Genomic DNA, 72,089 nt, shown 5'->3' with positions numbered 1-72,089 from the left:
GTCTGAATCCCGTGAGAACTCAAGGGGAACTCAGGCAGCAGGATACGCCCTATTCCCAGCAGGAATAATCTTAAACCTTAAACCTGGAACCTAAACTGGGAACGCCCTAAACACAATTATCTTAAAACCGGGAACACCCTAATCTGCCTTGGTCCTTGAGCAAGGTCACCTACATTCAATGTCACTGCAACATGGGGTACGCTGGCAAGGAAATTGTCATACCTACTTGGCTAATGGCTCCCAGCATCTCCCCCCTTCTGATTAATTAAACAACAAGCAATGTGGCTTAAGGACCGTGCCTGGTAGGTTATCCAATTCAACATATGGTTCTTACCCGTCATCGGAAAACTGACCTTTAGGCGTCAGCCTCCTGTCTTAGGTTGATACCACTGCAATTGGATCATACCCGTCACTGACTACCGGTCCAGCATAAGCCATTGGCCCCCAAATTTTAGACCATCACTAGCAGAAGGGAGGAGGATACAGAAATGCCACGACACCAAGCCAATTGACGGCTCCTTGGGAAAAATTGCATCACTGGTGACACCATCAGCAAAGATATGTCAGCACTACCACAATTAACATGGGGTGCGCTGGCAAGGAAATAAAAATTGCATCACTAGTGACACCATCAGCAAAGATATGCCAGCATTACCACAATTCGCTGCACCAAACGATAGTTACATAGTCCAGGCAAGTTCTGCAAGCAGTTCAAAGTGGAGGAATCTATCAATATGTCCATTTCCTCCCAAAATCCGTTTCCTCCCAAAGTAAGTTAACTCCTTGATTGAGCATTACTTGTTGAGTGCCAAGCTGGAGTTCTGGATATCAGCTGTTATGGATCTGAGTCAAATCATCTTCTTTTCGATCTGTAGAAACTGTTTTAGTTAATCTCTCTGGAATCCAAATGGGCTGCTGTTCTCCCTGTGGAAAAACACAAACAGACCCCCGACTCCATACAATCACTGGGTCAGGACCTTTCCATTGTCCTGTTAGAATATCTTTCCAAAGTACTTTAGGCTTATGTACATTTTTTGGATACATATGTCTTTCCGCAGCACTAAGTCCTGATGAATCCAAATTTAAAAAGTTTAGAGTAAAAAGTGTTATTTTAAGTTTATCTTTGGGGGATATATACCCCCTTCCAATTCCCTCTTTTTGCTTTAATAAGTATATGTCTGTATCTAATAGTTGTCTTAGCTTTTTGCATTTTCTATCTGTGTAATACCTTACTTGACATTTTCAACCATTTTTTCTTATTTCTATCTTCTAGTTTTTTTCTAAGGTTTGTATATTTACCCTTAGTTGCTTAATTTCCTCCTAGTTTTTTTTTTTTCTTCCTATTTTGTGGGTTTAAAATTCTTGTCTTCCTACATTTTTTATCTTTCTACATCTTCTTTATCTTTATTCTTTTTAACTTTCTATACTTCTGTCTTTAAAGTTTTTCACTTTAAATTTTTAATCTTCTTTATCTAAATATCTTTTATCCTATTATCTTCCGATTTTTTTTAAAGTAATGCCTTTAAGATTAAGCTTCTTTCCTCCATCATGAAGGCATTTTAACCACCTTTAATTTAACCTTTTAAAGCCTTTTAATTATCATCTATACTGTACTTTTAAATGTACTTTTTCACCACCTACAGCTTCACTCTTTTAAACGAGGCTTAGATTTTGTTTAAATCGCTTCAATGTTAATTTACATGGCTGCCCTTCAACCAAAGGCTTCTTTTTTTTTTTTTTTAACTCCATTGAGAAACTTTGTCTCAATCTGCCATGTACAAATACCTTTTTTTTTATTTCTTCTTTTCTCAAGCTTTTAAAGTAAGTCTAGTTTCCTCAAAATTTTTTTAAATGGCATTTTACAACTTTTTACTTTACCACACAGAGATTATCTCATCTAAAAACATTTTTTTTCCTTTAACCTTTTATATTAAAATATATTTCCACATCTTGAATCTTTTTCTATCTCTTTTTAACCGTTAACCCTTTTTATAAATTCACATTTTGAAACAACTCTTATAAAATTTCTGATTTAGACAAATTACTCCACTTTAATAAGATGAAAGACTTTCATGTTGTTTATGATACTATAATACTATAATTGAAACCCAACTGAAAATTTTTCTACTTTGTATATAAATTACACATGATAGAATCTTAACACTTAGTAACCTTGTTTTAGCAAAGACACAGACACAAAGCAATATTAAACATTTTTCCATTTACCAATTTATGAAAACACATAATGTTTAAATATATTACCTTATGGAACTTAATAAGTAAAGAGTACTTGATTTCATATTTAGTGGTTGATATTTTAACACTTTAGCTTTGTAAATTAATCAGATGTCTGTAAAAAACAAGATCTTAGACAAATGTAGTAAACAGAACTAGTCATCTCTTTCTTGAAGAAAAATCCTTCTACAGGATACCATGATGGTCCCATTGATATACTTAATAACTCCTCTTTAAAAAGCCATTGGCTACATTTTTGTATTGTATCAACATATGCCCTAATTGTTCTTGGTCTCACTGGGGTGCCTCCTTCCTCTAACAATTTCTCTTGCTCGGAGGCGAACAACTTCAAACCTTGAGTCAACCATTTCCCCCAGTTTGCCTGAGAAAGTTCTAGGAACAGGCAACTTGAAATAAAAACAAAATAAATCAAAACAAGAGCATATTGTTTTTTGAATTGATCACCCATTCTTTCTCTCTTCCTCAAGGGTGAGAAATTTCACTTACCTCTAAGATTCAGAAGTTCCCCGTACGGGCCACCAAATGCCACTGTCTGGCTGGGCACAAATGCCGCAGTGTGGCTGGGCACACAATCACGAGCCACCACACAGCTTGTAGATTCAAACAGCAACTCTTTATTCTCGAACTCACACCAGCCGTCTACAATCACGTTCTGGGGAAATCCACGTTCTCTTCCCAAATCCACCTCCACTGTAGAGTACACAGATATATACTAAGAAAAATAAAAATTGTTAAAATAGTAAAAATCAGAGGAAAAAATGAAAAAGAATATACGACACAAGTGTAATATTCTAGTCAGTTGTTTCAGACCTCAATATCCTAATTCATGCAAAGTACTTGGTTTTACATATGTTGGGGGATGTGAGGGCAGTAGAATAGAAAGGGAGAAGAAATTTAAAAAATAAAAAAAATCTCGAAGGAAGAAATGAGGATTGTTTTGGTTGGAGATTAGTATCTTTCCTGCTTCCCTTCTCATCCAGTAGATGGGGTCCTCGGTTGTTAGCTGATGTCTCTGCCCTCAGGATGGTGAAAGTAATCAGGGAGGGAGGGTTGGTCCTGGGTGGAGGGCATCTGGAAGTGGGTGTGGCACCCACCAGTCCCTGAAGGGAGATTGCACCTCAGGGATCACTTTTTAGGCCTACTTCTGTGATGAAAGTGCCTGGTCTTATCTCCTTATCTTGTCTGAAGATCTCCCAGTTCCTGGTCTCTGTTAGTCTCTAAACTGTGTCACACTCACCCTCTCTCTTATTGCTTCCTAATAAGGAACCATTCTCTACAGGGCTCCTGTGTGTGGCACTTTGGGCATGTTGCATACCTGCCCCACTGATAGCTGTTTTGTGTTGGGCAGTCACTGTGCCAGATTAGCAGCTGCTGAGGAGAGGAGGTAGTTAGAAACTGGGTACCTGGCCAGCTGGAATTCCAAACCGGGAGTTGCCTCCACTAAAGATGGTGATGAAGGTGACCAAGATGGAGGTGGCTGCTTTTAGCAGTGGGGTATCAGGTTCGGTGGGGAGAGCTGGGCAATGGCGTAGGAAGATGAGTTCAGAGACTGGGTCTGTGGTGTGCAATGTGTGGCTGTGGCTGTTGTCAGAGCCTGTGTGAAGTTCCTGGGTACAGGCGGGCTATGGCACATAGGGGAATATCTCCATTGTTGTAGACTCCCAAGATGCAGGCGACCTGGGGAGCCCAATGTTGGTTGATGGGGGTCCACACTGGAGTGGTGGCTAGAGATCCTGTGCATGAGTAGCTGCCAGGTGTCCTGCATGGGAGCTGTGTAAGGAACGGTGGAAAAGCTCCATAAACTCAACAAGCCAAAACAACTGTTTACCTGTCTGAGATTTTATTAGCAGGACTGTAGCAGCCAGTCGCAGAGAGAAAGGGGGGGAGAGAGAGAGAGAGAGAGAGAGAGAGAGAGAGAGAGAGAGAGAGAAGAGAAGAGAGGGATGGGGGGAGAGGAAGAGAGGTAAAGTAAGAGAGAGAGGGAGAGTAAGAGAGGGAAAGTAAGAGAGAGAGCATGAACAGGGTGTTGATATTTATGGGCTTAACACAGGATGAGGAGGAGCAGGGTGAGTGGGCTGTTACTTCTTTATTGGCCTAGAGTTCAGCCACTTCAGGGATTGGAGGTGCGCCATTCAAAGTTCACGCCATTCACAGGGATTGGAGGTGATGGTTCGCATGCCATTCAGTGCGTCATGGACCTGAGCTCCTGGAATAGAAGCGCTCTGGGCGCCATCTTTACCAACACTCCTGAGCTCCAGGAAGAGAAGCACTCCGGGCGCCATGTTTACCAACATTCCTCCCTTTTTTGTTTTGGTTTGGGGGTGTCATACTCCATCTGGCTACTTCCTGCTGAGTAGGGGCATCGTTTATAGGGAGGGAGGGAGGTCAGTTGGTTGGAGAAGAAGGGCTAGGAGGCCCCATATCCATGCACTAAAGGCATGGGTTTCCTCCGGGGAGAAGTCCATGAATGTGCCCTGCGGCTATGAAAAGAAACAGCATTAATTTCTGGCATGTCGTCCAGTCTGTAGGGCTGGTAGAAAAGGCCTATGCCCAGGAGAAGGCAGATTAGAACATATAAAGCTGAAAACCAAGGGCTTATTTTTTTGGCATGGTGGGGTAGAGATGGCTCTTCCGTGGAGTCATCATTTGGTATCTTCATCTTTCAGCACTTGGTGGAGGTTTCTTGGGATGACTGGATGTGCATGTCATCCGGCTTGTTGGCAAGTAGCTGGTAATCCCTGAGGAGGAGCTGATTGAAGGTTTGGTTAGAGATTTTGTTAATTTGTCCTTGAAGGAATTTTTAAAATGCAAGGAAGGAAGGCACAGAATAAAAAGACCCCAACTAGAGGTCTCAGTATCGGGAGAACCCAGCAGCTGACAGGGTTTGTGAAGAGGTCCCAATAGGATTGTTGTGCCAATTACTGCTTTCTAAAAAGGTTATGGGTGTACTGTGTTGCTGTGGGTTCCTAGATCCTATCAGGAGGCCCATTCTAATGTATGTTCTTCTCTGGAATGGGATGAAGGGTGGTGCGTGACTGTGAAAAATGAAGCTTGAGAGGGTTATCTGGGGATCTGGGCGATTGTGGGGGTCCTGCAAGGTTGTTAGCTGTGGTGGGATTGTCCTCTGGAGGGCTTGCTGTTGGTTTTAACCTGGAAATATGAATCTAGGGGGTTAGTTTCTTTCCTTCCTTTTGGAGTTTTGCAGCAATGGGTGTACACAGGACTACCTGTAATGGCCCTTCCCATTTTGGGGTTAGGGGGGATCTTTCCCCTGGGGAAGAAAATAGACCCATTCTCCTGGTTTGAGTGGAAAGGAGGCAGCTGAGTTCTCTGGATCTGGAAGCAAGAAATCTTGTTGCTTCCATAGCTCAGAGCATATAAGGAAGAGGAGGGGAAGAGCATATTGGTTGGTGAGGGGCCAAGGCTCTGGTGAGATTCCCGGGGCGGGGGGAGAATTGGATGACCATACATTATCCCAAAGGGTAAGGCAAGGGATGGCTTTTTTGGTAAAGCCCTCAGGCATAATAGGGCAAGAGGGAGGAGTTTAACCCAATCTAAATGAATCTCATTGTGCAGTTGGCTCACTCAACCTTACCTGAGGCTTCGGGGCGATGGGGACAATGAAAGTGCCATGGGATGGACAATATCTTTGCCACATTCTGGGTTACCTGAGAGACAAACTCGGGCCCATTGTCAGATTGGATTGAAGCGGGCATCCCAAACCGAGGGATTACTTTGGTCAGGAGGATGTTAGCAACTGTGGTAGCCCGCTTATTTGAGGTGGGGAAGGCCTCTACCCAACCCGAGAATGTGTCTATTAAAACTAGTATGTATTTGAAGTTTTTTACTCTGGGCATGTTGGTAAAGTCGATTTGCCAATCTGCCCCGGGAATATGGTCCCTAGCCTGATGAGAAGGGAAGGTTCCAGGTTTTAAAGATGTATTGGGATTCACTCTTTTGCATATCTGGAGAGGCTGTGATTTGCTATATCACTTCTTTATCCTGGGGAGTCAGAGTAAAGAAAGAGTGGAGAAAGGCTTTGAGAGTCTGCGGACTGGTGTGGAAAATGGAGTAGAGGTCAGCAAAGAGGGCAAGTTTAGGTGGGTCTCCGTTATTGGGTAATGTTGAAGAGCACACGGCAATGAGAGATCCTGCGGGGTCTGAAAGGGCGGCTGACCTGGCTGCCTGATCTGCTTTTGAATTCCCCTGTGTGACGGGGGAGGAGTCATTTTGGTGTGATCTGCAATGGACAACTCCAAGTTTTTTAGGAAGCTGGGAGGCTTGTAGTAGCTGGGTGATGTATGTGGAGCTGGTTATAGAGGTGACCTTTGAGTTCAGGAGACCTCTCTCCTTCCAAATTGCTGCATGAGATAAAAGAATGTGGAAAACATGTTTGGAATCAGTATAAAGTGTAAGATTTTTCCCTGCTGCCAATTCGCAGGCTCGCATTGCAGCTACCAGTTCAGCCTGTTGGTTGGTGGTATTTTCAGGCAGGGGATTGGCTTCTATTCCTCGTAATACGGACACTATGGCATATCCAGCTTTTCTGATCCCCTCATGCATAAAGGAGCTGCCATCAGTGAACCAGGTGTAATCGGGTTGGTCTAGAGGTCCCTCAGTGATATTAGTTGGGCATGGGAGGAAGTTTTCTAGAATTTCCCTGCATTTTTGTATTGGGTATTGTGTTTGACCTTGAGCCTGAATAGGTAACAGAGTTGCTGGGTTGAGATGGGCGCAGGTTTGGAAGGACATGGAAGAGTTGTAGAGGAAAGAGACCAAGAGAGAGAGAATTCGACAGGGAGGGAGGGTTTGCAGTCCTTTGTTTGTTAGCAACTCCTTGAGGTGATGAGGAGAGGTGACAGTGATTTGGGCTCCAAAGGTAAGCTTTTGCGATTCCTTTAATAAAACATAGGAGGCTGCTAGGACACGGAGACAAGGAACCCATCCCCGGACAGTTGGATCTGTTTTGAAAGGTATGCCACCGGAGCAAAGGTGGGCCCATAATTTGTCCCAGCACCCCCAAGCCTTGCCCTTTGTTTTCATGAACATAGAGAGTAAAAGGCCTATTAATATCTGGCAGGTGTAGAGCCGGTGCTTGTAAGCGGGCCTTCTGGAGGGTTCTGAAATGTGGTGCTGCAGTCCTTTGTATGTTAGCAACTCCTTGAGGTGATGAGGAGAGGTGACAGTGATTTGGGCTCCAACTCAGTGAGACCCCTTCTCTAAATGAAATACAAAAAGGGACTGGGAATGTGGCTCAGTGGTTAAGTGCTCCTGGCTGCAATCTGTGGTGCCAAAACAAACAAACAAACCCAAAACAAGTAGGGGTAGTTTTTGTTTTGATGCTAGGCTACCAATCAGAATTACTAATTGGGGTATCTATATTCCCTTCCTTCTCCCACTCTCTTGATATCACAGTAAAAGAAATGCAGAAACCTAGCAAATCCATATTTTCCCCTAAGGGGTAAATTGGCCTGCTCATTGATATAGTGTTTGTAGGCAAAATGGCCTACATGTTATAACTAGATATAAAAGAATAAATATTTACATGTATTTGAATCCAGAGGTTAAAAAAAATACTTTTCACATTTTACTTCTGGAGAAAGGAAACAGATTAATACCCATCAGAAAATTATACTCAAATCACAGATTAGATAGAAATTTGTTAGTTACATTATTCTAAGTCATTGTCAAGTGCTCAGGTATGGAAGGTTTTCTGCTGTGATATAAATATGGATTTTATTGCTTTTAGTAAATTTGCAAATGCAATGTAAAAACACTTTCTCTTCTTATTCTACATGATATGCCTATTAATCATAGTGTTACTTAGAAGTACAAGGAAGCAGTAATGCTTGGTTTGTAATGGAATTTACATATGAAAAGCAAGTGATGCATATTCAATTGCCCCTGTTTCAGAGACTCATTATTATCACATTAGTCATTACTGTGTAACTACTTTGTTTTGACTGATTATGTACAGGAATCCAATATAAATGTGCATAGCTGTTATGAAAAAAAGTTTCCTTCCATTAAATTCTGATGAAATAGTCATCAGTATGTTTAAATTTTGCTTTTAAAAAATTTCATATAGTTCTTTCCCTAGTTACTATGTATATTTGAATGTAAGCAAGCTTCTTTTTTATCTACATTTTCATTTTTTCTACTTTTAAAATTGTGCTACACTATTGAGTTTGTGACATCACCACTAAGTTCCATACAATAGTGATAGTATACATATAATTTAATAAGTGATCAAGCATAACACATATACAAAAATAATGCATGTACAGTTTAATAAATGGTGAAGCAAAATGATAAACTGATTAAAAGCAGATTGAGGGGACTAAGGTTGTAGCTCAGTGGTGGAACACTTACCTAGCATGCATGAGGCACTGTGTTCAATCCTCAGCACCACATAAAAATAAATAAATAAAAGTATTGTGTCCATCTACAACTAAAATTTTTTACCTTTATTTTATTTATTTATATATGGTGCTGAGGATTGAACCCAATGCCTCTCACATGTTAGTTACGTGCTCTGCCACTGAGCTACAACCCCAGCCCCCTAAATTTTTTTAAAAAAAGCAAATGGAGCCATTCAAACCTAAATTCCTACTAGAAAATGAAAAAAGATTTATTTTAAATAGATTTTATTCTTTTTTAGATATACATGACAGTAGAGTATATTTTGACATATTATACATACATGGAGTATAACTTATTCTTTTTTTTTTTTGGTACTGGGGATTAAACTGGGGGACACTCAATCACAGAATCACATCCCCAGCCCTATTTTTGTATTTTATTTAGAGACAGGGTCTCACTGATTTACTTAGCACCTCACTTTTGCTGAGGCTGGCTTTGAACTTGTAATCCCTCTGCCTCAGCCTCCCAGACCGCTGGGATTACAGGTGTGCGCCCCCATGCCCAACTGGAGTATAACTTATTGTAATTAGGATCCCATTTTTGTGGTTGTACATGATGTGGAGTTTCACTGGTTGTGTATTCATATATGAACATAGGAAAGTTATGTCCAATTCATTCTACTGTCTTTCCTATTCCTATCCCCTCCTTCCCTTCATTCCCTTCTGTCTAATCTAATGAACTTCTATTCTTTCCTGCCCCATGCCACCCCCCCTCTGATGTTCTGTGTTAGCATCCACATATTAGAGAACATTCTGCCTTTGAGTTTTGGGGATTGGCTTATTTTCACTTAGTATGATAGTCTCCAGTTCCATCCATTTACCTGCAAATGCCATAACTGAAAATTTAAAAAAAAAAGATTTTAAAGTGGTACTAAGCATATATTCTAGGAGGGAGTATTTGTCATATTCCATATCTATTATGATTATCTTTATTTTTCATATGTAAAGCGAAATCCCACAAATTTAGGCTCTACTAAGTCTGAAATTTTCAGAATTCAACATTTTAATAGTGAATGAAAGAAAGTACATGCACTGAACAGTATTAGTATCACATGTAGGCCATATAAGTGAAGAACCTGTTGTTAAACTAGCCTGTACTCTTTTAGAAATGACAAAATATTTATTATATCTGTGTTTCATATGTTTTTGTAACTAGTTAAGGATAATCAGGATCAACTGCATCTGGTTGTAATACAGTAGGTGGTCCTGTTCATGGAATTAGAACTTTCCCAGGAGCAAATTTAGCTGTAAGCTGTAGAGGCAGTACAGTATGAGAGTAAGAGTATGATTTTTAGTCATGTATCACTCATCGTTTATTATTGAACATCTACTATGTGTCAGGTTTTATGCTAGTCACTGGGGATATAGAGATGAATTTCTTTCCTCAGTGAGATCACTTGTACACAAATGAATGAATTACAATGTAGGGATTAATGCAAGAATATGAGAAATTACAACTAGAGATCATGCAGAGAAAACAGTAATTCCTAGGGGAAAGGATCAAGGAAATTGATAGACTTGGACAACAAGGATAAGCCAAGCTATTTGGTAGGGTGAATGTCAATATACTAAAAGTTCAGTTGTGGAAGGCAGTGGGAGCAGAATGTTATCTAGTTGGAGTGTATAGCGAAAGAGAAAGGAGTGGATCAAAATAGTAGGCAGGGCTGGGGTTGTGGCTCAGTGGTAGTGTAGTCATCTGGCATGTGTGAGGTACTGGGTTTGATCCTCAGCACAGCATACAAATATATAAAATAAAGGTATTTTGTCCATCTACAACTAAAAAATATTACAAAAAATAGTAGGCAAAGTTGGGCACTGTGATGCATGCAGTTTGGGAGGCTGAGGAAAGAAGATCATAAATTGGAGGCCAGCCTCAGCAACTTGGTGAGACCTTCAGCAACTTTGACCTGTCTCAAAATAAAATATAAAAGGACTGCATATGTTGCTCAGTGGTTAAAGCACCCCTGGGTTCAATCCCCAGTACCAAAAATTTTTAAAAAATTAAAAAAAATTAAAAATTAAAAAATGATAGTAATCAAAGTTTTATACATCAAGCTATATTTTTTAAAAAATATTTTTTAGTTGTAGATGGACACAATAACTTTATTTCTATGTGGTGCTGAGGATTGAACCTAGTGCCTCACATATGTGAGGCAGGTGTTCTACCACTGAGCCCCAGCCCCAGCCCAATGCTGTAAATTTTAATCAATGTCTGATCATCCCATACTGACACCTATGAGCAAAGAAGCTATATCCAGGGGCTGGGACTATAGCTCAGTGGCAGAGTGCTTGCCTAGCATATGTAAGGCACTGGGTTTGATCTTCAGCACCAAATGCAAATAAAATAAAGGCATTCTGTCTGTCCATCTATAACTACAAAAATTTTTTAGAAAAATAAGTCACATCCATACACACAGAGATTTCCCTTAACTTTTCAGCATCTTATTCTTAAATAGAAACACTTAGTCAAGGATCACCAGACAAACAAGGAAAACTTCCAACATGAAAGCTGTGTGTATTTAAATTGCACAATTGCCAAGTTATTTATGTGGTCATATGTGAATATGCATATATATGAATATATTTTCATGAAACCACTCTCATAATCAGGATAGTGAACATATCTATCATCTAAAAAAGTAGTTTTCTTGGGCTTTCCATTCCATCCATTTCCAAGTAAATGATCCATTTTCTGTCACTTTAGATTTGCAGTTATCTACAGTTATATGTAAATAGAGTCATGAATACATACTCTTTGGTCCTGTTTCTTATGCTCAGCATAATTATTTTGGGATGCATCAATGTTATTGTACCAATAAATCATTTTTTGACTGAGCAGTGTTTCATTGTACAGATATACTACCGTTTATTTATTCATTCTCCTATTGATGGACTTTGGGGTTGTTTCCAGTTTTGGCTATTATAAATGCAGCTTTTATGAATATTCTTGTACAAGTCATTGTATAGACACATTTTTCTTTTGTCTTGGGAAAATAGGAGTGGACTTGATGGATTATGTATTAATTTAAATATAATACTAAATATGTGCATATTTAACTTTATATTAAATAGTCAAATTCTTTTGGTAAAGTGGCTCTTCTAGTTTATGTACTAGTATGTGAGTGTTCTGGTCTCTCCTAATCATTGCTAACAGTGTGGTCAGTCTTTTTTTTTTTTTTAATAAACTTTATTTTTCAAGCAGTTTTAGGTTCATAGCAAAACTGAGAATAAGGCACAAAGATATCCCATCTGTCTTCTGTTCCCTTCACATGTATATCTTCCCCTGTTATCAATATCCCCACCAAAATGATACATTTTATTTTTAAAAAGATATCCAGCCATGTTTTAATATGTTTATTTATTTGTTTTTTTGATGCTGAGGATCAAAACCAGTTCCTCACACTTGCTAGTCATGTGCTCTACCACTGAGCTACAATGCCAGCCCTGACATATCATTTTCTTTTCTATATATTTAGTTGTAGATAGATAAATACCTTTTATTTATTTTTTATGTGGTGCTGGGGATGAAACCCAGTGTCTCACATATGCTAGACAAGTGCTCTATCACTGAGCCCACACCCAGCTCCTCATTTTCTTCTTTGTAAAAATATTTTTAGTTGTGGATGGAAATAATAGCTTTATTTAATTTATTTTTTTGGTACTGAGGGTGGAACCAAGTGCCTCACATATGTTAGGCAAGTGTACTACTACTGAGATACAACCCCAGCCCCTGATATTTCATTTTCACCCAAAGTTTATTTTAGGGTTTACTCTTTGTATTGTAACTTTTATGGGTTTGGATGAATGTGTAATGACATGTATCAGCCATTACAGTATCATCCAGAAGCATTTCACTATGTTAAATATCCTCGATGTTCTACTGGTTCCACTCACCCTCTACAACCCCTGGCCAACCACTGATCTTTTTATTGTATATGAAGTTTTACCTGTTCTAGAATGCCATATAATTGTAATCAAACAGCACATATCTGCTTTAATCTAAACGTATCCCCCAAATTCATGTGTTGGAAACTCTATCCAAATTGCAAATGTTGAGAGGTGGAGACTTTTGAGATGTGTTTCAGGAATGAGGGCTCTGCTCTCATGAAGAGACTAATATCATTATAAAAAGTCTAGGAAGAGAGAGTTATGCCCCCTTTTTGTCCTTTAGTTTTTCTGCCTTTTGCCTCTTTGCTGCTAGGACACAGAATTCCTCCACTCCAGAGGATACAATGTTTAGGTACTGCTGGGAGCCATTAGCCAAGTAGGTATGACAATTTCCTTGCCAGCGTACCCCATGTTGCTGACATGTTGCAGTGACATTGAATGTAAGTGACCTTGCTCAAGGACCAAGGCAGATTAGGGTGTTCCCGGTTTTAAGATAATCTTGTTTAGGGCGTTCCCAGTTTAGGTTCCAGGTTTAAGGTTTAAGATTATTCCTGCTGGGAATAGGGCGTATCCTGCTGCCTGAGTTCCCCTTGATTTCTCACGGGATTCAGACAGTATATTTTGGAGATAGAAGCCCAGTGGAGGTGGATTTGAGCAGAGAACGTGGATTTCCCCAGAACGTGATTGTAGACGGCTGGTGTGAGTTCGGGAATAAAGAGTTGCTGTTTGAATCTACAAGCTGTGTGGTGGCTCTTGATTTTGTGCCCAGCCAGACTGTGGCATTTGTGCCCAGCCAGACTGTGGCATTTGTGCCCAGCCAGACTGCGGCATTTGGTGGCCCGTACGGGGAACTTCTGAAGCTTAGAGGTAAGTGAAATTTCTCACCCTTGAGGAAGAGAGAAAGAATGGGTCACCAATTCAAAAAACAATGTGTTATTGTTTTGATTTATTTTGTTTTTATTTCAAGTTGCCTGTTCCTAGAACTTTCTCAGGCAAACTGGGGAAAATGGGTGACTCAAGGTTTGAATTTGTTCGCCTCCGAGCAAGAGAAATTGTTAGAGGAAGGAGGCACCCCAGTGAGACCAAGAACAATTAGGGCATATGTTGATACAATACAAAAATGTAGCCAATGGCTTTTTAAAGACAAGTTATTAAGTATATCAATGGGACCATCATGGTATCCTGTAGAAAGATTTTTCTTCAACAAGAAAGAGAGGGCTAGTTCTGTTTGCTACACTTGTCTAAGATCTTGGTTTCTACAAAGTTCTGATTAATTTACAAAGCTAAAATGTTGAAACAGCAACCACTCTTTACTTATTAAGTTCCATAAGGTAATATATTTAAACATTATGTGTGTTTTCATAAATTGGTAAATGGAAAAATGTTTAATATTGCTTTGTGTCTGTGTCTTTGCTAAAACAAGGTTACTAAGTGTTAAGATTCTATCATGTGTAATTTATATACAAAGAGTAGAAAAATTTTCAGTTGGGTTTCAATTATAGTATTATAGTATCATAAAAAACATGAAAGTCTTTCATTTTATTAAAGTGGAGTAATTTGTCTAAATCAGAAATTTTATAAGAGTTGTTTCAAAATGTGAATTTGTAAAAAGGGTTAACGGTTAAAAAAGAGATAGAAAAAGATTCAAGATGTGGAAATATATTTTAATATAAAAGGTTAAAGGAAAAATAAATGTTTCTAGATGAGATAATCTCTGTGTGGTAAAGTAAAAAGTTGTAAAATGCCATTTAAAAAGATTTTGAGGAAACTAGACTTACTTTAAAAGCTTGAGAAAGGAAGAAAGAAGAAAGATATTTGTACATGGCAGATTGAGACAAAGCTTCTCAATGGAGTTAAAAAAAAAAGCCTTTGGTTGAAGGGCAGCCATGTAAACTAACATTAAAGCGATTTAAACAGAATCTAAGCCTCGTTTAAAAGAGTGAAGCTGTAGGTGGTGAAAAAGTACATTTAAAAGTACAGTATAGATGATAATTAAAAGGCTTTAAAAGGTTAAATTAAAGGTGGTCGAGATACCTTCATGGCGGAAAAAAGATTGCTTTATTGCATCATTCGAAGCCTAGTTAATCTTAAAGGCATTACTTAAAAAAAATGGGAAGATAATAGGATAAAAGATATTTAGATAAAGAAGATTAAAAATTTAAAGTGAAAAACTTTAAAGACAGAAGTATAGAAAGTTAAAAAGAATAAAGATAAAGAAGATGTAGAAAGATAAAAAAAAAAGTAGGAAGACAAGAATTTTATACCCACAAAATAGGAAAAAAAAAAAAAAAACTAGGAGAAAAATAAGCAACTAAGGGTAAAAATACAAACCTTAGGGAAAAAAACTAGAAGATAGAAATAAGATAGAAAATGGTTGAAAATGTCAAGTAAGGTATTACACAGATAGAAAATGCAAAAAGCTAAGACAACTATTAGATACAGACATATACTTATTAAAGCAAAAAGAGGGAATTGGAAGGGGGTATATATCCCCCAAAGATAAACTTAAAATAACGCTTTTTACTCTAAACTTTTTAAATTTGGATTCATCAGGACTTAGTGCTGCGGAAAGGCATATGTATCCAAAAAATGTACATAAGCCTAAAGTACTTTGGAAAGATATTCTAACAGGACAATGGAAAGGTCCTGACCCAGTGATTGTCTGGAGTCGGGGGTCTGTTTGTGTTTTTCCACAGGGAGAACAGCAGCCCATTTGGATTCCAGAGAGATTAACTAAAACAGTTTCTACAGATCGAAAAAAAGATGATTTGACTCAAATCCATAACAGCTGATATCCAGAACTCCAGCTTGGCCATTCTTACATCTGCGACAGTGATTAACCAGGATGCTTTTTTCAATAGCTATTTTATTATTGCATTTTTCCACATCATAAGGTTCTATTTTTATTTTTTGAGCTCATACAAACCTAGGTTAATGTTTTTCTGATCAGTTTTATTTTTTGACTGGAGTTTTTAAACATTGCAATGGAGATTTCACCTAGGTAAAGCTACAAGGCCTTTACTATTTTCTTATGTGTTGTACGTTTGTGTACACTCTTGTGTTTTGTGTTGTATGTCTGTATGTGCGTATGTCCATATTTCTTATATGAGGAGCGCTCATGAAAAAATGGATCCGAATTATTATTATTTTTTTTATTCACGTGATTTAAATGGTTTAATTTAAATTATGTAAACAGCTGTTAAGGATTGTTTTTAAAGGTGGTTAACAGATCTGTTTGTTTACTAATTTAAATTAGGTAAAAAGCTGTTAAGGATTTTTTTTAAAGTAGGTTAACAGATCTGTTTGTTTACTTTCACCTTTCCTTTTCATTATATTTAATAATTCTTTTCAGGATAATGTCTCTTTAGCATCATTGCCAGAATTCCTATCTCCATCCCAGTGCCGGTGAAGAACTCAACAAGTAATGCTCAAAGAGTCAACTTACTTTGGGAGGAAACGGATTTTGGGAGGAAATGGACATATTGATAGATTCCTCTGCTTTGAACTGCTTGCAGAACTTGCCTGGACTATGTAACTATCGTTTGGTGCAGCGAATTGTGGTAATGCTAGCATATCTTTGCTGATGGTGTCACTAGTGATGCAATTTTTATTTCCTTGCCAGCGCACCCCATGTTAATTGTGGTAGTGCTGACATATCTTTGCTGATGGTGTCACCAGTGATGCAATTTTTCCCAAGGAGCCGTCAATTGGCTTGGTGTCTTGGCATTTCTGTATCCTCCTCCCTTCTGCTAGTGATGGTCTAAAATTTGGGGGCCAATGGCTTATGCTGGACCGGTAGTCAGTGACGGGTATGATCCAATTGCAATGGTATCAACCTAAGACAGGAGGCTGACGCCTAACCATATGTTGAATTGGACAACCTACCAGGCACGGTCCATAAGCCACATTAACCTCACTCCCCCACTGGCACCAAGGCCAAATTTGGGGGCCAACAGAGGTGAGGCAAAGAACCTCACCCCCCACTGGTGCATAGACCTATCCACAAGTATGGCTGTATGCTGGACCGGTAGTCAGTGACGGGTATGATTCAATTGCAGTGGTATCAACCTAAGACAGGAGGCTGACGCCTAAAGGTCAGTTTTCCGATGACGGGTAAGAACCATATGTTGAATTGGACAACCTACCAGGCACGGTCCTTAAGCCACATTGCTTGTTGTTTAATTAATCAGAAGGGGGGAGATGCTGGGAGCCATTAGCCAAGTAGGTATGACAATTTCCTTGCCAGCGTACCCCATGTTGCTGACATGTTGCAGTGACATTGAATGTAAGTGACCTTGCTCAAGGACCAAGGCAGATTAGGGTGTTCCCGGTTTTAAGATAATCTTGTTTAGGGCGTTCCCAGTTTAGGTTCCAGGTTTAAGGTTTAAGATTATTCCTGCTGGGAATAGGGCGTATCCTGCTGCCTGAGTTCCCCTTGATTTCTCACGGGATTCAGACAGTATATTTTGGAGATAGAAGCCCAGTGGAGGTGGATTTGAGCAGAGAACGTGGATTTCCCCAGAACGTGATTGTAGACGGCTGGTGTGAGTTCGGGAATAAAGAGTTGCTGTTTGAATCTACAAGCTGTGTGGTGGCTCTTGATTTTGTGCCCAGCCAGACTGTGGCATTTGTGCCCAGCCAGACTGTGGCATTTGTGCCCAGCCAGACTGCGGCAAGGTACCATCTTGGAAACAGACCAGACCTGTTATGGTTTGGATGTGAGATGTCCCCTAAAAGCTCACATGTGAGATAATGCAAGAAGGTTCAGAGGAGAAATGATTGGATTGTGAGAATTAGAGGAGAAATGATTGGATTGTGAGAGTCTTAACCCAATCAGTAAATTAATCCCCTGATAGGTATTAACTGAGTGGTTACTGAAGTGGTAGGCTGTGGCTGGAAGAGGTAGGAATTGGGGGCATAGCTTTGGGGGTATATATATTTGTATCTGGCAAGTGGAGACCTCTCTCTCTGCTTCCTGTTCATCATGTGAGCTACTTCCCTCTGCCACACTCTTTCTCCATGATGTTCACCCTTACCTTAAGCCCCAAGGAATGGAGCCTGCTGCCTATGAATTGAGACCTCTGAAACCATGAGCACCCAAATAAACTTTTCCACCTCTAAAATTGTTCTGGTAAGGTCTTTTAGTCCCAGCAGTGAAAAAGATGACTAATACAAGACCCTCATCAGACACTGAATCTGATGGTGCCTTGATCTTTTCTTCTCTGCCTATAGAACTGTAAGAAGAAGATTTCTGTTTATAAATTATCCAGTCCCAAGTAGTTTGCTGCTGCTCCTCCTCCTCCTCCTCCTCCTCCTCCTCCTCCTCCTCCTCCTCCTCCTTTTGTGATACTGGGGATTGAACTCAGGGCTTCCTACATGTTCATCAAGCACTCTACCACTGATACATACTTAACCCTCTAGTTATTCTGTTATAGCAGCATAAAACAAAGACAGAAAATGGTAACATAGAAGAACATAGAAGTGGGATGTCACTATAACAAACATCTGAACTGTAGATGTAACTTTGGAATTGGGTAATGGGTAGAGGCTAAAATAGTTTTAAAGGGCATGCTAGAAAAAAATATCATGATTCTGTGAATGAATTAGTAAGAGTGGTTCTGGTCAGGACTCAGAGAAAGAGGAGAGCTTTAGAGAAAATCTGTTTAAGTGGTCATGAACAGAATGTTGGTAGAAATACGGAAAGTAAAGACCATTCTGATGAGGTCACCGATAGAAATGAAGAACAAGACATTGAAAGTCGATAGCAAGGCCAGCATTGTTATAAAAGTGGCAAAGAGTAGATGTGGGAAGGATGGTGGAATGAGATGGACATTATTACCCTATGTACATGTATGATTGCACAGTGTGACTTTGCATCATGTATAGCCAGAGAAATAAGAAGTTGTGCTCCATTTGTGTACAATCAGTTGAAATGCATTATGCTGTCATGTAAAAGTAATTAGAACAATTTTTTTTAAAAAAAGTGGCAAAGATCCGGCTGGGGATGTGGCTCAAGCGGTAGCGCGCTTGCCTGGCATGCGTGCGGCGCGGGTTCGATCCTCAGCACCACATACAAAGATGATGTACCTGTCAATAACTAAAAAATAAATATTAAAAAATTCTCTCTCTCTCTCTCTCTCTCTCGCTCGCTCGCTCTCTCTCTCTCCCCTCTCTCTCTCTTTAAAAAAAAGTGCAAAGATCTTGGTTGAATTATGTCCAAATCCTAGAACTTTATAAAAGGCAAAACTTAAGAGCAATGAATTAGAATATTTGGCAGAAGAGTCTCTAAGAAGCATAGTATTCAGGGTGCTGCATGGCTTGTTTTAACTGTTTATAGTAAAATGTGAGGAGAGAGAAATGACTTAAAGATGAAAAATCAAACCAGAAGCAGAATATAAAGATTTGTAAATTTATCAGCATGGTCATCTAAAGAACAACAAAAAAATTGTGTTTAGGAGAGAAAAGTCAAGTGACCAGTTGATAAAGAGATTAGTATGGATAGCAGGAAGGCAGATACTTTCAATTAAGATAAAAAGATGATGGTCCTGGGGCTGTAACTCAGTGGCAAAGATACTGGGTTTGATCCTTAACACCACATAAAAATAAACAAAATAAAGGCATGTTGTCCATCTATGACAACAACAACAAAAAGATAAAAAGATGAAGACACTGAAGGTATTTCAGAGATTTCAAGGATGCCCCTCCTAACCCCTAGAACATTGGGCTTGCTGCCTGGGGCTACCTTGGGTCTCTGCTCCCTGTATTCCAGTGTAGTGCTCCTCAGCTGCCCCAGATGTATCTGTCAAGCAAGCCAATAAGAAGCTTGGGCCATTATGCCAGGGGATACAAACCATAAACCTTAGCATCCACATAAGTGCACAAAACATAAGAGCTGTGGAGGCATGACTTTCTCCACCTAGAATTCAAAGAATGCCTTAGAGAACTTCAGGGTCTTGGCAGAGACCACCTAAAGAGGTGAGGCACAGCCAGGTGCTGTGGCCATGCTTGTAATCCCAGAGGCACAGAAGGCTGAGATAAGAGAATCCTGAGTTCAAAGTCAGCCGCAGCAACAGGGAGGTGCTAAGCAACTCAGCGAGAACCTGTCTCTAAATAAAATACAAAATAGGGCTGGGGATGTGGCTGGGTGGTCGAGTGCCCTTGGGTTTAATCCCTAGTACCAAAAAAAAAAAAAAAAAGGTGGGGCCACCACCAAAAACTTCCTCTAGGGCAATGCCAGTGGAACTGTGGGGTCAGAGCCTTTGCTGGGAGTCTATAGTAGAGCAATACTTAGTGGAGCCATAGGAGCAGGACTATCCCAGAGACCTTGGAACTGTAGAGCCACCAGTGTATAGCCCCACCTTTGGAATGAGGCAGAAATGCAACCTCAGTGCATGAGAACTGAAGTGTGGCCTGTACCAGAAAAGTCCTGGGACAGAGCTGCCCAAGGCCAAGGTCTTGGTGATCTAACCCACACCTCAGTATACTCAGTAGGCAGGACATGAAATGGAAGATTATTTTCAAGTCTTAAACCTTTGGCAGAAGATTTGTACTCTTTTGGATTTTGGACTTACTTGAGACCTGTTACTCTTATTTCCTATTCTCCCTTTTGGAATAAAAATGTCTTTCCTATTCCTATGCCACCACTGTATTTTGGGAGCACAAAACTTGTTTGATTTTACAAGCTCACAGCTGGAGGAAAATTTGCCTCAGGAAGATTTTACCTTTGAGGCTCAGCCATGTCAGATCTACAAGAGACTTTGAACTTTAGACTTTAGAAGTTGATTCTGCAATGAGAGAAGAATTTCTGTGGCTATTGGGGATAGAATGAATGTATTTTTCATGTGAGAAAGTCATGAATTTGGGGCTCTACTGGTGGAATGTTAGAGTCTGAATGTGATGGAAACTTAATCTCTAATTCAAAAGTGTTGGAAGGTGGGGTATTTTGAGAGGTGTTTAAGTCATGAGGGCTCTATCATAATGAATATATTAATACCATTATAAAAGGAATTCATGGGGAAAATATATGTATAATAAGAATTGTAATGCATTCCGCTGTCATTTATTTTTTAAAAAAATCAATCTAAAAAATGAATTGATGGGACTGGGGTTGTGGCTTAGTTGTAGAGCACTTGCCTAGCATGTGTGAGGCATTGAGTTCAATCCACATAAAAATAAATAAATAAATGTATAAGAAAAAAGGGATCAATGGGGGAATTTTGGCCCCCTTTTTGCCCTTCCATCTTCTGCTAGATGAGAATACAATGTTTCTCTCCTTTGAAGGATACAGTGGTCAACATGTCATTTTGGAAGTTTTCACCAGATGTCAGACCTGCCAGTGCCTTGGTCTTGGACTTTCCTGCCTTTAGAACTGTGAGAAATATATTTATGTTCTTTGTACATTACCCAAGTTCAGGTATTCTGTTATAGCAGCACAAAACATTTTCAAAATTGCTTTCACTTGGGCTAGGATTGTGGCTCAGCGGTAGAGCGCTCCCTTAGCACAGGTGGGACTCGGGTTCGATTCTCAGCACCACATTAAAAAAATAAAAAGGCATTGTGTTGTGTCCATCTACAAAAAAGATTCTCTCTCTCTCTCTCTCTCTCTCTCTCTCTCTCTCTCCCTCTCTCCTTTAAAAATTGCTTTCACTAAGTATTATGAATTTAAATTTCTCCCATATCTTTTTATGGCTTGTTAGCTCATTTATTTTGAGCTCTGAATCCTATTCTATTATACCACAGTTCATTTATCCATTCACCTACTGAAAGATATCATGATTGCTTCTAATTTTGGCAATTTTAAATAAAACTATATAAAAACCTATTTACAGATTTTTGTCTTCAATTCCTTTGGAGCCAAGGAGTGTAACTGCCGGATCAAATGGTTAGAGTAGTTTAGTTTTGTAATAAATGGCAAAATTTTCTTCCAAAGTGAATATACTATTTTGCATCCCCACCATCAATGAATGAGAATTCCTATTGCTTTACATCTATGTCAGCATTTGGTATTGTCTATGTTCTGGATTTGGGCCATTCTAATAGGTACATGTTTTAGTCAGCTTTTTACTGCTGTGACTAAAAGATCTGGCCAGAACAATTATGGAGGAGGAAGAGTTTATTTGGGGGCTCACTGTTTTAGAGATATCAATCCACAGACAGCAGACTCTATTTCTCAGGGCTCAAGGTGAGGCAGGATATCATGGTGGAGTAGTGTGGCAGAGGGAAGTAGCTCATATGAGATCAGAAAGCAGAGTGAGACTCAACTCTCCAGAATCAAAATACATACCCCATAGGCATGCCCCCAATAACCCCTCTCTTCCAGCCACACCCTACCACTTTAGTTACTACTCAGTTAATCCAATCAGGGGATTAATTTGCTGATTGGGTTAAGGCTTTCATAACCCAATCATATCTCCTGTTAACCTTCTTGCATTGTCTCACCCATGAGCTTTTGGGGGACACCTAATATCTAAACCATAATAGTATGTAGTACTATTTAATTTTAGTTTGCATTTCTGTAATGATATATGTTTTAGAGTGTCTTTTCATATGCTTATTTGATATTTATATATCTTTTTGGTGAGGTGTCTGTCAAGATCTTTGGGCCATTTTTAATTTATTTTATTTTTTAAAAATTTTTTAGTTGTTGATGGACCTTTATTTTTTTATTTATTTATATGCAGTGCTGAGAATCAAACCCAGGGCCTCATACATGCCAGGCAAGTGCACTACCACTAAGCCACAGCCACAGCCCTTTGGGCCATTTTTTAAATCTTTTTTTTCTTTTTAAGAGATTTTTTTTTTTTTTTTTGAGAGAGAGAGAGAGAGAGAGAGAGAGAGAGAGAGAGAGAGAGAATTTTATTTATTTTTTAGTTTTCGGTGGACACTGCCGCAGTCTGGCTGGGCACAATTCAGGAGCCACTTATCAAGCAGAAAGGAACTTTATTTTTAGAAAACACACACACACACACACACACACACACACACGCCACACCACACCACAGGAGCTCTTCAGGAGCTCTTCAGGAATTCCCTTAGAGCCCAACTGCCACCACCTCCCCCACTCCTCCTCTCTTGAGGCCAATTGGCTGGGTCACGTGGACGGAGCCAAGAGAGTCCCCCAATGAGCAGCTCCGTAGTCTGAAAGGGTGGGGAAACCGCCCAGTGAGCATCACTGCAGAGGAGCCAATCAGCTGGCAGCTGGAAGTTTGCTGGGGCCGCTGTGAGCCAATCATCAGCTGGTAGCTGGAAGTTTGCTAGGGCCCCTTTGGCTGTGGCTCTCAACAGGACACAATTCTTATTTTATTTTTATGTGGTGCTGAGGATTGAACCCAGCGCGCTGCGCATGCCAGGTGAGCACACTACCCCTTGAGCCACATCCCCAGCCCAAGAGATTTTAATCAACAGATTAAAATTGTACATATTTATGGATACCATGTGGTGTTTCCATACATGTATACATTATGTAATGTTCAAATAATGGTAAGCATATTTATTTCTTCAAGCATTTATCATTTCTTTATGGTTGAAAACATTCAAAAATCTTTTATCCTCACTGTTTTGAAATATAGATATTATTATTGTCTATAGTCATTCTACTATGAAATGGAACATTAGAACTTATCCCTTTTTGTTGTTTTAATGTTTTTTTTTAATATATCTTGGATAACAGTCCTTTATTGGATATATTTTTTGCAAACATTTTCTCCTAGTCTGTGGCTTGTCTTTTCATTCTTTTGATAAGGCCTTTGGTAGAACAGTAATTTTTCATTGTAATCAAGTCTAGCTTATCAGTTCTTTCTTTCATGTATCATTGCGCTTGTGTGTGTCTAGGAGTTTATTGTTTTGAGTTTTACCTTGCAGCCTGTGACCTATTTCAGATTAATTTTTGTGAATGGTGTAAGTTCTGGGTCTTGAATCACTTTAAAAAAAATGGTCAGTAGTTTTAGCACCATTTCTACCCACTTTTTAAATCAATTATTGAGACAGGGATATAGAGATTTCTATGTTTTTTCTTGTAGTTCTACCAGTTTTCTCATGTTGAAGCTCTGTTAATAAGAACATACATATTTATGATTATTATATTCTGTTGATAAATTGATCCCATTATCATTACGGAATGACTTACATCTCATAATATTCCATACTCTGAAATCTACTTTGCCTTATATTAATAAAGCCATTTAAGCTTTCTTTTGACTACTGTTAATAGGCTGTATCTTTTTTTTATCCTTTTACCTTTAACCTATTTGGAACTCTTTTGTTATTGGGGACTGAACCCAGGGGTACTTAACCACTGAGCCACTTCCTCAACCCTTTTTTCCCCCAACCCTTATGTTTTCTTAAATTAATTAATTAATTAATTAATTAATGTGGTGCTGGGGATTAAACCCATGGCCTTGTGCATGCAAGGCAAGATACCAACTGAGCTATCTCCCCAGTCCTTATGTTTTATTTTGAGACAGGGTCACACTAAATTGCTTTAGGGCTTTTCTAAATTTCTGAGGCTGGCTTTGAACTTGTGATTGTACTGTTTCAGCCTCCTGAGTCTCTGGGATGACAGGCATATACCACTGTGCCTGGTTTGGGCCTTTATATGTAAAGTGTGTTTCTTTCAGGCACCATATAGTTGTGTCTTAATATCTAATATGGCAATCTCTGACTTTTAGTTTGGGTGTTTAGATCACTTACATTCATATTGTTGATATGGCTAGGGTGACTCTTTTATTTATATTTTTCCCATCTAGTTTTTGTTCACTTTTTCTTCTTTGTTTGCTTTCTTTTGGATTAGTAAAGTATATTTTTGATCCCATTTTATCTCCTTTGTTGACTGATTAGGTATAATGCTGTGCTTTGTTGTTTTAGTGATTGCTTTAACATCTGTATACACATTTAACTTGTCACAGTATACTTTAAAGTGCAGTTATACCACTTTACATATATTTCCATTTCTCCCCTTTTGGCCTTAATGCTATTATTGTCATAGTATTACCTTTAATATATGTTCCAAATTCCTCAATTCATTATTGTTTTTGTTCAAACAACATTTTAAAGAGATTGAAGGAAGAAAAATATTCATATATTTACCAATTCTTGTGATCTTTGGTTTGCTTTGTAAAATTATAATTAACATTTATTAGTTGTAGAGATTAACAGGATTCACTGTGATATTTCCATACATGTTTGTTTTTTGTAAAAATCATTATTTTCATCTAATATCACTTTTCTTCTGTGTGAAGAATGTCCTTTAACATCTCATAGCACAGGTCTGCTGGTGATGTTTTCTTTCAGACTTTGTATATGTGACTATATTTTGTATTTGGAATCTGTATTAATTGGTGTAGAATTCTAGGTTGATAGTTTTATTTCAGTACGTTAAAGAAGTCCACTCTCTTTTCTATAACATTATTTCTGGCAAGAAATCTGACATCATTTTTATTTGTTCCTCTAGTTGTAATGGGGGCTGTCTACTTTTAAGAATTTATTTTTGTCATTGTTTTTGAGGAATTTAATTATATCTTAGTTTAGTTTTCTTATACTTGTGCTTGAAATCCATTAAACTTTTTGTATTTATAAGCTTATATTAAGCAATGCTGGAAATGCTCAGCATTTCTTCAAATATTTTCCTGTGCCCCTACCCTCTCAGAGATTCTAGCTGTTCATATATGAATCAATTTATGGTTGTCCCATAGCTCATTAATGTTCTTTTTTCTTTTCAGTATTCTTTTATACTATGTGTTCTTCTTTTTGCATAATTCATGTTGCTATGCATTTATGTCCACTTAGCTTTTTGCTTCTGATAGTGTGTTTTCATTTTTATAATTCAATTTTGGTCTTATTTTTATATTTTTTATGTTTACTTATTTAACATATGAAATACCATTATAATAATCATTTTTATGTTCTTCTATGTGAATTTTAATATCTTTGTTAGGGTCAATTTTGATTGATTTTTTTTTTCCCTCTTCATTAGAGGTCATACATCTCTGATTGTTTGTGTATCCAGTAATCTTTGACTGGATGCCAAACAGTCTGGATTTTAACTTTTTGGGTGCTAGATATATAGAGATTCTATAATTAATAATTGATTATATTTATTTTATGATACAACTATTTCTTCATCCATTTATCAGACCATCTTATTTTTGATGCATTTCAAAATAAATTGAAAATATCAACACATACTATTTTAAATACTTCAGCATGCATATAATTAATTAGAGGCTAATATTTGCTTATGGCTCTTTTTTGAGGTAAAATGTACATATATACAAATCCATCAATCTTAGGTATACCATTTGAAGAATTTTGACAAATTAGTAGCCTGTGTAATGCTAGCCTCCACAAGCCATAACATCTACTTATCACTATGGGAATTTCCTTCCTGACCATCCCTGTCCATCCCTATCCTATCCTTGTTTCCCCAAAGGAAATCACTGTTTAGGTTGTTTTCACCATAGATACATTTTTCTAGAGTATTACTACCAAATATAAATACAATGTGACCATAACAGGGTCATGTATATAATTTTAAATTTTTTGTTAGCCATGTTATAAAAAGTAAAAAGAAACAGGATATGTTAATTTAATAATGTACTTTTATGTAATCCAATGTTTACTTGATTAGTATGATTTTCAACTTGATTAGTATATAAATGATGAATTAGATAGTTTACATTCTTTTTTTCATATTTCATCTTTGAAATCCAGTGTGCAACTTATAGTACATCTCAACTCAGACTAGATATATATGAAGTCCTCAAGAATCACCACATGTAGCTGATAACTACTCTACTGGACTGTATATTTTTATAACTTTATATAAGTGTAATCATAAGATGTTTTCTTTGTCTAAGGCTTTTTTTACTCAGCATGAATATGCTTTTTTATGAGTATGCTTTTGAGATTAATTTATGTATTTCTTCAGTAAAAGTAGATATTAAATAAAAAATAAATCAACATGGAAATAAAATGTTTAACAAGAGTAATACAGAAGATGGGAAGAAAGAAACTGAACTCAAAGAAATCTACTATGCAGTTACAAAAAAAACAAAACAAAACAAGATCAGATATACTGATGAACTTTACCCTTAATATTGAGTACTATAAATATCTTACTTTAAAATAAATCACTAAAATAATAGAAGTAGAAAACCTAATTTCCAAATCAGTACAGGAAATAGAACATTGAACAACATGTAGGAAAGGAAAAAAAAAGCAAAGGAAAAACAAGGGTAATAATGAAACGATAGTAGTGATATAACAAAACCAATTGGGGGCTGGGGATGTGGCTCAAGCGGTAGCGCGCTGGCCTGGCATGCATGCGGCCCAGGTTTGATCCTCAGCACCATATACAAACAAAGATGTTGTGTCCGCCGAAAACTAAAAAAAAATAAATATTAAAAAAAATTCTCTCTCTCTCTCTCTTTAAAAAAAAAAAACAATTGGTAGTCTCAGTAAATGTAAATGGACTGAACACAATAGTCCATTTATTTTGAAATAAAACAAGAGAGGTAAATTAATATTTAACTTGCAAGATAAATACCAAGTTGAAAGATAATGAAAACTCTAGGAAAAAAGATGGAAAAATTCAGACCACGCAAATATTAACCAAAAGAAAGCTGATATAGCTCTATTAATATCAAATAAAATATTAATCCAAGAAAATGGATAAAACAACTGTGGTATATTTATACAACAGAATTCAACAGTGAAAATTAATGATAAATATAACAAATAATATTTAGGTAAAACATACATATATGCATATATATTTGTATGTATTTTCTATGTATAGAGATGTAAATATATTCATAGGTTTTGTGTATAAATATATAGACATATACTGCATACACATGTGAACATATATTTAAACACACACACACACACACACACACAATCTTAGAAGTTCCACAAGTCATCTGATTTAACTTCCTAGCCAATATCACTTCTATAGCATTTGGTAGGAGGTATAGCATAATGGTAGCTTATATATTCTGGAATCAGTTGTCTATGGATGAGAATGCCACTTCTGTGTCCCTTATTAGTTATGTGACTTAGGGTAAGTTATTTAATCTCTCTAAACTTCAGTATCTCGTAGATAAAATGGGGATGATAGTAACACCTACTTTACAGGCTTTTGTTAAGTTTCAATAAAAGTGCACATAGAGTCCAGTGTGGTGGTCCACATCTGTAATTTCAGCAACTTGGGAGGCTGAGGAAGAAATATTGCAAGTTTAAAGTCAGTCTCAGCAATTTAGTGAGACCATGTCTATAAATAAATAAATAAATAAATAAAAGGGGCTGGGGATTTGGCTCAGTGGTTAAGCACCCCTGGGTTTAATCCCTGGTACCAAAAATAAAAATGTAGAATATTATGCATAGAATTTAAGACATACACTTCAAAACACTTAGCAATTATTATTATCATTATGTCTTATATATATGGATATCAGTCTCTAACTATTTCAATAATATTCTAGTTTACAAAGAAGCCTGCCTTATTTCAGGAAATCTGTTCAGAAACACAATTAGCCAAAATTCTTTCCCTCTAAATTCTATAATTTCATCCTAACTCTGTATTTTGTAACTAGACAGAAATTTCCACTTTAATGTGGAAATTCTTCTCAAATGTTTGAATTCCATGTCACTTATTCTCTAGAATATTCTTTATTCACAAGTCTGAACTCTAGAATATAAATAATGTTAGAATTAACTAGCAGATTTCAGCATTACCTACAAATAAATTAGATTAGTGAAAAATATTGGATATTCTGGTTGTTTGAAATGTTAAATTTTGAAAGATTTGAATGAGACATGTAATTAGCTTGTCTTCAGGTATCCAATATTCAGGTATCCAAGATTTAATGAGTTTTAGAGTCTAAGGTGGGAAAAAAAAGAAAGTCTTATAATTTTTAAAAAAAATTACTGGGGCTGGGGATGTGGCTCAAGCAGTAGCACGCTCGCCTGGCATGCGTGTGGCCCGGGTTCGATCCTCAGCACCACATACAAACAAAGATGTTGTGTCCGCCGAAAACTAAAAAGTAAATATTAAAATTCTCTCTCTCTCTCTTTAAAAAAAATTACATTTGAATCTAAGTTCCTACTTTTACTAGTTTCACCATTTTTTATCTATATTTTGCCTTTGGTATGTGTATGGTCCAAAATTCCTACTGATTCTGCTTCTTTGCCTAAGTTCACATATTGTTAGTTTCTTTCTCATGGCAACAGGACATGCCAGATTCTAATCACAGCATCTAACCCTTCTTTCTTCAAGCCTAGGAATGGTAATAGCTTTCTATTGTTGCTAGTCTCTGGGTGTTTTTTCATTTCCTGTTGGCCCCTTAAATTTGTCTACCCCTTTGTAAATAGTCCTACCATTAGTGTTACTTTACTACCCTTTTTGAGAATGCCAACTGTTTTCTTCCAGGACCATGATAACATAGCCTCATACCTGTGTTTGACAACTCTACCTTGCTCACTGCAATCTCTCAGGACTGTCTTCCTGAACTTCCCTACATTGCTCCATTGGTTTCTGAATTCTATTGGCCCAAATTCTCTCTTATTTATACTCCTGCTCCTAACTTTATACATAAATCTTTGAGTCTTCTTCCCCCAAAGGACTTTGGCTCTGACTTTGGCTTTATTTTCCCTGTTCCTAGATACCTCTGGTCAATCTACCATAATTTGAGAACCCTTAAACCTAGTCTTTTCCTTCAACCTACTTGATAAGTGGATTACCCTGCAAAAACAAGGGAAGAACATATTTAGGCATATTCTATGTTATATTAATTATTGTCATTCTTTTCCTTAGTGTACTCTACAATTCCTTCTAAATTTATGTTTCCAGTCCAAACTTCTCTTCTGAGTTCCCGAGCTATTATTCAACTGTCTCCTTCACTTCTTCATTTAGAAGTCTCTAAGAAACTAAACACATCTCAAACTGAATTTATCTCCCTCCCCCTTGACCTGATTTTCCTCCTTCGTTTTCTATCTCAGTGAAGAGAGTCACCAGACCTTTGTTCAAACCAGAAATTTGTAATTAATTCTAGACTCTTCCTTCTTATTTACTCCACTTATCCAATTTATCACCAAGTAATACTGATTTTATCTCCTAAATCTTATCTCAAAGCTATCCATTTCTTTATCTCTACCACTACCACTTGATGACTGATAAGTTTAAGGCATTGTCTATTTCTTCTAAATCATTGCTTCCTTCTTCCTCCCTCTTCAGTCCATCCTCTACATTGTTGCTAGAGTTCTCTTCTGTATGTATATAATAAAGTAAAAAATCTATAGCATTGCCCAAAATTCCCTAAATGTTCCAGATCCTAACAATTTTTCCTGTCTTCTAGAGAATTCTTCCCCACACTCACTGTCTTTCTTCAAGTATGCTAAGTTTATTTGACTTCAGAACTTTACACATGCTGTTCTTGTTAGCCTTACTCACTCCTTTTACTTATCTACTAGATTATAGCTTAGATATCATTTCCTAATGAAGTCTTCCCTGCCAGTCTAGGGCAAGTCAGGCAGCATCTACTCCTCTTTATAAATACTCAAACACCACATACATCTATATAGCACAGTGTTCTTGCTATTATCTGGGTGGTGGTGTCCATCCTACTAGGCTATAACCAACACATAGACTGTGTGCTGAATAAATGTTTACTAAATGAATGAATGAATGAATGAATGACTTTCAGTATTTATTCAGTGTAAACTTTTAGATTGCAAACTATAGATCCTACAGAGCCTAGCCCAGTATATTGTGTAATTTGTCTCTATTTTTCTCCTCCATGTTTATGTCTGATTTAATCAACAAATACTTGGTATCAAAGTCAATTGAAGTACCTGAAATCGCTCAGGTTAGTCTTCAAAATCTCCTCATCTACATTTTGTTATGTGCATTTCTTTTTCTTTACTGTATGTAGATTCATATATTTGTCTCTTTTCAAAAAGTGCAATTCATTCTTTGTGGCTAGAGGAAGATTGTCTGGTCAGTAAGTCTTTCCCCTTTTATGTCATGGCATTTATTATAGAGAAAAACAGAATTACTGCATACACTTAAAACATTGTATAATTTTAAATAAGAATATTATTGTCTCTTAAGAGGAGATGTTTTCATTTCTGGGTTGGGAGAAAAGAGATAAAAATCATGCATTGAAGAATTGGCATTGACTGTAAACAGTAAGTCATACATCAGAGGACTGGGATTTGCATTGTGGGTGATAATCCATCCATATTTCCGCCCATTCCTTTTATCCATGTAAATTAATGCTGTAGTATCTGCCTTGTGTAAACTTTCCCACAGTCTGGTAATGTGTCTTGCTGTAGCTATAAGGTTATTTAAGAGATGGCAGAATTGTGCTTATTTGTTTTGAACTGTTAGACATGGGGAGTTAATCACCTATAGAGCTCAACTGTTTGCAGAGCTCAGAGTGTTATAGAATCGATAACTTTGAAATAGCTATTCAGTGCTCACAAAGCAAAACCTGGTGAGAAGAGTTCTAAACTGTGAGTGCAAAGACTTGCATTGTAATCTCGAATCTGCCTCTGTGTATCTTTTGTAAAACAGACTTCATACCTCTGTTTATTAATCACAGGGTTGCTATGAAGATCAAATGACAAAATACAAAATGGAAGATCCATTTAAAAACATCCTACTGGGGGAAAATGGTAAAGGCTATTAGCACTTCAGACACCTGATCTCACTGTTCTCTCTGGTCACCCTCACTGACAGATGTCAGTCATTCATTTTTTTCATATCTTACTACTAAACACACAAACAAATTCACCCCTGAGGTGTCAAGTGGGTAGAGATAAAAGCTGAGAGATTAGAGAATAAGAAAAAATAATGAGACCTCAAAATGATAACTCCCACAAATTTGCAGTTGTTACAATTTATATTGGGATGAAGACTCCAATGTAATGCTCTTTACATTCTTCAGACAATAGATATTTGTTCTTAGCAAACCAGTCAGAATTTATTGTTCAAGGATCAAAAATGACATGCTAAACATTGATTTTTGTTTTTACACAATTACGAATCTATTTCAAACAAGTGATTTCAAACAAAAGAAACTCAGTTTTTCTTTCATACAATACTTCATCTTGTTAAAAAGTTCTTATGTACAAATGCAGGTGAATAAAGCTTGTTACTAAAGATAATTATTCAAATGCACTAAATGGACCCCTTATACCTACTTAGTAAGTATTGTGGGATCTGTAGTGGTCAAACTCAGTTATGAGTACAAAGCTTCAGATTTGGCATTAATGGAAAGGTTAGGCTGAATGAATCCATCTTTACTTGATTATCTTAATATTTGCTAATACATAATACATAAGCCTTTTACAGTATACCTTGTTTTATGTATCCCATCATTCTGAAACACATGCAATATAAATTTTTAGAAATTGATTTATGTTAAAACATATTGAGAGAGATTATTCTTTAAAGAATTCATGTGGTTAGTTTTTGTATTAGGTATCTAGACATTTTGTATCTACAAAAATGTCAATTTCATATGGTTCAATATAATAAAAAGTGAAGAATGTTTCTTTTTATTTTAAAACAGTACACCTACTTGTAAATAACCTACCTTTTTTTTACACCAGCTAACATGCAGTTTTGGGACAATGGGGTGGGCAAGGAATTGCCAAGTCAACATTTTGGATAAAAGGATAAATTCAAATTGTGTCTACTGATTATTCTAGCTGATTCTTTGAGCAGTAATATATGTTAATTAATACCTTTGGGATGTAATATAATTTAATATAAATGGGAATTTTTTCTTTATAGTAAATTTACTATTATGAAAATATTCAGTTTATTTTCCTAAAAATTAAATACCACATGAGACATGATAAGACACATCTGCTTAAATGCATTTCCATTTATGTTATCACATTAAATTGTGGGGGTTATGTTGCTATTTTAGGGTAAGCTGTGCTGTGTGTTTGGTTAATGCTTAGTAAAGATCTGGATCCCATGGGGTAGTTGTGATGAAAGAGAGTGGTTGTTTTCCAGGTGAGAAACCTGATCATAAATTAGGAATCATCATCAAGTCAATGATTAAGAAGTAGTTTTAATCTCCTGAAATTTGGATCAGACAGGGAATAGACTTGCAGTCTGTGTGTTTTTATCACATTCAGCAACAATGCATTGAGTATCTTGCTATTCACTGTTGCTGAAAGTGAAATTGGTTCCTTCATTTATCCAGCCACTGACTTCTCAACTGTAAAGTGCATTCAAATACTGGAGTGAAGAAAGACTCGTGTCCTTAAGAAGTTCTGGAGTATATTGCCAGCCTTTGACGTCCACATAAGGCTGCCGAAAGTTAAAATGTTAAATCTTAAATTGAGTCTGGGTATTTAATAAAGGCACAACTTAAACCACCGAGATGTAATAAGAGTCATTTTGCATTTTGGAAAATATAAAGTGAAAAGGGAACTGTATGCCCAAACTAAGTCTTAGCCTACCTGTTAATTTGTTCTGAATGGTACAGAATGCAGCTGCCATTTCTTGACAGTACACAGTTGTAACAGGTGTGGCAGTCAGCCTTGCTGCTAAGTTTAGCTCTGCATGTGGGGATTTCACACTTTGCAGCCCCTTGGAGAGGGGAGCATTGGCAAATGACTGTGTATAAAAGTGGAAAGCACTTGGGAATAACACCACCAAGCTAGATTTAGATCAGAGTAAAGGGGCCAATCTAAATTGGTTACAGACTATAGAGAGCTACATGTCTAGTGGGGGTAGCATTAACTTCACACCCATTCCCTTTCTCTCTTACCACCAGTTCCCAAGGGAACACCTTGTGAAATTTGATAACTGCCTTTTAGGTTCAAGGGAGGACTGATTTTTTTTTTTTTTTTTGAGCAGGTAGAATTTAATACAGGTATACTAGTCCTTAGGTGGCAGGAATAAGACTTTCTAATTTCTATTTTGTAAACAGTACTCATCTCCTTTGGTTTTCCTTTGGAAAGTTAATTTTAAAAAATCAAATTCTCCACTACTGGCATATTAGGGCTGCTTATGAGAATGGGATTTTTGAAACCATATTTCTCCTGTAGATAATAAGTGAAACACTTCATCTTTTGGCAGGAATCAAGAAGAGAGAACATTTTCTGGGAAAGACGAATGTGACATTTGAGGACATTGATTTCAATAAGGATTTGTTGGAGAGAATTGTTTAGTCCTTCTCTCTCTGTTTTTCTAAAAAGTCTAGTGATGACTAAATAGCTCTCTGAAAATTTTTCAGCAAGAAAAACCTGGAACTTAGAAAGCTGGAATAATTTGTACAAAGCCCCAATTATTTAATGACAGAAAACCAAGATCATTTCACTTATGCTTTAAAGTACAGTTGAGTTTTCTTTGCCAAGGCCATCTTTAAACAAAGTTCACATTTGTGTGTAACTCAATCCTAGAGTGTGACAGGGAGGGAGCAAAAGACAAAGAAGCTGCACGTTTAATATAGGGTTCCTTATTATGAGAACATTTTGCCTTATTTTTCCCTTGATTTTGGGGCAGCTCATCATTCCAGATTTTAGTAATACATCTGCCATTATCTGAATTTTTTAAAGTCCAGTAATAATAATAACACAGATATAGTATGCACATTTTTTTCTCTCACTAGGAGAGTTCATTCACAGGAACTTCTTCCTGCAAACTTACTCTTTAAATTCAAACAGTTTCTTTAATTCTCTTCTTCATTTGGGACAAATCTGATGGTCTAAGATGATCAAATCATTGCTCTTTTGGAAAAAGGTTAGTGGTCTCTTTTAAACTCTGACATGGTTTAGCTTTATGTCAGCACAGGTAATTCTTTTTTTTTTTTTTTAAAGAGAGAAGGGGAGAGAGAGAGAGAGAGAGAGAGAGAGAGAGAGAGAGAGAGAGAGAGAGAGAGAGAGAATTTTAATATTTATTTTTTAGTTTTTGGCGGACACAACATCTTTGTATGTGGTGTGAGGATCGAACCCGGGCAGCATGCATGCCAGGCGAGCGCACTACTGCTTGAGCCACATCCCCAGCCCGTAAAAGGTCACAGGTAATTCTTTATGGCTGAAACGACCAATTAAAACTTGTCCTTTTCTTGGGGCACCCTTTGGGACAATCATACCTTTCAGAAGCAAATTCTTCTTATTTGCTCTTGGAGCTTCCAGCGGTCTTGTGTTTTAATGGCAGTTACATACAAATTTCTGTGGTCTGAGGTTTCTTCGAGGCCCAGGTTCTCTTTAGTAACCATGGAAACCTGCCCTCCTATCCAGCTGCCATTTTCTATATTCCTTTCAAAGAATGAGTCTTAAACCTCTTAGATATTCCACAAGCAGTGTCAAAATGAAGAATAACATGAAGAAAACATGAACAGCTTGTTGTTACATAAGAAGTTTCATGTAGAAAAGCAAGCTTTCCTGGACATCAACATATCACGGTTTACTGAGATCTCATCTTCATCCTGGCTTTAAGGAGTGGGGATTCGACTCTGCATCTCTACATCAGTGAATTGAGGAACACTTTCTGTACTCTCAGAGGTGATGGGTGAGATCACATGTTTGAGCCGAAGAAGCATGGTAAAGAGCAGGATGAGGAGAATGGCCAGGAGGCTCAAGAACAAGCCCACATACATGTACAGGTTGGAATACTTGTCTGATGTGCTGTCAACCTCTGTTGCCAGAGTGGGAAAATGGGCCCGTCCAGTGAGATTTCCATGGTACTTAAAGTGCACCTCCGTCATCACTCAGGTCTTGAGCCAATACCTGTTTCTATTTTATTTCTGTTGCCTTTGAGGCATTCCACAGTGTCTTAGCCTGTCTCTGAATATATTGGTGATGTTCCACCAATTATGCAAACCAATCTTTCTTAGAGAGGAATCAGTACTGCACAAGCCAAAAAACAGTGATGTTCTAATTTGGCAATTGTCACACTCTAACTTCCTCCCTCCCAAGTAGATTTTTTTTTAATATTTATTTTTTAGTTGTAGTTAAACACCATATCTTTATTTTATTTATTTATTTTTGTGTGGTGCTGAGGATCGAACCCAGGGCCTTGCACTTGCTAGGCAAGTGCTCTATCACTGAGCCACAATCCCAGACCCTTTCAAGTAGATTTGATCAGAATTTCTTAATTTGAAAAAAATGTAAATAAACTTTACTTATCACACTCCTATTCTTATACTGATTAAAATAAATATGGTAAAGCTGCTTTATAATACTGGTATGGGGGCAAGAATCTCTTAGAGTATTATATCAGAGTTTTACTCTGTTTTGGTAGAGGGAGAAAGGGCTCCCTTTTATCTATAGCTCATCTAAATGTGTGGACTAACTATGTGGATTTAATTGGGTTCTTCTTGAGAATTCTTAAAAGATTTTGTAAATTTCTGACTCAGCATTTCTGAGTCTTGTCTGTCTTTCTGAATCTTTCCTGAGGTTGGAGATGGTCAAATTCCTGCCCAGGTGCACAGATTGAGGATTGTAAGTCTAGAAGGACATGAATTTACTATAGCTTTGTTGACATTCCTCACTGTAGGCTGTAGTGAAAGTGTTGTCAGACCTGGCAATTCTTAGATGGAGGAGGTCTCAGAGATTCTGACAGCAGTAGGTTTAGGCTCAAAAAATTTGGTTCTTAAGATTCTTCCACAGATTTATTTTCCTGAAAAAAAAAAAAAGATTTAGGTATCTAAGACAAACAGATGGCAATTTGTTTTGAACTGGAAATGAACTGATACTTTGCAAAATGGTGTGCTATAGCAAATTAGTTTAAAAATAATGAGTTTCCATAATTTTTTCCCTATGCAGAAAATAGCTATTAAAAGGTTAAAGAGCCAGGCACAGTGGTATCAGTGGCTTGGGAAGCTGAGACAGGAGGATCGAAAGTTCAAAGCCAGCCTCAGTAACAGAGAGGTGCTAAGCAACTCAGTGAGACCCTGTTTCTAAATAAAATACAAAATAGGGCTAGGGATGTGGCTCAGTCGTTGAATGTCACTGAATTCAATCCCCATACCCCCCCCCCAAAAAAAAAAATAAAATAAGGTTAATAAAAAAATGAGATCACTAAAGGGCAGCTAATAACTATGGAAGATTAGGAGTTTTTCTCATACTAATTGACCATAAAATTCACCTGAAGTCCTTATTAACATATAGGCCTTGAATCCAACCTAGATTTCTACATAATAATCATCACAGTAGGTGAAGTGACACCCCCTTTCTCCACAGAAAAGTCTTAACTGGGCTTCTCCAGAAATCTTCACCATGGCTGATTTTAGGACTGTCAGCAAAAAAGAGTCTCTGCAAAAGAGTTCAATGTAGATAAACTTCCTATTTTTGTGTTGCCCTGTTTTACTTGCCACTGGCCAGGAAGTTTCCAGCAATCCAGGTGCTGGACACCCCCTTACTAGTTTTTCACAAACATATCCAGTATAGTACTTTGAAGAAATGTGCAAACAAGGCCTCTGGCCTTGAGTTGGGCTTCACAGAGATGTCTACATTTTAAAGATAAGTTACAATTGGGCTCCATGGTAACAGCTGGCAGGGGGAGGAAAGAAAAGAGAGAAGAAGCTCTCTGCTTCTGAGGTGTTGTCCTTGAAGGGTTAACTTGCCCAGAACAGTGAAAGAAAAAGCTGCTTTTATGTGAACTTCTGGAGACTGTGAACTTCTGAGCCCCTCCCCTTACACGCTGGGTATAAAATTCTGAAACTACCTGAACTTGGGGTTCAGATTAATTGATTACAGAAAAAGCTGTGCCCTCTGAACCTGGCTGCAGCCAAATAAAAGTGTTTCCTGCTATCTTCGGTGCCTTGCCTCGTTTGTCCCTACAACACAGGGACCTGGGCACCACTTAGAGATCTTGACTGTATTGGTCTGGGATGAGTCCCAAGCATTAATTTTTGTTTTAGTTTTTATTTTTTTCAGTATATGGGTGCTCTACCACTGTGCTACATCCCCAGCTGTTTTTATTTTTGGACAGGGTTTCACTGAGTTGCAGTGGCTGGCCTCCAATTTGCAATACTCCTGCTTTGGCCTCATATGTAGCTGGGATTACAGGCACACATCACCATGCCAGGCAGCATTGTTAATTTTAAAAATCTCCCCAAGTAACTTTAACTTATAACCAGGACTGGGAATGACAGATCTATCTTAATCAGAAAAGCCTACCATTGAAACATATAAAACCTAAATTTAAGGATTCATTTTTCAATGTCCAGGTTCTAGTGCCAATTGTCACCTTAATGAATCATGGAATATTCAGGAATGCAGGCTTCTCCTTTTTTGTTCTCATTTATGTCTATGGGGTGAGATTACACATTTTTTTCCAGCATTCGTAGACCACAAAGAATTGACAGGACATGTCTATTCTTAGCAAATAAATGCATCCTTCATTATTAGCCAAAACAGAACCTTGTCCTTTTTGGCAAAAACCTTCCAGTGTGTAAATAAGGTCAACTATTGACTGTTGAAGTTTCTCAAAATGATTTAGTTTGCCATTCCAAACATTAATATTATATATGGGTGACTAAAATAAACAATACAAACAACCATCACCTGTCACACTTATATGTGCAATAGTAGCAGATTGCTGACAATGTAGCCTAGTTCTGTCTCTTGTTAACATAGCCAAGGAGAGTTAGTAGAAATAGCTCCAACAATCACATTATTCTTCCTATCATCTTGAATTTTGCCCTTTCACCTAGGAGTGCTCAGCTTTAAATTTATATTTCCTAGCCAACATTACCTATATCTTCGGCAATCTGTATCTTAGTCTACTAACTCATTGTCCCTACTTCCCACTCAGAGCCATGTGGTTCACAAGAAACAAAAGCAAAGACAGAGGGTCTCTTTCTACAATCTTGGGAGCAATGGTCTAAGAAACATTTTTGCCATACTTAAATGTACATCTATTTTGATTTCTGGTTATTTGGGATCAAGGCCAGGAACATGCATTTTAAACTCAACTTTTTCTGGTGATTCTTTGAACGCTGCCCTGTGAGGGTTAACTATTGTTTTATTTATTTTATTTCTCTAAACAGTCCATATAAAGAATATAGTTAATTTCTTTTATTGATTGTAAGTCCTCCTTTTAAATAGTAATTAAAATAGTGTCATATGTTGAATTGTATCATGCAAGATATGCTGATGTCCTTTACCCTCAGTATCTGTGAATGTGACCTTATTTGGAAATAAGGTCTTTGCAGATGTAATCGAGTTAAAATGAGGACATTAAATTGGCCCTAATCCGAGTTCATAATCCGCTTGAATCAAATGTATGAAATATGATATGTCAAGAACTTTGTAATGTTTTGAACAACTAATAATAAAAAAAAAATGCAGACATAAAAAATAAATAAATAAATAAATTGGCCCTAATCCAATGACTATTGTCCTTATAAGAAGAGAAGATAGTCACACAGGAAGAAAGAAACAGAGATGGACTGCTGCATCTGTGGGTCGAGAAATGCCAAGGACTGCCAACAAACACCAGAGGCTAGAAGGGGCAAGGAAGGATTCTACCCTGCAGATCCAGAGTATGTGTGGCCCAGTTGATACCTTGATTTCAGACTTCTAGCCTCCAGACCTGAGAGAATAAATTTGTTGTTTCAAGCCACCTAATTTATGCAACTTTGTTATGGCCGCTCCAGGAAACGAATACACAGAATAATCACTTGAGGCCCTAGGGTTTTGAAACTTTGGAGGCAAGGTTTCTCAGTGTGGTCCCAGGGAAGTCCTTTCATCAGAATAATGCACCTGAAGGGTGTCTATTTATTTAATGTAGATTCCCAGGCTCTGTCCCTTGCTTCCTAGGTCTGAATCTCTGGGGATAGGACCCTGAAATCTTTGCTTGTAACAAGTCATCCACTTAACGTTTCTAAGTACACTCTTCAGGGAATGTTTTTTAGTCCTTGTTGTACTTCAGTATTGCTTACTAAGCTTTTGGAAAATATATATACCAGAAATTCTGATTCATTAGGTCTGTGTGAGGTATGATCATCTGTATAACTTAAAAGCTCTACAGTTTATTTTGATAGGCAGCTAAGGCTGAGAAATATCACTTTAAAACAAAGCACTTCAAATTCAGGACTCTGACAGTCCCAAGCAGTTCACACAGAGGCATCCTTTGATCTCAGCTGCCCCCTAGGTATTAAACATGTTGCATATATAGATGGTCTATCCGAATTGTTTTATTTCTCACCAGCTCTTCTCCCTGCAGCTCATTTCCTTAAGAATGGTGCTAGCCCAAGCCAGACGTGGTGGCACATCTGTGTAATCACAGAGGTGTAATCCCAGGGGCTCAGAGGCTGAGGTGGAAGGATCACAAGTTCAAAGCCAGCCTCAGCAATTTAGAGAGGCCCTGTCTCTAAATAAAAAATAAAGGGCTAGGGTTGTGGCTCAGTTACAGATCACTTGCCTCCCACATATGAGGCACTGGGTTCTATCCTCAGCACCACATAAAAATAAACAAAGATATTGTATCCATGTATAACTAAAAATAAATAAAAAGGGCTGGGGATGTTGCTCAGTGGTTAAGCAACCCCGGGGTTCAATCCTCAGTACCAAAACAAAACAAAAAATAAAAAAGAATGGTACTAGCCCAGAGAACTCCATGTTTTTTTTTTTTTGTGTGTGTGTGTGTGTGTGTGTGTGCTGGGGATTGAACCCAGGGCCTTGTACATGCAAGGCAAGCATTCTACCTACTGAGCTATATCACCAGCCCACTCAATGGATTTTTTTTCACCTCTATATCTCATAAGTTACTCATTTACCTGCCTCCCAGAAGAGAAGTGGAAGGAGAAAGAAACACTGGCAATGTAAGCCAGCTGGGAGAGTCCCCTGTAGTATTATAGTATCCTTTTATTTTCCCTTGGATCTCAAATACACAGAATTGGATAAGCCATACTCCTTGACTTAGCACACATTGTCATCATTGGTAAATTCAGGTCCTCTTTTATTTGTTTACTTAATATAATGAACACCCGTAGACAAACACCTGTAAACAAACATCTACCAAATTTAAGAGTGAGAATGTTACAACTGACATATCTGCATATGCTCCCCCCATCTTGACCTCTTACCTTTCTCTCCAGAAGTGCCAAATACAGTGAATTTAATTAATCATTACTTTCCTTTTATTTATATATTCACACAACCCCATGCCTAAATAATATGATAGTTTTATTTGTTTTAAAAGTTATGTTTATTTTTCAAAAAAGTATGTCTGTGAGTATTATTCAACTTGTTCATTTTATTCTACATGCTATTACTATACTATTTATGACTATTCTAGTAGGATGAAAAAGGAATAAAGTTTTAGAAGCCCTTTGAGTCTCCTTATTGCCTTTGGACTTTATTCCACTTTATTCTCCTTAGCTTTTCGTTCAAGGCTGTCAATGCCCAGGCTGAACTTAATCTTAATTCCTTTCATTATTCTCCTTTCTAGTCAAACTATAGTAGTTGTTCTTTTTTTATTGGTTCTTTTTATATACATGAAAGTAGAACCCATTTTGATATAATTATACAAGCATGGAATATATCTATTGTAATTAGGACCCCATTCTTGTACATGATGGTGAGATTCAGTCTGGTGTAATCCTATATGTACATAGGAAAGTTAGGTCAGATTCATTCCACTGTCTTTCTTTTTCCTATCCGCCCTCCCTTCCCTTCATTCTCATTTGTCTAATCTATTGAAGTTCTGTTCTCCCCCTACCCCCATTATAGGTTAGCTTTTACGTATCAGTGAAAACTTGTTTTTTTTTTGGAGGGGGGATTGGCTTATTTTACTTAGCGTGACAGTCTCAAGATCCATAAACTTACTAGAAAATGTCATAAATTTATTCTTCTTAATGGCTGAGTAAAATTCCATTGTGTATATATACTACAGTTTCTTTATCCATTCTTCTGTTGAAAGGCACATATGTTGACTCCATAGCTTAGCTATTGTGAATTGTGCTGCTATAAATATTGATGTGGCTGTGTAATTATAGAATTCTAATCTTAAATCCTTTGGATATATGCCCACATACTTCCCTGCTTCTAGGTTTTTGGTTGAAAAGTTCCTTCCATATTCACATATATTTGCATAAGGAAATGGTACCATTCTTTAGGGTTCAGTTCATGAAGCTGACCTTGATTTTCCACCCCAGTCTTAATTCCTATGTCTTGTATCTCTCTTAGAGAAATAACTCTTCCCCAATATTGTAGATATCCATCAGATGCATTTCCCCCTAAATACTAACTTATAAACTGCTTGAGGATATCTTTTAACATTCCATGCCCTACATAGCTGTGCTCACAGTAGCCACTTAATAATAACAGAATAAATACATGAATATGATTGAAAAAATGCACTTACCACCAATAACTAGAAAAAGAACAATCTTCTTTTATCTCTGATTTGGTTTCTAATAGAATCAGACCTTATTATCTGTGGGGCATGGTTCTAGGACCTCTAGATACCAAATTCTTAATGATTCTCAAATCCCTAATAAAAATGGCATAATATTTGCATATAATTTAGGCACATCTTCTTGTTTGTTTTAAGTCATCTCTAGATTACTTATAATATTTAATGCAATGTAAGTGCTATCTAAATATGTTGTTATACTTACTGTTTCTCATCACCAAACAAAAATCTGTACATTATCAGTAGAGATGTAGTTTGTTTTCAAAATTTTTCCTTCTTTTCTTTTTTGGTTATAGTGGGACTTGAACCTAGGGACTCACACATCCTAGGTGAGCACTCTGCCACTGAGCTACATCCCCAGCCTTTGTTATTTAGAAACATGTCAGCTAGTTGCTGAGGCTGGTCTTGAACTCCTCCTGCCTCAGCCTCCCTAGCTGCTAGGATTACGAATATCTACCATCATGCCAGACTTTCTTCAAATATTTTTTTAAAACTTTTGTTGTTGTTGTTGTAGGTGGATATAATACCTTTTTAATTTTTATTTAATTTATTTTTTATATAGTGCTGAGGATCAAAACCAGTGCTTCATGCATGCTAGGCAAGCACTCCACCACTGAGCCACAACCCCAGCCCCTTTCTTCAAATATTTTTGATCTGCAGTTGGTTGAATCTATGGTTGTTTGAATCTGCAGTTGCAGAACTCTTGGGTATGAAAGACTGACTGTATAACTTAGAGAAGAACCTGGATTTCCCTTTCCCTTTTATTCTCCTCCTTTACTCCCCAGTCTCTTATTGTGTAAAGGAGAATAAATCCCAGATTGTAATGAAGAATTAAGGAATATTAAAAACTTTGCTTTTGATTTGCTATTTCAGTTGCACATTTTTAGAAGAAAATTACAGGAGTTGGGTTAAATTTAATATTTAAGTTTTAGAAAGTCTAAGTGTGTCTATATAGATGATTTTATAATGATTGCTAGTACATTTCTTGTCTCTTACACAATCAACCCTGAATTTTTCTTAGGTCTGAATATTTATTAAATATTTATTAGAATTAAATGAATCTTGGAGAGGTTTAGACAACAGTAATCTCACCTACAGTTGTCAATGTCTTTAAATGCTTCCTCTGAGGGTTGAGAACACTAGTCACATAATTTCTTAAAACCTTTGTAGTTTGCAGGACACCAAACACCCTGTTCAATTCAGACAAGTCTAATCTCATTAAGGACAAAGTCCTTAATGTATTTAAGGACTTTGAAATGAATGGATGAAAAGTCAGGTATTGGAGAATTCTCTTTTTTTTTTTATTCTGGTTCTGGATCTATTAGAACTTCTTACAAAAGCTTTCTAAACAGGATTGTCATGGCTTTCTTTGCTAATTAATTAATGAATTTCACAGATACTATGATTGCTCCATTAAAACCTCTACACCATTTAGGAAAAAAACCTCTATAATTTCAAAGGGAACAAAAATTTGCTAGGCACATTGGCGCATAATTGTAATCCTAGCAGTTTGGGTGGTTGAGGCAGGAGGGCCACAAGTTCGAGGCCAGCTTCAGCAATTTAGCAAGACTCTGTCTCAAAATAAGAAATAAGGGGCTTTGGATGTGGCTTAGTGTTTAAATATCCCTGGGTTCAATCCCTGGCACAAAAAAAGGAAGAAAAATTATATTCATTCTGAGGAATGGAATTATTGTGGGAAGAACTTTATAGAATCAGTTTAGTATTCTGCAGTCTTTTCTGAAAAGCTCATAAATAAAAACTCAATTTCCAGTCTTTGTAAAAGTGATTGAAAGCTGTTGAGGGATAAGGAGAGTGAGGAATGGGGAATTAGGAAAAGAAAGGATAGGAGAAAAGGAAGGAAGAAAAGGGAGAGGAGGGAAAGAAAGAAATGTGAAAGGTGAGAAAAGAGAATGAAGGATGTGGGAGGAAATGAGTGATTATGGGGGAGAAAAGTAAGGGAACCAAAAAAGAATTGGGGAAGAAGGGAGGAAGAAAAGAAAGTGGAGAGAAATGTCTAGTGTTCAACATTAACCTGAATATCTGGTTTACTTTACTTAGAATGTAAATCAAAATACCCTTGAATGATGTAAATGTGAATAAGAATAGTGAAAGGTCAGCAATCAGAAGTGATGGGCCCCAATTGAGGTCTTGTTCCAATGAAGAAACCACACCAAGAGGTTAACCCTTAGAAATATTAATGGCACCATCAAGGCCTATTTCAAATGTAAAAGACCTTGAGGCTCACCCATGGGAACTCCTCTGGCCAGCTCCTTTGTCCCAGAAGGTTGGGGGGGGATGAGGGGATGATAGGTGGAGGTAAACCCAGTGGGAGTTATAGGAAGGATTAAGCTGATACTTTTTCAATGCCTGTTTAACATAGATTTTGGTTCATGCTCTACCCAGAATCATATGTAAACACCTAAGTTGGCACACCAACAGGGGATTTTCTGCTACCTGGCCCCCTCCCACGTGGCAGGAGTTCTATCTCTTCTCATGTAAATAAATCCTACACCATTTACTCTTCCCTTCTGCTATAGTCTATGTATTTTATTCTTCAAATTTGTGAGACAAAAAACCCAGAAAGAAATTGGTGACATGGGGAATTTAGTCTCATCTCAAAACTCCAGTTTCAAATGCACCCTTAATTTTCTGTTTGCATGTTTCATCATTAACTTGGTAAATAAAACATCTGGTAACAAAAAGCTTCTTGTATTTTTAGTATGAACACTTAAATGCCAAGTCCTCAGTGATGTTTGATGTTAGCATAATATATATAACCTCACAGAAACAAAATAAAATACACTTACAGATCATGAATTTTGCTCATTTATATGACAAGAGAGTATGTGGCTCTTTCTTCATCTATCAAGCCCAAGAGGGATTCCTCTGGTGAAACTCATTTCTTTCATTTTTTTAAATCTTTATTTGTTCTTTTTAGATATGCATGACAGTAGAGTGTATTTTAACATATTATACGTACATGGAGCATAACTTATTCCAATTAGTAACAAAGTTCTGCATGGCTTCCAAAATCAGACTGACATTTATTCAACAAATCTTTATTGAGTGTCTGCCAAGTTGCAGACACTGAGCTCAGTGTAAGGGATGTAGAAATAATGTGTCCTTAACCCAGTTTTGGTCCTTGAGGTGCTCCGAGTAGTTATTTTCATTTTTTATTGATAATGTGCTGAAAACAACCCACTGGTCATTTTACACATTCTGTGTGACTCCTGCCTGTATAATTCCAGAGCTGAAATCCCATCAAACAGCTAAGAAAAATGATCCGTGGAACAATTCAGAAAAGAAAGTCAAAACTATCAGTTGAAACAGCTTTCAAGAGTTAACACATTCTGTTTGTATGTATCTGCCCAGAGAAGAAGAAAAAACTAAGGGAGGTTGGAACTGTTAGAGTATCCAGTTTCATATCAGCCTGTGAAAAAGCAATTTCAGCAGCAAGTGCTCCTTCAATGGCTGGAGCCATTAAGTAATAAGCATGCACAAGTGGGAGTTGCTGTATCTTCTCCTACAGATGGTGCCTATTTGTCACACCTGCCGATAAATAAAATAATGTCGCTCACTTCACTATGAATAGCATCATTGTATTTTCAAATCTCTCTTACCTTTCCTGGCTCACAGTACGATTGGGGCTGGCCATTTAGGTATCCCTTCTGAAGCTTGCACCAACAGGCAACTTGTTCAGGAACATCTCTGGAGTATCTGGAAAATAGAATAAAATGAAAAAAAAAAAAAACAACCCTTGTTTTGCCAAAGAAACAGGACTATGTTCATGCAAAGTATGCTTTCTCTTTCATCTTCCTCAAGAGTCAGCCCTTTTCAGGAAAAAAAAAAACAACAAAAAACAAAAAACAGAAAAGCACCTTCTATTAGTTACTTAAAATGCCAGTTACCACTTACAGCTTCAGAGTGCAGTTTTAGATGCCTGTTTCTTGTAAGCTCCAAAGAGCAAAGAGAAATCTGTTTGGATGTATATGTGCCGACTGGAACACTTGAATGGAAGCAGCCTGGATTAGTTAAGTCCCCAGTTCCTCCTTTGCAGGCAACAGTTTAAAGTATGCAGGAAAGGTAGCGATCCAGCTCCTCTCTGCCTTAGCGGTGTAGAGCCCCAGAGAGAGGGAGGAGATAAGACAGAAGCGAGAAAGCAAAGTTTGTGTAAGCCTTCCACTTTAACCCCTTCAAGGCTTCTTCATGAATCTGTAAGATCAGCTAAGGCACTCTTTCTTCAAAAAAACTGCTTTATATGTCATTGAAAAGGCTCAAATCTCTTGCTCAATCTAAAAGATTTTTCATTTTAGGTCTTACAGCAATATATGCTTACAATTGAAGCCAAACTTGCCAGCATGTGATGATATTTAAATAAGTTCAACTTTCCAAACAGAATGTATGTCTTTGTTTGTGTTTCTAGCTTTGGAAAACTTTTTTTAGGCTCCAAGGTAATACACTTAATTTTTTTAAAAAAATATTTATCTCTTTTAGTTGTACACAATACCTTTGTTTTTATTTATTTATTATGATATGCTAAGGATCGAACCCAGGGCCTCGCATGCACTAGGTGAGTGCTCTACCACTGAGCCACAACCCCAGCCCTTAATACACTTAATTTGAATGTTTTGTAGAAATTTAACCTCAGCCCAGATTTCTGGTTGAGGGTAGATCATATAAGAACATATAAGTTTTGAAGAAAGCTTATATGTTCAATTAGAAATGATGTGTCCATCTGTAGTTTAAATGCCCTTACCATCTTTTACATAGTAAGAAGGAGATTAACATTTCTTGAGTGCCTACTCAATATAAAGCATTTAGCACAAAGAACACCATTTAATGCTCACATTAATGTTGTGTCTTGGGTATTATGACCCTCATTTTATAAATGGGGAACCGAGGTTTAGAGAGAAAGCCTGTCATGAAGTTTACTAAGCCTAGAGACAGGATTTGAAAACAAGGCACAATGATCCCAAGGTCTGGGTTCTGTTCTCTATAGCAGTGCTTTTTATTTACTTATTTATTTATTTTAAACTCTTTTTTTAATATTTTATTTTTTAGATGTAGATGGGCACAACACAATGCCTTTATTTTTATGTGGTGCTGATGATCAAACCCGGGTCCTGGCCATGCTAGGCAAGCGCTCTACTGCTGAGCCACAATCCCAGCCTTATAGCAGTGCAAAATTGTCAGTGGACCTTTACTTTATTAATTTATTTACATGCAGTGCTGAGAATCGATCCCAGTGCCTCACACATGCCAGGTAAAGGCTCTACCACAGAGCTACAATCCAAGCCCCCATACATCAGTGATTTTTAACCTCTATGCATCTTAGACTTCTTTGAGAGCCAAATGACAGCTAAGGACTGCCTCTCCCTCAATTTCTGTGCTCCATGGCCTCCAAGTTACAAACAGCTGAATGTCCCCATGTTACTTCTCCAGTATCATTCAATCATTAGAGGATCATTCATCCAACAATACCTGGTCCTCAACAATTTTTAATACAGTAACTATAGTAGGAATGGTATTAGTGAGTGTCTTGCCAATCTTTAAGAAATAAGCAGTGGGCTGGGGTTGTAGCTCATTGGTAGAGCACTTGCCTGGCACTTGTGAGACACTGGATTTGATCCTCAGCACCACATATATTAATTTAAAATATATTAATTAAAAAAATAAAGGTATTGTGCCCATCTACAACTAAAAATTTTTTAAAGGATTAATGCAGTGATTTTCCCTTTGTTTCTACATTCTTAATAACTCTTGCAGTTTTGTCTCTTGTATTTCCCTCATGCCAGTGGTTACATGGGTTGAGGTGCTCCTTGAAATCTGTAATGCCTTATTAGTACCATCTGTTATCTGTTTCTCAAGTTGGAGGAGTATTGTCAAGATTCATGAATGTAAAGTATAAACCCACTATATTTTCCTTGAGGAATGATTTTACTTGAATATTGGGATAGGGAGAATATGGATCATTTAAGATATAATTTTAAACATACTTTATATGACAATAAACATAGATGAATTGAATGTAAATTTGCATGCATTTTTATGATTAAGCATGAAAGTTCAGAGAAATTTTGCACTTGTGGTGAGGTCTTTTGGGGCTACTCAGACTTTCCCAAGGATATATATTCACTCTCCTCTGCCATTTGGAGTATTTTGGTGGAAAATTTCCAAGATCATGGAGTAGCAGAAAGATCAGGGACTTTGAAGTTATATAGCCTCAGATTTAATCCATATTTTCTGAATTATCTTTAGAAAATCAGTTAATTTCTTTGTGACTCAGTTTGTTCATTCATAAAATAGGAAATTATAAAGGGAAGTTTATATGAGAAAATATGTCTAAAGCACATATTATGGATGCTTAGTAAATATTGTCTCAAATTTGTACATGCCAAAAGAGGATGAGCTTAACATGAATCTAACTGGAGGTTTCATCAGGGGTAGTTTTCTTACCTAATTATAAAAAAGATAAGAGTTATGTTAATAATATTTAAATTCAAGTTTCCAGAAAAACATAATGGATGCCCTATAATAGATAAGAAATTCCAAAACTAGGTTATCATATACCAAATTTACAAGGGAAATGATCCAGAACAGTTTCCAAGAAATAAAACAAATATCATGGAGGGGTGTCAGAAGAGAAATTTGTAAAAACCTTTCTTTGCAGAGAGCTGGTTTCAGGCTAAGACTCCACTCTACCTTCCAAAGGAGTGATGGGTTTGGGGGACAGTACCTCCTTCACTTCAAGCCTAGTGAGAATGTATTTCACAAGACCTTGATATTTTTTCCCTGCAGTAGAGAGGTGGAGGATTGGAGTTTTACTCTATTCTGAGAAAGCAAATGTGACCCTTGGCAGGAGGACAAGGTTGATTGTGTTGCGATTCCTCTGCATTCCCACTGTTTGTCTGGGCAAAATAGTTCTGGGAATCAAATGGGGGCCACTTAAGAAAGACAGCTAGGGTAGGCTCATTCTGGACCTTATCTAATAAAGCCACTGAGAGGGGTGGAAGGATCCCAGTAACAGGAAGATACAGATAACCACTGAATTCCTAGGGGCCAGAAGAAGGAATTACCAACTTAAATAGAAATGTGTTAATCTAGGTCATTCAGATGGCAGAAGAGGGATGGATTCTCAGTAAGACTCAGAGAGTAGGAGGCCATTCCACTAAGGAAAAAAAAATTACCTATTCCCTTAACCTCCTTTTCCCTGTTTCTGCTTCTATACTCTTGAAAATACACATAGGAGCTGGCAAGTGTGACATAAAAATGAAAACCTATCACTCCTTCTCCACAATCCATAGGCCTTAGCATAAGGAAGGAGAGGGGACTTATTTTTGAGTGAAGACTAAAAAGTTTGATTGAGGGGAAGATGGCCGCTGCGTACGGGGGTTGCTGAAGTGCTAAGCGTGGTGCTCAAAGCAGCGGCTTTAATAGAGATTTCGCACAGTCTGTTAAAGCTCCTTTCACCGTTAATCTGTAGTGGACCACTTTGCCAAGGAGCAGGAAGAACAAAGAAATCGAAAAAGAGACGCTTGGCTGCTCAGAGCCGCGGGCGCTTTGCTCCCATCTGCTTCCTCTTTCGCTTCGCTCCGGGCGGAGAAGCTGAATGTGCAATCAGCAGTGGATTGTAAGTACCCGAGGCAAAGAAAGCTCAGTGCGCCCCGCCTTTTTTTTTTTTTTTTTTTTTTTTTTTGAATATTTTTTATACAGGGAGAGTTTGTGGATTGGGATTGCTGGCGGGGCTGTGGTTTCTGTGCCGAAAATCCACTCCGCGGGAGCCGCCATTTGCTTTCTGCTTGCTGTCTTGATGGCTCCGTATACACTGTCCGGCAGCCGCACCTAGAGGTTGCAGCTGGGCTGCGTGCCGAGCCCTGTCCTCCGAAGGCTGGACTGCAGCCTCGAGCGTCTCTGTGGCCTGTTCGCCGCTGCACCTTCGGGCAGAGCCTGCTCTGGGGTCGTTCTGCACCCCCCTGCCAGGGGACCCGTGCTCCGGAGGAGGGGGACGGAGAGCCGCGGCGGCAGCCGCTTGGGCCCCTGGGGCCTGGCACCGGGCTGAAGAGCTGCGGAGGCCAGGGCGGCTCTGCTACGGGCGCAGACAAGCGCGGACGCTCGCCAGGGCGGCTCTGCTACGGTCGCAGACAAGCGCGGACGCTTGTCAGCGCGGCCCAGAGTTTCATTTCTAGAAATCTGGACTGGAAACAGAAGCAGCAGTTTGTATAATCCCAAGAACTTGCTTATACCAGGAAGCTGTAAGGGCAACATGAATATTACTGAGGAGATGTAACATGGTGGCAGGCGCAGAGAGATCAAGTCTCTGACATCTTCAACTGCGTGGGCATAGGGAGCCGTAAACTGTCTAAATGCTGTTTGCTCAGGATCACTAGGCAATGCTGAGCTGACGTGGATCTGGGGTGTACAGGCTGGGCCCCTCAGAACACACACACAGAGCCCGAATCGGAGGCAATTAAGCTCCGGTTCGCCTGCTTCATGTGACTCAGCACTAACGATCCCGCTGAAATAATTGGCCGGCCCTTAGGAACTTACAGAGGTAAAAGCCAACCGAGCCTTCATAGGCAGTGGCCACAGGACTGAAACGGGGATTGGGAGAGACAGTCAGGACCCACCCGTTGCATTGGTCATCCGGCAAAGGGAACAAACGGTCACCATTTGCATGGGATATCACCATGGCAGAGAAATGGCGTCATGGGCGGAGGAGATAACTGCAGTGAAACCAGCGCGACAGGTGTGTAATCCCCTAGCCATCTCTCTCCACACAGCGGGGGAAACCTTAAGGGCCACTCCCAGCTCTCCTGTGAACGCAATAACCAGACCGAGGGAACCAGGAGTGGCGCAGGACTCGCGGCGCGGAACTCCCGGCTACCGCTCCCACCAGTGCTGACAACTGAGGTCTCTTGCACCAGCTACCGGGGGCGTGGCTACAGGAGGGCAAGCAAATTCGCTGGGGGATCTCAGCCCCAAGCTCTACAAACTTAGGGTCTGAGGGAGGCAAACAGGGAGAGTGAGCCCAGGTGTTCATGAAAACAGGGCTCCCAGGAGCAGCAGACCTGGCGTGTAGACAGTATTGTGGTGAGCGCCACAGGTGAGCACGGCCTGGCTTGAGGAAACACAAGACAAGGCCCTAGACACTCAGGATTGGAGACCCGCCCAGTCTAGGAGAAAGAGCTGCTGCACAGTGAATGGTTCCCACCTATTGACAGGAGAAGCTTGGCCCAGTGGGCACAGCTCCACCTACTGGAAGAGAAGTTAATAGAACTCTAGGACTGCATTTATTATTATTATTATTATCATTTTTTTTTCTTTTCTTTTTCTTTTTTTTTCTTTCTTCTTTTTCTTTCATTTTCAATTTTTATTTGTTGTTGTTCTTTAATTTTTTTTCAATGTTTCTATTTTTTTTAATTTTTTTAATTTTATTATTATTATTTTTTTAATTTTAATTTTCATTTTTTATTATCACTATTATTTTTGTTAAAATTTTTTTTCCGTCTTTTCTTTCTTTCTTTATTATCTAATCTTTGTTATTCTTGTTTCTTTTGTCTTTTCATTTCTTTTCAATCTTCTTATTCCCCCTTCCTTGAATTCTACCTGCCTACTCTCATTCTCTTTAGTGACTTCTTCCCTTCCCTTCTAATATCTTTCCTCTCAAGCATCAAATAAATCTATAAGAGTAAACAGTAACTCAGCAGTCAAACAGAACAAGAAGTAACATGAGCAGCATAAAAAAGCAAGGAAGAAAAGGAGTACAAACAATGAAGGACAGCCTAAATATTCAGGAGGACCTAGAGTCAGCAGAAAAATGGTCATATAAAGAACTCAAGGAATACCTTAGACAGATGGAATGGAACCTTAAAGAAGATACGAGACAGCAAATCCAAACAGTGAAAGAACACTTTGAAAATGAATTACATAGACAGATAAAAGAAGAAGTTAAGCATCTTTATCAGGAGATTGAGATTATAAAAAAAAACCAAACAATAATTCTAGAAATGAAGGAAACGATAAACCAAATTAAAAACTCAATTGAGAGTATCACTAACAGAGTGGAGCAAGTAGAAGCCAGAACATCAGATAATGAAGACAAAATATATCATCTTGAAAAGAGCCTAGCCAACTCAGAAAGGCTGGTTAAAAACCACGAGAAAAACATCCAAGAGATATGGGATAACATAAAGAAACCAAACCTACGAGTCATCGGGATAGAAGAAGGTACAGAGATTCAAACCAAGGGAATGAGTAACCTGCTGAAAGAAATAATTACAGAAAACTTTCCAGAAATAAAAAAGGAAACGGATATACAAATTGTAGATGCATACAGGACACCGAGCACACAAAATCACAGTAGACCAACGCCAAGACACATTGTTATGAAGATATCCAATATACAGAACAAAGAGAAAATACTAAAAGCTACAAGAGAAAGGAGGCAGATTACATTCAGGGGTAAACCAATAAGGTTAACAACGGATTTTTCATCACAGACGCTGAAAGCGAGAAGATCCTGGAACAACGTATTTCAAACACTGAAAGACAATGGATGCCAACCAAGAATTCTGTATCCAGCAAAATTAAGCTTCAGGTACGATAACGAAATAAAAATCTTTCATGATAAACAAAAGCTAAAAGAATTTGCAGCCAGAAAACCAGCATTGCAAAGCATCTTGAGCAAAACACTACACGAGGAAGAAATGAAAAACAATAACCAAAACCATCAGTGGGAAGTGCCTCTATAAAGACAGAGGGCGGGGGGAAAGCTAACCATGGAGAAACAAACTAAATTAAAAAAAAAAAAAAAAGAAGATAAATAATCAAACATGGCTGGAAGTACAAACCATATATCAATAGTAACTCTAAACATTAATGGCTTAAACTCTCCAATAAAGCGACATAGGCTGGTAACATGGATTAAAAAAACAAATCCAACAATATGCTGCCTCCAGGAGACACATCTGATTGGAAAAGACATACACAGGCTGAAGGTGAAAGGTTGGGAAAAAATATACCATGCACACGGTCCTCGTAAGCAAGCAGGGGTGGCCATCCTCATATCGAATAAAATTGACTTCAAGACTAAATTAATCAAAAGGGATAAGGAAGGACATTATATACTGTTAAAAGGAACCATTTACCAACAAGACATAACAATTATCAATATTTATGCACCAAATAATGGTGCTGCGACGTTCATAAAACAAATTCTCCTCAAGTTCAAGAATCAAATAGACCACAACACAATAATTATGGGTGACTTCAACACACCTCTCTCACAATTGGACAGATCCTCCAAACAAAAGCTGAATAAAGAAACTATAGAACTCAATATCACAATCAACAACCTAGACTTAACTGACATATATAGAATATATCAACCATCATCAAGTGGATATACTTTTTTCTCAGCAGCACATGGATCCTCCTCAAAAATAGACCATATATTATGCCATAGGGCAACCCTCAGTAAATATACAGGGGTGGAGATAATACCATGCATTTTATCTGATCATAATGGAATGAAACTGGAAATCAATGATAAAAGACGGAAGGAAAAATCCTACATCACATGGAAAATGAACAATATGTTACTGAATGATCAATGGGTTACAGAAGACATAAAGGAAGAAATCAAAAAATTCTTAGAGATAAATGAAAATACAGACACAACATATCGGAATCTATGGGACACAATGAAAGCAGTTTTAAGAGGGAAATTCATCGCTTGGAGGTCATTCCTCAAAAAAAGGAAAAACCAACAAATAAATGAGCTCACACTTCATCTCAAAGCCCTAGAAAAGGAAGAGCAAAACAACAGCAAATGTAGCAGAAGGCAAGAAATAATTAAAATCAGAGCGGAAATCAATGAAATTGAAACAAAAGAAACTATTGAAAAAATTAACAAAACTAAAAGTTGGTTCTTTGAAAAAATAAATAAGATCGACAGACCCTTAGCCATGCTAACGAAGAGAAGAAGAGAGAGAACTCAAATCACTAACATACGGGATGAAAAAGGCAATATCACAACAGACACTACAGAAATACAGAAGACAATTAGAAATTATTTTGAAAACCTATATTCCAATAAAATAGAAGATAGTGAAGACATTGATAAATTCCTTAAGTCATATGATTTGCCCAGACTGAGTCAGGAGGATACTCACAACTTAAACAGACCAATAACAATAGATGAAATAGAAGAAGCAATCAAAAGACTTCCAACCAAGAAAAGCCCAGGACCGGATGGGTATACAGCGGAGTTTTACAAAACCTTTAAGGAAGAATTAATACCAATACTTTTCAAGTTATTTCAGGAAATAGAAAAAGAAGGAGCTCTGCCAAATTCATTCTATGAGGCCAACATCACCCTGATTCCGAAACCAGACAAAGACACCTCAAAGAAAGAAAACTACAGACCAATATCTCTGATGAACATAGATGCAAAAATCCTCAATAAAATTCTGGCGAACCGGATACAAAGGCACATCAAAAAAATTGTGCACCATGATCAAGTTGGATTCATCCCTGGGATGCAAGGATGGTTCAATATACGGAAATCAATAAATGTTATTCACCACATCAATAGACTTAAAAATAAGAACCATATGATCATCTCAATAGACGCAGAAAAAGCATTCGACAAAGTACAGCATCCCTTTATGTTCAAAACATTAGAAAAACTAGGGATAACAGGAACTTACCTCGACATTGTAAAAGCTATCTACGCTAAGCCTCAGGCTAGCATCATTCTCAATGGAGAAAAATTGAAGGCATTCCCCCTAAAATCTGGAACAAGACAGGGATGCCCTCTATCACCACTTCTATTCAATATAGTTCTCGAAACACTGGCCAGAGCAATTAGACAGACGAAAGAAATTAAAGGCATAAAAATAGGAAAGGAAGAACTTAAATTATCACTATTTGCAGATGACATGATTCTATACCTAGAAGACCCAAAAGGGTCTACAAAAAAACTACTAGAACTAATAAATGAATTCAGCAAAGTGGCAGGATATAAAATCAACACGCATAAATCAAAGGCATTTCTGTATATCAGCGACAAAACTTCTGAAACGGAAATGAGGAAAAACACTCCATTCACAATATCCTCAAAAAAAATAAAATACTTGGGAATCAACCTAACAAGAGAGGTGAAAGATTTATATAATGAAAACTACAAAACCCTAAAAAGAGAAGTAGAAGAAGATCTTAGAAGATGGAAAAATATACCCTGTTCATGGATAGGCAGAACTAACATCATCAAAATGGCGATATTACCAAAAGTTCTCTATAGGTTTAATGCAATGCCAATCAAAATCCCAACGGCATTTCTTGTAGAAATGGATAAAGCAATCATGAAATTCATATGGAAAAATAAAAGACCCAGAATAGCAAAAGCAATTCTAAGCAGGAAGTGTGAATCAGGCGGTATAGCGATACCAGACTTAAAACTATATTACAGAGCAATAGTAACAAAAACAGCATGGTACTGGTACCAAAACAGGAGGGTGGACCAATGGTACAGAATAGAGGACACAGAGACTAATCCACAAAGCTACAACTATCTTATATTTGATAAAGGAGCTAAAAGCATGCAATGGAGGGAGGATAGCATCTTCAACAAATGGTGCTGGGAAAACTGGAAATCCATATGCAACAAAATGAAACTGAATCCCCTCCTCTCGCCATGCACAAAAGTTAACTCAAAGTGGATCAAGGAGCTAGATATCAAATCAGAGACTCTGCGTCTGATAGAAGAAAAAGTTGGCTCCGATCTACATATTGTAGGGTCGGGCTCCAAATTCCTTAATAGGACACCCATAGCACAAAAGTTGATAACAAAAATCAACAAATGGGACTTACTTAAACTGAAAAGTTTTCTCTCAGCAAGAGAAACAATAAAAGAGGTAAATAGGGAGCCTACATCATGGGAACAAATTTTTACTCCTCACACTTCAGATAGAGCCCTAATATCCAGAGTATACAAAGAACTCAAAAAATTAAACAATAAGAAAACAAATAACCCAATCAACAAATGGGCCAAAGACCTGAACAGACACTTCTCAGAGGAGGACATACAATCAATCAACAAGTACATGAAAAAATGCTCACCATCTCTAGCAGTCAGAGAAATGCAAATCAAAACCACCCTAAGATACCATCTCACTCCAGTAAGATTGGCAGCCATTATGAAGTCAAACAACAACAAGTGCTGGAGAGGATGTGGGGAAAAGGGTACTCTTGTACATTGCTGGTGGGACTGCAAACTGGTGCGGCCAATCTGGAAAACAGTATGGAGACTCCTGGGAAAGCTGGGAATGGAACCACCATTTGACCCAGCTATTGCCCTTCTTGGACTTTTCCCTGAAGACCTTAAAAGAGCGTACTACAGGGATACTGCTACATCGATGTTCATAGCAGCACAATTCACAATTGCTAGACTGTGGAACCAACCCAGATGCCCTTCAATAGATGAATGGATAAAAAAAATGTGGCATTTATACACCATGGAGTATTACGCAGCACTAAAAAATGACAAAATCATAGAATTTGCAGGGAAATGGATGGCACTAGAGCAGATTATGCTTAGTGAAGCTAGCCAATCCCTAAAAAACAAATACCAAATGTCTTCTTTGATATAAGGAGAGCAACTAAGAACAGAGCAGGGAGGAAGAGCAGGAAGAAAAGATTAACATTAAACAGATACATGAGGTGGGATGGAAAGGGAGAGAAAAGGGAAATTGCATGGTAATGGAGGGAGACCCTCATTGTTATACAAAATTACATATAAGAGGTTGTGAGGGGAATGGGAAAATAAACAAGGAGAGATATGAATTACAGTGGATGGGGTAGAGAGAGAAGATGGGAGGGGAGGGAGGGGGGATGGTAGAGGATAGGAAAGGTAGCAGAATACAACAGTTACTAATAGGGCATTATGTAAAAATGTGGATGTGTAACCGATGTGATTCTGCAATCTGTATTTGGGGTAAAATTGGGAGTTCATAACCAACTTGAATCTAATGTATGAAATATGATATGTGAAGAGCTTTATAATGTTTTGAACAACCAATAAAAAAAAATTAAAAAAAAAAAAAAAAGAAAGAGAAGATGGGAGGGGAGGGGAGGGGAGGGGGGATAGTAGAGGATAGGAAAGGCAACAGAACACAACAGACACTGGTATGGCAATATGTAAAACAGTGGATGTGTAACCAATGTGATTCTGCAATCTGTATACGGGGTAAAAATGGGAGTTCATAACCCACTTGAATCAAATGTATGAAATATGATATGTCAAGAGCTTTGTAATGTTTTGAACAACCAATAATAAAAATTTAAAAAAAAAAAAAAAAAAAAAAAAAATAAAAAGTTTGATTGATTTCTTTGACTAAATACCTACTGATTACTGAATCAATATTTTTCTTATCACTTAGAGTGACTTTAGAATGGTTTATTCAGAAAGACATGAATAGAAATTTCTGTGACGTGAACAAGTTTTTATCAAGGGTCAGGGAAAGCCTACCCAAGTGGAGAACATTTTATTTGGACATTGGTAGACAAAAATAAATTATACTTTAAAAAAATACTGATTGTACTTACTAATTCATTCTTTCATTAAACAAGCATCAGAGTGTATATTATGTGCCAGCCATTGTGCTAGTGAGAAGCACAGACCTGGTTAATAACATACAGTGAAATTAAAGGCATTTTCACTCTCAATTTGCTTATGGTCTATGGCAGGGTTCATCAAATATTTTTCTGTAAAGGGCCAGATAGTGGAGCTGGGGTTATGGTTCAGTAGTAGAGCACTTGCCTTGCACATTTGGGGCTCTGGGTTTGATCCTTAGCACCACATAAAAATAAAAATAAATAGGATAAAAGTATTGTGTCCACCTACAACTAAAAAAGAAAAAAGGACCAGATAGTAAATATTTTGAGATATGTGGGACACATATGAACTATATATTCTTCTTTTTAAAACTAACCCTTTAAAATGTAAAAAAAAAAAGTATTTTTTTTTTTATCTTGAGAGTGGTATAAACAGAGGCCATAAGGTCGGATTTTGCCAGTGGGCCCTAGTTTGCTGACTCGTAAATTATGGAAGAAACACAATTTTAAAAACTACTGGTTACCATATATTTACTAAAATTAAAGATATGTTTAGGACCTTTGGGGCGGATACATAAAAGAGCATTATCTGACTAGGAAAACAAGGCTTCTAGGAAGATGCTATGTGCATTTGAGACCTGAGGGATAAGTAGGAGTTAAGCATTAAAGGAAGTGGGTGGTATTCAAGGCAGAGGGAGTGGCCTAAACAGAGACACCACAGCTTGAGATAACTTGGTTCACTTTGGAAACTACAGAAAGAAGAAACCAAACCTTAGAGAGGTAAAGTAGTTTGTTCAAGGTCATACAGCTAGAAAACTATGGAACATAGACTCTTAATCCAGGTGTATGCGACTCCCAAACCACTAGAACATATTCTTGTCCTAGCATTAAAGCTATGTCTAAGATTCATTGCTAGTATTAGCAAATCAGCAACTGTTTGTTTCACTTTTGATTTCCTTGGGGGGGGTGAAATTTCTAAAAGGACTTGTGGAATTTAAAAGTAAGACTGTGAATCCATAATTTTGGGTTGGATTAATTAGATTTCTAGTTCTTCCTTTTAAAAATAGCCCTTTCCCCCCAATAAAACTTAACACAAATTGCTTGAATTCAAGGATTTTGCTTATTTCTTCTTTGTACACATTTTTTTTCCCTTTGTTTTTTGGATAGCCAAGGTCTAGCACCACTATATTGTAATTTCTTACATTGTTATTGATTTAGATACTTAGAAGGTATGGCAACCTCTGGCTTAGACTACATATGATGATTGGTCCAAATACTGCCTTCATCTTATCAATCACATTGATAAACTTAGGCAAGTGAGTTTACTCAGCAAAGATTAAATCTGTCAATTTTATAATTGATTGCTTATTGGGTTTTCATTGAGGTAGCATTAAATTAGCCATGTAACAACTACTCTATAAAAACATTCACTTTAATGTCTGCCGTGCACTCATGGAGTCAGCAAGAAAAGAGGTTGAAATGAGGAAGAGGGAATGGGCTTCCACTGGTTATTAACCAGGTCTGTGCTTCTCACTAAGGAAACTCTTTCAAAAATGAAAAGGGGCTGGGGTTGTGCCTCAGCGGTAGAGTGCTCGCCTAACATGTGTGAGGCGCTGGGTTGGATCCTTAGCACCACATAAAAATAAATAAATAAAATAATGGTATTGTGTTCAACTATAACTAATAAAATAAAAATTAAAAAATGTAGAATCTTGGTCTGATCCTAGACCTTCTGTATGACTGAGGCCTGAGAATATGAACTTTTATTTTCCTTGTGTCTTCTTCATCATTTATTGTATTAAAACACAACATGTTCTTTTTTTAACTTTTCTCTTTTTTAAAAAAAATTCATTTGTTCTCTTTAGAAATACATGACTGTAGAGTGTATTTTGACATATTTGTACAAACACCAAGTATGTACTTTTATATAATCTCTAGTAGTAGTGTCTAATGGTATCTAATGACCTGATTGTACGAAAGAATATATCAGATATTCTTGGTCTATGTGTAGAAATTATGCTTAAGAAGGAAGTATATAGGCTGGGATTTTAGCTTGGTGGTAGAGCACTCGCCTAGCATGTGTGAGGCACTGGGTTCAATTCTTAGCATGGCATATGAATAAATAAATAAAAGGTCCATCAACAACTAAAAAATATTTTTAAAAAGATGGAAGTATATAAAAGTATACTATTCTAATGTTTCAGTCTCTCATTCTGTAAAATAATCTTTTACTTCTGTATAGTTTGATCCTATTGCAGCAATGAATCTGATGCGTTTTAGTGCTCTACTCCAAGAAGTGGAAGGAATAGCAACATAAGAACTCAAGCTGTATGCAAATAAATTTATATATTTCAGTAAGTTAACACAGATTACATGAATGTATTGCTTCAGTATCTCAAGATTGCAGAAGAACACAAGTTATAACTTTAAAATAATGAAGAAAATGAAAAAGGGGCTATTAGTGCATAAAAGTTGGGTGAAATCTAAGAAGCAGATGGAGGAATGGTAATTGATGAAACAATATGGGAGAAGCTACAGTTTAAAATATTTGAAGAGGAATGATATAGCAAGAGAAAGTCAGCTGCTATAATTTGGATAAATGTCCCCCAAAAGCCCAGGATTGAAGGCTTGGTCTGCAATGTGATGCTAGTGGACCCTAGTGGAACCTTTAGTGTAATAGGGCCTAGGTGGAAGGTCCTTAGGTCATTGGGGGAATTCCCCCAGAAAGAACTGTGAGATCAAGACTGTCCTCTCTGATTCTACCTCTGGCTGAAGATGTAATTACTTACTTGCTTCAAAATATGCAGCCACTGTTGCCATTTGTGTCATGAGATGATACAGGCAAGGGCAACCCTCACTGAGCTTGTGCTACACATCATTTAGATTTCAATTTTTTGAAACTGTGAGTTGAATAAACCTCCTTTTCTTTATAAGTTATTTGCCTCAGATGCTTCATTATAGTTATGCCAAGCTGACTAATAACATCATTTTTTTTGTTTTAATAAAGTTTTATTTTTTCAAATGTACAGTTGATTGGACCTGTTCATGCATCTTCACCAGCAGCTGGGGCATCTCTACCCTTGGTATTTCTTGTATAAATTACTTGAGCTCTGTGCTTTGAAACCAGTTTGATAAGTCCTTTACTGAGGAGCTCCTGAAGGGCTGCCCTGGCCAGGGAACTTTGAATCTTCAGTCTCTCGGAGACCACAGCTGGGGTAATAAGCTTATAGTTGGGAACTTCCTTATAGAGTTTTTCATAAGTAGCTTTGTCAAACAAGACTAGATTGTTGAGCTTGTCCCGAACTTTGCCTTTGGACCACTTCTTCTTTTTGGCTTTGCCCCCATATTTGTTCACTGGGTCCTTGTCTTTCTTGGCCAACTTTCCTGCATCTTTCTTCTTCTTGTCGTCCTTGGGCGGCATCGTGAAGCTTGGAGAGAAGCAACAGCCACTGGAGCCTCGTCAAGATGTCGGACAAAAAGGAACAATACATCAGTTTTCTATACCTAAATGATTTGACAAAGGAAATAAGTGAGATATAAGGCAGAAAGGGGGTTGAATGAAGTTATTTTTTACACAGTGTAATCCCCTTATCCCATTGTCCTCCTCAGACTGATTAACAGAATGCTCTGTAGCCAGACTAGCCAATCCTTCATGAGCTCCAAAAAATTGCAAATTGACAGGTCCAAGAGAAAAATCCTTTACCCTTTTGCATTTAGGCCACCTCCATCAAAATGGCCAACTCCTTATTTATGTGTATAAAACTTCTGATCACTTTTTAATTGCTACATTATTCAATTTGAACAAAATATCAATGATCAAAATATATTTGAGGGCTGGGGTTGTAGCTCAGTGGTAGAGCACTTGCCTTGCATGTATGAGGACCTGGGTTTGATCCTCAGCACCACATAAAAGTAAATAAATAAAAATAAAGCTATTGTGTCCATCTACAGCTAAAGAATATTTTAAAAAGGACATTTGAGGAAAACTGATTTCAACATGAAAGAATAATAAATAGACCCTTGAGAGGTCAGGAACGATGACACATGCCTGTAATCCCAGGAGGCTGAGGCAGGAGGATCACAAGTTTGAGGCCTGCCTTGGTAAATTAGCGAGGTCTTAAGCAACTTGGTGAGACCCTGTCTCAAAATAAAAAATAAAAATGGCTGGGGATGTGGCTCAGTGGTAAGCACCCCTGGGTTTAAATTTCCAGTATCCAAAAAAAAAAAAAAATCCTTGAGAAAAATAAAGATGAAAAACAAAACACTATAATAGTAAATTCAGATATATTAAAAATCACATTCATATAACAAGAATAGGATATTTGGAAATAATATGAAGAAAAAAGACATAATGCAAATAAAATAAAATAAATAATTACTGACATAAAATTCAATGGAAGAGATGAGATAGAGTTGAGGAAAGAGCAAAGAAAGTAGCACAAAAAGACCAAAGGGAGGAAGATGTACTAGAAAAAATATGATACAGAGAGGGTGAGTCTTGGAGAACCAATATTTGACTAATAGAAATTCAAGAAAGAGAGAACAAAAGAAATAAATAGCAAAGAAACAATACAAGAGAAATTTCTGGAGTATATCCTCATGAAATTTTAGAACACAGAGTATAGAGATATTCTAAAGGCTTCCACAGAGAAAAATAGGTTACGTACAAAGAAATCAGAATGATATTTATATCTGATTTCTCATCAGCAATGTCATAGGTAAGACAACACTGGAGCAATACTGTCAAAGCTCTGAAGAAAAGTTATTTTCTTCAATCAACACCTCTTTCCCCAATCAATAAAGAGCATACATTGCACAATTAACATATCAGAAATTGTTCTTATACTCTAGGCTCTTATTACTTAGGTGGAAAACTCTTAGATCTTATTCATCAATCTACTGAACTGTTCTTTTTTCAGAGATATAGATCACATCTCAAAATTTTGTGATGTCCTTGTTTTTACATGTTGTGGCTTGCTGATTCAAAGCAGCTGAATTTGAAACAAGTTCCATGTTATTTCTTTCAAGGATCAACTCATTTTTCTGGGTTTGAGAAACTGAATAAGCAATACCTGGCCTCATCTGAACCCTGAAGGTGTATTCACCCAGGAAATTTCAGATTTAAACAGGAGCCCCATTCTCCTGAATAATGCACTGAAGGGGCAGTGATCATACATAGACCTTATCCTGTAATAGAGCCCAGTGTAACACCCTTGATTATGTTATATATTGCAAGTGGTAGCCATTTCCTTTCTATTTCCCCACATTTGTCAATGTGGAGCCTCTTCTCTTTCCAAGTAGACTGAGTTCTATGTTGATGTGATTGAAGTCCCTCAGTAGGGTTCCTCTATGGCCCTTCACAATAACTGCATTTATTTTGAGTGATGTCAAGGTTATTGGAAATATTGACACTGTGACTGCAAAAAATGGTCTTCATTTTAAAAAAATGTGTGTACCACTGCACCGAGCTTACTCTGATTAGTTTTTAATTACTTTTTAAAAAATGACCCTTTTTATTCTTTTTTAAAAATTTTGTCCATTGAAGATGGTCATGGACAATGGGATTTAGATCAGAAAACATTTAAGTAATAAGTACTCGTTGAACACTTATTATGTGTCAAGAACCCTGCCAGGTGTAGTTCGGGAACTATGAGAGTGTTCAAGACCCAGACCCTGTCCAAAAAAACCAACCAACCAAACAAATAAAATAAAACAAAAACTTAAAATGCAGTGGGGTAAAACTGAAAATAATTAGAGAGTTAAAATTATGCCCACTAAAAAATAAAGAAGTAAGAAAGTGAAGTTTGGATTGAAATTAGGGAAGACACCAGATAGAGGTGGGGCTTGCTTATCACCTTAAGTGATAGAAAAGATGGGAAGAGGTCAAGAGAGGCAGGTGCCTAAAGGAGAAAGAGTCAACATGAACAATGGTTTGGAGAAGATTGTTTTCTTCTTAGTCATGTATTATAAGGTAGAAATTTTTATATTCTCTAATACCACTGAAAAAATACCACTGAAAAAATCTTCCTAACATAACAACTTTCTCTGAGTGGATTATTTTTTTGTTGTTGCTGACAGTGCAGTAAATTTTCTGCCACTTTGCAGAATGGGAACTGCCATTTACTAAATGAGCTCTTCTCCATTCTGTGCTCCCTTGGTGCCAAGTCTTAATAAAGACAAATGGGTTTCCCCATCGTGAGGCTGCTTCCCATCTCAAGCTGATGAACATGAGACTGAGTGTCTGACCTCTTGGTTGTCAGATAATATAAAAGGCATCATCCTTATTTATTGCCATACTTTAATTACTAGGGGGAAAGTATCAATTAAGGAACAAAGGTTTTTCAAAATCATTCCAATAAAATCAGGATGTCTGAGCAAATTAAAACCTGTTTTCTATTTTCTCTTCTTTGGTGGTAAAAGGAGTGAAAGTGATAGGGTGATTGGTGTTGGTTTAGGTAAACTTAATGAAGAAGAACTCACAGCATAATATTTCAAAGAAGAATGTACATGACAAAACTGTCATCATAGAGCTACCAGTCTAAGTGTTTGGGCTTAATTTGATTTGTCATCCTGGAAATCTTGTATAGACACGGGTGGAGTCAGTAGATTAGACTTCAGGGTGATTTCCTGGTAGTAAATCCAGAAGATAAGTTTTATTGTATAGTCTTTGATGTCCCAAACCCTTTGGAAGAAGGCGTTTGCTCCCCATGTGTTGTGGGTAAACACCAAGTATGCCCCTTTTTCCCAACCCACCCCCAAATATTCTTCTTTGCTTTTTATTGCTTAAAATCTAAAACGGCATCCATTCATTCATTCCTTGGTGAAAGGCTTTTGCATCTCTCTAGAGGTGCAGTTAAATGACATCTCCAATCAATTTCTAACACTTTAATGTGAATTAGTTTTATTTGTGTATGTGTATAAACGTGCATATGTGTGTGTAATAATATTTTAAGGGAACATCAATTCTTTTTTCCTTTTGTTTAAATTTTAATGATAAAACCCATAATGAAATTTGTTTGTATGAAATAAATCACATATGTGAGAGCATAAGAACATGTCCATATTGTTTAAGGAATAATAATAAAATGAACACTTTTTACTCACTACCTAGTCTAGAATTAGATATAAACAAAATTTTGGAAGTACTTCAGTGACCCTTTCTCCTATCCAGAAGTAACCACAACTTTAAATTTTGTGTTTGTTATCCCCTTATTTTTCTTTATGTATGTATCTCCAAAAAATGTTGTTTCAGTTTTTATACATATTCTGGATCTTTATCTATAAGAATCCACAATGTGAGTATTTTTCTGAAACTTTCTTTTTTGTTCAGTGTTATGATTGTGAGATTCACCCATGTTGATGTGTATAGCTATGATTTAGTCATTTTTACTAAGTATCCTACTGTGCAGATATACCATAATTTATTCAATCTCCTTTCAGATACTTTGGGTTCAAAATATTTTCGTAAAATAATGTACATTTATGATTTCAAAATAAAATCTAAATAATATGGTAATTTATAAAGTGTAATTCCTGTCCACCCTTCTCTCTCTCCCTATAAAACAGCCACTATTAAAAGTTGAATTTCTAGAGCTGGGGATGTGGCTGAGTGCCCCCGGATTTAATCCCTGGTACAAAAAAAAAGAGTTTAATTTCTATATTGCTGGACTTTTTCTATGCCCATGCAAGTGTGTGAGTGTGTGTGCATATATAAGGAACACTATTACAAACATCATTCTGTAATTTATTTTCAACCATATATTATGAACAACATCCTCTGTCATTATATACATATTTATCTTGTTTTATAAATGCCTTTCATTTATTCCTTAGTATGTATGTAACTTAATTTATTTAACCAATAACTTATTGATGAACACCAGGTTGTTCAAAATTGTTATTATAACAACAGTGCAATGATTGCCTTTATACATATACAGGTTTGCACAGAAGAGTAGAATCGTGGGGTTAAAAATATTCAAGTTTAAAATTTTATCATTGATATAGCTAGTTACTTCCTAAACTGGGGCATTAATTTACATTTCCACCAACATTGTATTGGGATAATTATTTTCCTCATGATCCTTCCAGTATAGTAGTATAGGTGCTAATTCTAAATGCTTTTCCCCCACTTTCTTCTGGTTTAATTTCTAGATAAATTTGGAAAGCATAGAAAAGTATTAATATAAAAACAAAAATAGCCTGTACCCCTTTTAATCACTAAGAACTATCATTACCTTTTTGGTATAGTTTTCTTCTCCTTCTCCTTCTCCTTCTCCTTCTTCTTCTTGTTTTGGTGCTGGGGATTGAACCCATGGCCTTGAACATGCAAGGCAAGCACTCTATTCTAGTTAGAAAGATTAGAAGCTAACTATGGGGCTGTATCCCCAGCCCCATAGTTAACTTCTAATCTTCTTTTTGTATATTGAGGACCTTTGAAATTTAAGGGAGACATGTCCTGAGACATTGAAAACTTCCTAAATCTCAACTATTTATATAACATAATTTACTCACAATTTTTGCACTGAATATAGTCCACACACTGAGTTTTCTTCCATCCAAATACTAACCAGGCTCAACCCTACTTAGCTCCTGAGATCAGACAAGATCAGGCATGCTCAGGGTGGGATGGTCATGGATACACACATTGAGCTTTCTAATCATTTTTATTCATTTGTTGTATGTAAATACAATGAACTTGTTCACATTAAAGTTCTATTCCACTATTAAATTTAAACAACTCTACATTGTTATTCATTTAAACTTCTATTTATTGGATAACATTATCTTTAACATGTTTTTTACTCTCTTCACTTCCATTACCAACAATTCCATTTGAACTTCCGTTTTAGGCCACTTTAAAAGAAATTGAAAAGAATGACTATTTGTTTTCATTCTATTATTCATATTTTTCATTTGTATTTGAATAATTACATGTTTTCTGGTATATTTTTACACTAGAATTGTAAATTTTTCCAAATATCTTTGTTCTTTTGTGTATTTAGGATAGATTTTTCAAATGTCCTAGGCCTGACATAATAATAACTATTAATAATTGCCCTACTGATCTTTCAAAATAAAGAGACCACCCTGGTGTTAATCAGCACAAAAATGGATTTTAGAGTGCCAAGTTATTTTCTTTTCATTTTTTAGGGTTGGGCCTAATATGAAAATATAGTCTTTAGTTATACTGTTTTTGTTACCAGGGATTTGTTTGTTTTTGTTACCAGGGATTAAAACCAGGGACACTTAACCACTGAGCCACATCTCAACCCTGTTTTTACATTTTTTAGTTGTAGGTTGACAGCATGCCTTTATTTTATTTGTGTATTTTTTTATGTGGTGCTGAGGATCAAACCCAGTGCCTCCCACATCCAAGGCAATCGCTCTTCCACTGAGCTATAGCCCCAGCCCCTCGTTTTTACATTTTATTTAGAGACAGGGTCTTACTGAGTTGCTTAGGGCCTTGCTAAATTGCTGAGATTGGCCTTGAACTCATAATCCTCCTGCCTCAGCCTCCTGAGCTTCTGAGATTATCGGTGCCACTGTACCCAGCTCTTGTTCTTTTTTTAAAGTTTTTCACAAAAATGGTATCATACTAGCCATATAATTGCATAGTTTTATTTTTAATTTAATAATCCCTGTAGTCCCAGCTACTTAGAGGCTAAGGCAAGATAAATACAAGTTCAAGGCCTGCCTAGGCAACTTAGATTCCATCTCAAACTAAAATTTAAAATGTGGCTGGGCATATAGTTCAGTGATAGAGTGCTTGCCTAGCATCCGCCAGGCCTTGGGTTTGATTCCCAGCACCTCAGCAAAAACAAAAATTCCCATAGTCATCTTTTCAATACATAGAGATTTAATAGCTGGGAAGTATTCTAAAAATGAGGTCTCACATATGCTCAATTACTCTATCAATGAGCATTTAGGTCTTTTTCTATTTTTTTTATAATTATAAAAATAATCCATGAGTTACAAATTGTTTCAGTTTGTCTGGGACTTTACTGGTTTTATAATAGAAAATTCCATGTTTCAGGAAACCCTTTAGTTCTGGGAAAAATAAGAGTTTTGTTGTTCTACTTCTATGTCTTTCTACATCCAATTTTTACCCATTGGTACTTTTATGTCCATCACATCTTTTCCCAGAAGTCTGATTCCATTCATACATGACAATTTGTAAGAAATCCTATTGAAATGGGACCCAGGTTATTTCCAGAGTAAAGAATAAGGATAGGGAGTCATAGAATATAGATCTAGTCCATATTACAAGCCATAATTAAAGTCTTTTGGCATTAGACCATTAGATAAGGGGAAGAGAGAATCACAGAGTGTGAGGAGGTGAAGGAAAATGCAGAAGGTCCTCAAGACAAATTTCGCCCTCATAATTTTACCTAGAATCAGTTCTGTGTAGAATCTTTAAGCACATAACAGTGAGCTGAAAATCTTAATATCTTTTAAGAGACCTGTCTTAATATCTTTTTGGTCTCTCTTTTTAACTTAAATAGGAAGGACTAAGCATTTGCCTCTTTCTTATGTTTTGAGTATATTAAAAGGCTAAATTCCAGTGTTTAACACTACCTTGAGCTTCTTAGCTATTATAAGGGTTGTAAAAATATGTAATTAATATTTGTTTCAGTGATCCACAGATGTCTTCTTGGATTTTCACAGATGTTGAGTTATATTAGCATCTCTAATTAATATATTGAGCAAATAAGGTTTCAATAAGCCTATTTAACAGGGATATATACAGCTATTTCTGCCTTCTGAGATAGTGAATTTCAGAGTTAAGATTTTCAATATTGTTTGCCTCATGCTTTTAGTCTGGCAGCAATTAAGGAAGCAAGAACATTTGCCTTCCAGGACCTTGAGCTCATCTGTTACTTGTAAAATAATTTCAGGGTGATTTGTTAGGTAGCACTGGTTGAATGATTAGTTTTCCTGTGGCAATTACTAATGTATTTCCTGTAAGACCTGAAGAGGGAGAGGGAGAGGGAGGTTAGGAAGGAACATTCTAGGGCTATTCATTCCTTACAATCATTTTAGATCAAGTCTTTAGGGATTTTCTGTTTTGGAATATTGGGGAAGAATAGTAACTAATCTACCAGACTACTGTGGAATAACTATAAACTGAGAAGTTTTCCTTTAGCTACCTATTTGACTCAAAGGCATAACTGCAAAAGGCCTTGTAGACTAAAGTCCCAAATCATAGGACAGATTCCATGGGGAGAGGTCAGGCAACCTAATGAAAAAAGAGAAAAAGATTTGGGGACTCTGGATATAGAACCTATTTCAGCCGAGTAGCTGTGGCACTTCAGACTGTCACAAGCGATTTCTAAAGACAGTCTGATGCGTAGTTAGATTCATTCAAATTTATTTTATTAATGCTCATCACACTTCAGACACACATTCTAATTCTAAGTCCTAACTGAGTCTACACCCAAGGGTCTTAGATGCTCACCTGTGACGTGTCTTAAGCCTGGGTTGCTGGAACTTGATTAGGGCCAGATGAGTCTGGTGCAGGGGGAACAACAGTGATGGAGGTCTTGGTCTCTCTGTCCAGGTCTTGTAGTCCCACTGGTCCCCCAAAGTCTGGGTTTTTAAGTCTTAGCTTGGTTGTGCTTGTAGCTGATAACTGGGTGAAGCCTGGGGTGTACACCCGGGGAGTAGACTCTTAGATCACTAACTTAAGTCTATCTAAGTTCTGCAGTTTATCTCAGTTTTGTAGTTCACATTACATCATGGGCATATTGCTTATAGTCTTTTATCCAACACACATACTAATTAATATAATCAACAGTCAATAATCCTATATATTTCTGGTACTCATATCACAGACACTGGACATGAGTTTCTTGTCTGTTAGATGTGCTTAATGATACCTGTTTGGCCTGGAGAGAGAGTATCAGGTAGTAATGAGTACAGGTCACAGAATTTAAGTACATGAGTTTGAATCTTAACCGTCATTGATTTGCTTCGGAAAGTAACTTAACTTTGAAACACTATTTCTTAATCTGACAGATGGGGTAAATAATGGCCTTGGATTCCAAGGATTGTTAGAGGATCATTATAATTCACAAGAAGTGTTTAGAACTATGTATCACATATTTTTTCATCAATAGAAGCTGCTGTCCTATATGATGTTTAAAATCACGGGCTTGGGATCCAGTTATCCTGCATCTATATCCTGGTTCTGCCAATAAATGACCTTGGAATATTACTTAATATTATGGTTTAGATATGAGGTGTCACCCAAAAGCTCATGGGTGAGATAATTTAAGAAAGTTAAGAGGTGAAATGATTAGATTACAACAGTTATAAACTAATCAGTGGATTAACTGAAGGGTAATTGTAGGCAGGTAGGGTGTGGCTAATCCTAAGAGCATGACTTTGGGATATATATTTAGTCCCTGGTGAACCCGGGTTGGTCTCTCTCTCTCTCTCTCTGCTTCCTGCTGGCCATGTTCTGAACTGTTTTCCTCTTCCACACTCTACCGCCATGATGCTCTGCCTTATCTTGGGCCCAGAGTTATGAAGTTGGCTGTCTATGGGACTGAGACCTCTGAAACCATGAGCCAAATGAACTTTCCCTCCTCTAATTGTTCTTGTCAGGTCTTTTGGTAACAGTGATGAAAAAGCTGACTAAAACACTTAACCTCTGTGTGCCTTGAAGTTTTCATTTGCAAAATGGTGATTTTAATTGTATTAGAGAGTTATATATATAGTCTCTGTATATAACAGTTATTATAGGGATTCAAATGAAACGATCCACATAGATGGCATATCAAAGTTCATGGCACATTGTCAGTATTAAATAATTATTATTGTTATCCAAGAATCTTGATGTAGGCCAAGCTTATATTCAGAACTTTCCTTTTTCTAGCCTTACTAACTCCTACCCTTTGGTGTTAGCATTTTTTAAGGTCTATATTTTCATCATTGTTTTTTTTTTTTCTTTACCAAAACCTGTTTCCAGGCCCCCCCTTTTTAAAAAGAATTTGTTAGCCTTTATTCCTCTTTTTTATTTTATAACTTTATTTTATTTATTCATATGTGGTGCTGAGGATCGAACCCAGGGCCTTGCACATGTGAGACGAGCACTCTACCGCTGAGCCATAACCCCAGCCCCTCCAAGCCCCTTTTTAATGTTCCATAAGAGTTTAATTGTCCTTGAGGTTTTCAATTTAGCTGATTTGTAAACTGGAGCTAAAAGGATTTTCAGATTGAGGATTGAAGAAGAATGAAGACTAAAGATTATACGAGGAAATCACATCACTGGAAAGTCAACCTCACATGCACTGTTTTGTATTCCATAGTTATTAGAGAAAAATATTAAAGGGACAAAATTACCTGTTATACACAAATATGTGTGTGTGTGTGTGTGTGTGTGTGCGCTGGGGATTAAACCCAGGGTCTTTTGCATGCAAGAAAAGCACTCTACCAACTGAGCTATATCCCCAACCCTATCCACAGGACTTTGCTTACAACTTCCCATCATGGATTACAGACACTATTAAATGAGTGTTTCTGGACTGGGGTTGTAGCTCAGTGGAAGAGCACTTGCCTAGCATGTGTGAGGCACTGGCTTCGGTCCTCAGCACCACATAAAATAAATAAGTAAATAAAACAAAGGTATTGTGTCCATCTACAACTAAAAATATTTTTAAAATGAGTCTTTCCTATAAGCTGAACCCTATATCATCTTAGTGGTACATTACAACAATCCTAGGTGGTGGATGTTATCTCCATTTTACAGTTAAAAAAAAAGGTATATACTTCAAGAATGTAAAGTGATTTGTTCCTCTTTCATACTAAGATTCCATAAATGATAGAGCTAGGATTTCAGCCCAGATTTATCTAATTTAAAACCTACCTATCTTTCTACTTCAACATATTTAAAGAGTTTGTTCACAGAACATAGTGTCACTGAATACAAATCACTTTGGGGACTCAGAGGTTTGTATGATAGCCTGACTGAAGAAGCAACAAAGACTGTTAAGCATTTTTCTTATTACAGCACATTCTAGATTGGAGAGACAGTATTAGGTAATTGTTATGAGTTCAGGCCACAGAACCAAAGTGCATGAGTTTGAATCCTGGCTGTGTCACTGATTTGATATGTGACTTCAGCAACAGAGCTAAGAAGATTTCAGTGGTGAATACCCTGATATTCATTTTGGAATTTATGTTCCTAGAGTCCTAACTGGGCCAGGCAGTAGACTAAATTGATTCAAAGTGCTGATATAGAGGTTTAGTATTTTCAAGGATGTGTCTGCAATAATGAAAAAAGGAAACCCAATTGATGACTAGGTAAATTGCTCCTCCCTTGAGTCCTCCTGGACTAGAATAAGAGCCAGATAAGCATAGTGCTCCTCACAACATTTTGTGTATTGGAAATATATGGCTACTCTTCTAACTTCACCTCTGGGATTCCACCTAGACAACCACTGATTATGAAGCTGGCTGATAAGATGGTGAAAGTAAAGCTCTACATTAAAAATTTCCCCTCTTTTCTATAGAGTCAG

General features: G+C 37.3%; 2 protein-coding genes and 1 pseudogene across 2 annotated transcripts; all 3 read right to left on the bottom strand.

Moving 5' to 3' along the window:
* Positions 1-34,414: 34,414 nt before the first annotated feature.
* On the bottom strand, positions 34,415-46,062 carry Sertm2 (serine rich and transmembrane domain containing 2). The gene is made up of 3 exons (XM_058571649.1): positions 45,868-46,062; positions 45,573-45,669; positions 34,415-36,207 (listed from the first exon to the last, which is right to left on the bottom strand). Exon 3 carries the CDS (start codon positions 35,291-35,293, stop codon positions 35,021-35,023), a length of 273 nt encoding a protein of 90 aa, XP_058427632.1. The 5' UTR covers positions 35,294-36,207; positions 45,573-45,669; positions 45,868-46,062; the 3' UTR covers positions 34,415-35,020.
* Positions 46,063-60,560: 14,498 nt separating this feature from the next.
* Positions 60,561-60,988, bottom strand: LOC124076689 (small ribosomal subunit protein eS25-like). Its single transcript, XM_046420748.2, has one exon. The coding sequence runs from the start codon at positions 60,986-60,988 to the stop codon at positions 60,611-60,613; it is 378 nt and encodes a 125-aa protein (XP_046276704.1). The 3' UTR covers positions 60,561-60,610.
* A 1,475-nt stretch (positions 60,989-62,463) lies between these two features.
* Positions 62,464-63,004, bottom strand: LOC124076684 (large ribosomal subunit protein uL6-like; annotated as a pseudogene).
* Positions 63,005-72,089: the final 9,085 nt, after the last annotated feature.

This window comes from Marmota monax, unplaced genomic scaffold, assembly GCF_021218885.2.
Source record: "Marmota monax isolate L192 unplaced genomic scaffold, Marmota_monax_Labrador192_F-V1.1 WCK01_AAM20220418_F8-fsc00050, whole genome shotgun sequence".
Lineage (NCBI taxonomy): Eukaryota > Metazoa > Chordata > Mammalia > Rodentia > Sciuridae > Marmota > Marmota monax.
This window is presented reverse-complemented; position numbering and strand designations above follow the sequence as displayed.

What these genes read in the sequence shown, in the direction of transcription:
- Sertm2 (XM_058571649.1), bottom strand. Translation starts at nt 35,293, where the DNA reads ATGACGGAGGTGCACTTTAAGTACCATGGAAATCTCACTGGACGGGCC.
- LOC124076689 (XM_046420748.2), bottom strand. Translation starts at nt 60,988, where the DNA reads ATGCCGCCCAAGGACGACAAGAAGAAGAAAGATGCAGGAAAGTTGGCC.